General features: G+C 42.9%; 1 protein-coding gene and 2 pseudogenes across 1 annotated transcript; 2 read left to right on the top strand and 1 right to left on the bottom strand.

Moving 5' to 3' along the window:
* The first annotated feature begins 11,595 nt into the window (after positions 1-11,595).
* LOC149748608 (tripartite motif-containing protein 77-like) lies at positions 11,596-17,844 on the top strand. Its single transcript, XM_089916951.1, has 4 exons — positions 11,596-13,678; positions 14,146-14,168; positions 15,002-15,099; positions 16,795-17,844. Exons 1-4 carry the CDS (start codon positions 13,472-13,474, stop codon positions 17,286-17,288), a joined length of 822 nt encoding a protein of 273 aa, XP_089773077.1. The 5' UTR covers positions 11,596-13,471; the 3' UTR covers positions 17,289-17,844.
* Positions 17,845-36,837: 18,993 nt separating this feature from the next.
* Positions 36,838-47,032, bottom strand: LOC149748607 (PRAME family member 8-like; annotated as a pseudogene).
* Positions 47,033-52,231: 5,199 nt separating this feature from the next.
* On the top strand, positions 52,232-53,458 carry LOC149748606 (serine/threonine-protein kinase MARK2 pseudogene; annotated as a pseudogene).
* The last annotated feature ends 18,631 nt before the right edge of the window (positions 53,459-72,089 follow it).

Raw genomic sequence — 72,089 nt, 5'->3', positions numbered from 1 at the left:
GTTGTCTTTTGGTCTTGTTTATGGTTTCCTTTGCTGTGCAAAAGCTTTTAAGTTTCATTAGGTCCCATTTGTTTATTTTTATTTCCATTTCTCTAGGAGGTGGGTCAAAAAAGATCTTGCTGTGATTTATGTCAAAGAGTGTTCTTCTTATGTTTTTCTCTAAGAGTTTTATAGTGTCCGGTCTTACATTTAGGTCTTTAAACTATTTTGAGTTTATTTTTGTGTATGGTGTTAGGGAGTATTCTAATTTCATTCTTTTACATGTAGCTGTCCAGTGTTCCCAGCACCACTTATTGAAGAGACTGTCTTTTCTCCATTGTATATCTTTGCCTACTTTGTCATAGATTACTTGACCATAGGTACGTGGGCTTATCTCTGGGATTTCTAACTTGTTCCATTGATCTATGTTTCTGTTTTTGTGCCAGTACCATATTGTCTTGATTACTGTAGCTTTGTAGTATAGTCTGAAGACAGAGAGTATGATTCTTCCAGCTCCGTTTTTTTCCCTCAAGACTGCTTTGGCTATTCGGCGTCTTTTGTGTCTCCATACAAATTTTAAGATGACTTTTCTAGTTCTGTAAAAAATGCCATTGGTAATTTGATAGGGATTGCATTGAACTTGTAGATTGCTTTGGGTAGTATAGTTATCTTTGCAATATTGATTCTTCCAATCCAAGAGCATGGTATATCTATCCATCTGTTGGTATCATCTTTAATTTCTTTCACCAGTGTCTTATAGTTTTCTGCATACAGGTCTTTTGTCTCCCTAGGTAGGTTTATTCCTAGGTATTTTATTCTTCTTGTTGCAATGGTAAATGGCAGTGTTTCTGTAATTTCTTTTTCAGATTTTTCATCATTAGTGTATAGGAATGCAAGAGATTCCTGTGCATTACTTTTGTATCTTGCAACTTTACCAAATTCATTGATTAGTTCTAGTAGTTTTCTGGTGACATTTTTAGGATTCCCTATGTATAGTATCATATCATCTGCAAACAGTGACAGTTTTACTTCTTCTTTTCTGATTTGTATTAATTTTATTTCTTTTTCTTCTCTGATTGCTGTGGCTAGAATTTCCAAAACTATGCTGAATAATAGTGGTGAGAGTGGACATCCTTATCTCATTCCTGATCTTAGAGGAAATGCTTTCAGTTTTTCACCATTGAGAATGATGTTTGCTGTGGGTTTGTCATATATGGCCTTTATTATGTTGAAGTAGTTTCCCTCTATGCACACTTTCTGGAGAGTTTTTATCATAACTGGGTGTGGAATTTTGTCAAAAGCTTTTCCTGCATCTATTGAGATGATCATATGGTTTTTATTCTTCAATTTATTAATATGGTGTATCACATTGATTGATTTGCATATATTTAAGAATCCTTGCATACCTGGCATAAATCCCACTTGATCGTGGTGTATGATCTTTTTAATGTGTTGTTGGGTTCTGTTTGCTAGTATTTTGTTAAGGATTTTTGCATCTATATTCATCAGTGATGTTGGTCTGTAATTTTCTTTTCTTGTGGTATCTTTGTCTGGTTTTCATATCAGGGTGATGGTGGCCTCATAGAATGAGTTTGGGAATGTTCCTTCCTCTGCAATTTTTTGGAAGAGTTTGAGAAGGATAGGTGTTAGCTCTTCTCTAAGTGTTTGATAGAATTCACCTGTGAAGCCATCTGGTCCTGGACTTTTGTTTGTTGGATGACTTTTAATCACAGTTTCAATTTCATTATTTGTGATTGGTCTGTTCATATTTTCTATTTCTTCCTGGTTCAGTGTCAGACAGTTATACCTTTCTAAGCATTTGTGCATTTCTTCCAGGTTGTCCATTTTATTGGCAGAGAGTTCCTTGTAGTAGTCTCTTAAGACGCTTTGTATTTCTGTCGTATTTGTTGTAACTTCTCCTTTTTCATTTCTAATTTTATTGATTTGAGTCCTCTCCCTCTTTTTCTTGATGAGTCTGGCTAATGGTTTATCAATTTTGTTTACCTTCTCAAAGAACCAGCTTTTAGTTTTATTGATCTTTGCTATTATTTTCTTTCTATTTCATTTATTTCTGCTCTGATCTTGATGATTTCTTTCCTTCTGCTAACCTTGGGTTTTGTTTGTTCTTCTTTCTCTAGTTCCTTTAGGTGTAGGGTTACCTTGTTTACTTGAGATTTTTCTTGTTTCTTGCAGAAGCCTTGGATAGCTATAAACTTCCCTCTTAGAACTGCTTTTGCTGCATCCCATGTATTTTGGATCATCGTGTTTTCATTGTCATTTGTCTCTAGGTATTTTTCATTTCCTCTTTGATTACTTCAGTGATCTCTTGGTTATTTAGTAACGTATTGTTTAGCCTCCATGTGTTTGTGTTTTTTACATTTTTTCCCATGTGATTCATTTCTAATCTCATAGTGCTGTTGTCAGAAAAGATGCCTGATATGATTTTAATTTTCTTAAATTTACTGAGGCTTGATTTGAGACCCAAGATGTGATCTATCCTGGAGAATGTTCTGTGCACACTTGAGAAGAAAGTGTAATCTTCTGTTTTGGGATGGAATGTCCTATAAATATCAATTAAATCTATCTGGTCTATTGCATCATTTAAAGCTTCTGTTTCCTTATTTATTTTCATTTTTGATGATCTGTCCATAGGTGTAAGTGCGGTGTTAAAGTCCCCCACTATTATTGTGTTACTGTCAATTTCCTCTTTTATAGCTGTTAGCAGTTGCCTTATGTATTGAGGTGCTCCTATGTTGGGTGCATATATATTTATAATTGTTATATCTTCTTCTTGGATTGATCCCTTCATCATTATGTAGTGTCCTTCCTTGTCTCTTGTAACATTCTTTATTTTAAAGTCTATTTTATCTGATATGAGTATAGCTACTCCAGGTTTCTTTTGATTTCCATTCACATGGAATATCTTTTTTCATCCCTCACTTTCAGTCTGTACTTGTCCCTAGGTCTGAAATGGGTCTCTTGTAGACAACATATATACAGGTCTTGTTTTTATGTCCTTCATCCAGTCTGTGTCTTTTGGTTGGATCATTTAATCCATTTATATTTAAGGTAATTATTGATATGTATGTTCCTATTACCATTTTCTTAATTGTTTTGGGTTTGTTTGTGTAGGTCTTTTTCTTCTCTTGTGTTTCCTGCCTAGAGAAGTTCTTTTACCATTTGTTGAAAAACTGATCTGGTGGTGCTGAATTCTCTTAGCTTTTGCTTGTCTGTAAAGCTTTTGATTTCTCCATCAAATCTGAATGAGATCCTTGCTGGGTAGAGTAATCTTGGTTGTAGTTTCTTCACTTTCATTACTTTAAGTATATCATGACACTCCCTTCTGGCTTGTAGAGTTTCTGCTGAGAAATCAGCCGTTAACTTTATGGGAGTTCCTTTGTGTGTTATTTGTCATTTTTCCCTTGCTCCTTTCAATAATTTTTCTTTGTCTTTAATTTTTGCCAATTTGATTACTATGTGTCTCGGCGTGTTTCTCCTTGGGTTTATCCTGTATGGGATTCTCTGTGCTTCCTGGACTTGGGTGGCTATTTCCTTTCCCATGTTAGGGAAATTTTTGACTATAATCTCTTCAAAGATTTTCTCGGGTCTTTTCTCTCTCTCTTCTCCTTCTGGGACCCCTATTATGCGAATGTTGTTTCTTTTAATGTTGTCCCAGAGGTCTCTTAGGCTGCCTTCATTTCTTTTCAGTCTCTTTTCTTTATTCGGTTCTGCAGCAGTGAATTCCACCATTCTGTCTTCCAGATCAGTTATCCGTTCTTCTGCCTCAGTTATTCTGCTATTGATTCCTTCTAGTGTAGTTTTCCTTTCAGTTATTGTATTGTTCATCTCTGTTTTTTTGTTCTTTAATTCTTCTAGATATTTGTTAAACATTTCTTGCATCTTCTCGATCTTTGCCTCCATTCTTTTTCTGAGGTCCTGGATCATCTTCACTATCATTATTCTGAATTGTTTTCCTGGAAGGTTGCCTATCTCCATTTCACTTAGTTGTTTTTCTGGGGTTTTATCTTGTTCCTTCATCTGGTATATAGCTCTCTGCCTTTTCATTTTGTCTATCTTTCTGTGAATGTGGTTTTTATTCCACAGGCTGCTGGATTGTAGTTCTTCTTGCTTCTGCTGTCTGCCCTCTGGTGGATGAGACTATCTAAGAGGCTTGATGGGAGGGACTGGTGGTGGGTAGAGCTGACTGTGGCTCTGGTGGGCAGAGCTCAGTAAAACTTTAATCCACTTGACTGTTGATGAGTGGGGCTGGGTTCCCTCCCTGTTGGTTGTTTGGCCTGAGGCAACCCAACACTGGAGCCTACCTGGGCTCTTTGATGGGGCTAATGAAAGACTCTGGGAGGGCTCATGCCAAGGAATACTTCCCAGAAATTCTGCTGCCAGTGTCCTTGTCCCCACGGTGAAACAGACCCACCCCCCACCTCTGCAGGAGACCCTCAAACACTAGCAGGTGGTCTGGTTCAGTGTCCCCCGGGGCCACTGCTCCTTCCCCTGGGTCCCAGTGCACACACTACTTTGTGTGTGCCCCCCAAGAGCGGAGTCTTTGTTTCTCCCAGTCCTGTCAAAGTCCTGCAATCTATTCCCACTAGGCTTCAAAGTCTGATTCTCTAGGAATTCCTCCTCCCATTGCTGGACCCCCAGGTTGGGAAGCCTGACATGGGGCTCAGAACCTTCACACCAGTGGGTGGACTTCTGTGGTATAAGTGTTCTCCAGTCTGTGAGTCACCCAGCCAACAGTTATGGGATTTGATTTTAATGTGTTTGCGCCCCTCCTACCATCTCATTGTCACTTCTCCTTTGTCTTTGGATATGGGGTACCTTTTTTGGTGAGTTCCAGTGTCTTCCTGTCGATGATTGTCCAGCAGCTAGTTGTGATTCTGGTGTTCTCACAAGACGGAGTGAGAGCACATCCTTCTACTCCGCCATCTTGGTTCCTCCTATGATTCCATTTCTATGAAATATCTTCTCACAGTTCTGGAGACAGGAAGTCCAAGACCCCTGGGCCAGCAGGATTGGTCTCTGGTGAGAGCTCTTGCCTTGGGTTGCAGATGGCTATTTTCTCTGTGCATGCCACCCATATCTTCTTTTCTATACAAGTGAGGAAAGACAGTCTCTTCGATAAATGTTGTTGGGGAAAGTGGACAGCTACAAGTAAAAAAATGAAATTAGAACATTCTTTAATACCATACACAAAAATAAACTCAAAATGGATTAAAGACCTAAATGTAAGACCGGATACTATAAAACTCTTGAGTAAAACACAGACAGAACACTCTGACATAAATTGCAGAAATATCTTTTCCGAGCCTTCTCCTAAAGTAATGGAAATAGAAAAATAAGTAAATGGGAACTAATTAAACTCAAAAGCTTTTGCACAGCAAAAGGAAACCATAATCAAAATGAAAAGACAACACACAGATTGGGAGAAAATATATGCAAAAAATGTGACCAACAAGGGCTTAGTCTCCAAAATTTACAAAGAACTCATGTGGCTCAGTACCAAACGAACAAACAAACAACCCAATCAAAAAATGGGCAGAAGAACTAAATAAACATCTCTCCAAAGAAGACATACAGATGACCAAGAGGCACATGAAAAGATTCTTAACATTGCGAATTATTGGAGAAATGCAAATCAAAACTACAATGAGATATTACCTCACACCAGTCAGAATGGCCATCATCAAAAAGTCTACAAACAATAAAGGCTGGAGAGGGTGTGGAGAAAAGGGAACCCTCCTACACTGTTGGTGGGAATGTAAATTGATACAGCTACTAGCGATAACAGTATGGAGGTTCCTTAAGAATCTAAAAATGAGCTACCATATTCTTTAGCAACCTCACTCCTGGGTATATTTCCAGAGAAAAGTATGGTTTGAAAGTATACATGCACCCCGATGTTCATTGCCATGCTGTTTGCAATAGCCAAGACATGGAAGCAACCTAAATGTTCATTGACAGGTGAATGGATAAAGATGTGATACATATATACAATGAAATATTACCCCCCCATAAAAAAGAACAAAAAAATGCCATTTGCAGAAACATGGATGGACCTAGCAACTGTCATACTGAATGAAGTTAAGTCAGATAGATAAAGACAAATATCATATGATGTTGCTCATATGTGGAATCTAAAAAAATGGTACAAATGAAGTTATTTACAAAGCAGAGTCACAGATGTAGGAAGCAAACTTATGGTTACCAGGGAGTAAGGTGTGGGGGATAAATTGGGAGATTGGGATTGACATATACACACTACTATATATAAAAATATAACTAATAAGGACCCACTGTATAGCACAGGGAACTCTACTCAATACTCTGTAATGGCCTAAATGGGAAAAGAATCCTTAAAAAAGAGTGGACATATGTATATGTATAACTGATTCACTTTGCTGTACATCTGAAACACACACAACATTGTAAGTCAACTGTACACCAATACAAATTTTAAAATAAATAAATATATAAATAAAATTTTCTGTTAAGTATCCTTCCTTGAGTGAAGAACCAGGGCCCATCATTGATTAAATAGGAAAATGTTTTGAGAAGTAGAATTCAAATCCAGTCAAGATAAAGAAAACCAAGATAAAGAAAACCTTAAAGATAGTTGCCCAAATTTAACAGACAGTATCATATTTCTTTCACAAAATGCCTATGATTCATTTTAGTCAATCATGTATTATACAAATATCATATAATCATTAAATCCACAACATAGCATCAATATTTCAATTGTGCATACATATTGAATAATAGAATGAGAGGGTATGAGAAATATGTAGGGAACAAGAAAAAGGGACAGAGTCTTAGAGAAGAACCATTAACAGCTATTGTGTGTACAGTTATAGATGGAAAGAAAAATAGCAATAGTGTGTTACCAAATAATAAAAAATAAATAAAAATAAAACAAACAGTAAACACTCAGAGGGAAGAATTTCATAGAGAACTGAGTGAAAAGTATAAAATTTCAGAGAATTTTAGTTCAGATGAGGTGAAACATCAAACATTAGAAGGCTATCTCTGCCAGAGAAGTAAGTGGTATTATTGGGGAGCTTGAGTGAATTGGGTTGAAAAATGGAATGTGAAGGACTCCTCTTTCTGAAGAAATATCAAGGAAGTAATGCAGACAGATTCAGACAGGTAACCAAATAGAGTGGGTAATAATGGGTCGCTGCAGTTAGGACTAAAATATAGTTCCTTAAATGCAGATAAGAAATTGGTATTTGGGGAGTGCATTTATTTTCCAAACGACAACTTCATGGATTACAAGTGTGAATTTAAGGTGTGACTTTTTACCAGAGATTGGATTGTGGCAATTGGATTAAGTAGATTTCAAAAGGTTTGACTTCAATCATTGGCATCAGGGTGTGTTTTCAACTCTGCCAAAATCTAATCACATGCACTTATACATTTTCTAAGGTTTGATAACACTATCACTTAGAGGAAATGGGTGTGGTCTTCAGAGAATATATAAAACATCCAGCAAAGAGCCAAGCTCTTTCTTCCCCAGAACCCAGAACCCAGAACTGTTGTGTTTGGAGTTGGCTGGGCTGTGGAGACTTTTGAAAGTTACTGCCACCAGGAGGTGAGCACCTAATCTCTGAACCGAATTTTTAAGAGTTATTTACTGAACAAGAGTGGAACAGTTCATTAACTATACCCAAAGGTGAGTTCTGATCAAGGTACAATGAGTTTCCACTATGTTCACTTAAAAATGAGACTTTAATGGTAATCGTGAGCATGAAAGCTAAGTTGTTTTTTCTATCAGAAATATCTATATGTGAGTACTGTATCCAGCATTTATTCCATGTGTGATTTGTAGGCAAGTAACTTATTTTACCCTCACTATGTTAATTAACCTCATTATAAAATAGAAAATTAGTTAATATTGTTAAGAGGATTAAAATAGCTAATCCATATAAAAGGAGTTAATCCAATGCCTAGAAATAGTAAACACACACATATTAGGTTTTCCTATTATCATTTTAATATTAAAATGATCATTTATGTTATCAATCTAGAAATGATTATATTCATAATGAATTCTTATCCAGGTTCTAGCCCACTCTACACAGGGCTTATCTATATTTTCTCACTGTTCATCAAACTATCTCCTCATTTGACCCATGTTTGAGTCAATGGCTTTATGTTCCATACCAGTGGTCCCCAACTTTTGGCACCAGGGACTGGTTTCGTAGAAGACACGTTTTCCACGGACGTGGTGGGGGATGGTTCAGGCGGTAATGGGAGCGGCAGATGAAGCTTCGCTCGCTAACCCGCCGCTCACCTCTTGCTGTGCGGTCCGGTTCCTAACAGGCCCCGGATTGGGGGTTGGGGACCCCTGTTCTATACCACTGAAAATTGTGTGGTCATCGATCAGAAGTCCATAACTTCCCTGTCAAGAATTTTTACTTATAAATAGATCTGTGCACCATTGCTTCACTGCTCATCATTTTTCAAAAGGCATCTTAAAGCTGATGTTATAGTTGTTCAGCTAAGCAATTGTTTACTTTCTGTCTCTTTTTGACCAGAACAAAATTCTCAGCCTTGGAAAGAAGTAGCCTCCTTCATTCAACTTCTTATAGACAGGGAAGATAACAGCAATCATATATAGTTAAACCAAATATTTAGTCACAATGTATGATAACTGAAAGTATATCTTCTTTAATTTGAATAACCAGTTTAATACGACATGATGGTAATAAAGTGAGGAACTTATTAACAAACAATTTTGGGGCTGATACTGTTTTTCCAAATCGTTTTCACATCCATTGATGATTCTGGTCTGAATATATTAATTCTGATGGTTGTGAAATGATTTTTCTATTTCCTTGATTCCTGTTACATTTATGATTGGCAATCTCAGAGTTGGTTAATTTATTGCCTCGATGACATTGTCCAAAACCATGTCTTCCATTTCTCTGTCGCCCTCAGGTTGTATGCTTTGGTCTCTAGGCAAATGCATTTTGTGGTCACAAAAAGACAGCCCCATGCATCACCTTCAAACACTGTCCAGATGTACCTAAAACAGTTGACTCTTCCTTATGTTTCTTTGCATGAGCAAAAAGAAATATTAACCAAACCCTCCTAATAACATTTTCTTCAAATTTCATTGACCTAATAGGGTCAAATGACCATATAACCTATCACTGGAAGAGGGATAATGGTGATTGCTCTAGGTGGAATACTCTTTGGCAGGGGATTGTACTGGAATTGTATTAGAGAGCTGAAATCCTGATGGAAAAGCTGTGTTTGACACATCAATATGCTGTCTGAATAAAATGAGGACACTCTGTTACTCAGCATCCTCTTTCTGTTATATGCAATACATATATGTTACATGCAATACAACTATATACACTACCTTATTGGTATGAGTTGGAAGTAAATAATTCTTATACTCCTTGGTATTGTTAATGGCTTTGAAAAGGCACTTCTTTTAAGGCTCATGACAACATAATGTTCCCTTTCTTTACTTTTTTCTCCTCAGAAACATGGGTTCCATCATCTTCTGGAATGAATTCACCTGTTTCCTATGTGCGAAATATTTCATAGACCCGGTCACTCTAATCTGTCAGCACAGCTTTTGCATGCCATGTCTCTGTCTCTGCTGGGAGGAAGCCCAACGTCCTCCTTGCTGCCCTGTGTGCAGGGAACCATCCCATCACATGAACTTGAAAACCAATATCGTTTTGAAGACAAGGGTATTCCTTGCCAGACGGACAGGACCCTATGACTTATCAAGCTATGCAGAAGAGATATGTGAGATACACATGAAAACAAAAAACTTCTTCTGTGAGGTCACCAAAAACGTGCTTTGTTTACCTTGCTGTAAGTCTGAGGAACATGGGGCTCACAGACATTGTTCCATTGAGTGGATGGCTGAGGAATACCGGGTAAGCAATGGCTGAGAGAGAAGTTTGAACCTGGGGGGCACTTTACTTGAGAGAGAATGCAAAAGAAAGTGAAGTTAATTATTCTCCATTCATGTAAAATATAAAGCAGATACTAACTAGTATTATGTGCCTGGTCCTAGGATAAACTATTGAAGAAAATATGTTCTCAATCTTAAGTGCTTAAATTTTTTACTTTTTAAAATCTTACAACCTGAGTTCTTGGTTATAATGAGGTTGATCATGTTTGGAACTGTGATTAGTCAGTGTAAAACCAAGATGGACAAATCTGTTAATTTCAGTGGTTATTGGTCACTATAGCCATGATTTCAACAAGCCTAATCTCATAGAGTCTATTTAGAAACATTGTCCTTTAGCTAAAATAATAGAGTAGTAGGAGACAAGAACTATCAGCAGGACAACTAAAATCTGACACAGGATTTACATAATGAAAATGGGTTAGGTAAAATAAAGTTTTGGGGCAAGTTTCCTCTATGGAGAAACACCCTTTCCAACTACCGGCCTATTTTGTGGTTATAAATGTCCTACATATTAGATAATTTGGCTTAACAGTGAAAATAAATTCTCCCTTTGTCTTCTTGAGTGATCACTAATAAGATATTCCCTGCCATTCTTCATCCATTAGGATCTGAAATTTTCAATATCAGCTTCTCTGATATTCACACTGTTGGTTTTTTTGCAGCAAAAGCTTCTGAAGCAAATGAGGTCTATGTGGCAAAAGATACAAGAAAATAAAAGAAATCTAAAGAGAGAAGTCAGCAAACTCAGGACATGGGAGGTAAACAAGAAATTCTGTTTCATTCAGCACCAGTTTGGGACACTTGGTGGTTATTCAATAAGATCTTGAACTAATAATCATAATATTTATGTTTCTCTATGGGTGACTATCCAATAGCAAAAGGCTTTCATCTACTCATGTAGAAAGAAGTATGTCCCCTTATAGGATTTCTTTCTAAAATATCGAAGTAAAAGATCTTATTTCCTGGGCAACACCATAACACATCAACATATATAGAAAAATCACAATCAACAAGGTATACCATAATTAGCGAATGAGATAAACTCAGGGTTTCTTAGAAGGAAAATCTTTGAAAATTCAAGGAGACCTTCTCGGACTATTTGGATGGTAAAGAACAATTCGAAGTAGGAAATTCATGAGGATGACAGGCATGTAAATGTGTGCAAGCTGACGACTAGAAACTAGAGGATCATGTGGATATTGAGATTCTACAAAGTTCATATTGGTTGATACCTATACTATTAGAGAGGCAGTGCTGAGAGATATGGCTGGAAATGGAGAATAGGTCAGTTCAAAATGTGACCTAAATGCATGGCTGAGAAATTTGGATCTACTGTTTGTTGATTCAAAAATATGAATTGAGCACCACTAATAGGAGTGGTGAAATAACAGTACATATAGACTCTCAAGGAAGTAATGATTTCATGATGGAAACATATAAGAAAGCAATATTAAAATATACTTCTCACCATTACAAAGGAAATTTAAATGGGGCTGTGTGTATGACAAGGAGATATAGGAAAATTAACTCAATTATTTAAAGGTGATATAATCAAAGTTATCAGTTACAATATTTTCCCTTTGAAATGTTGAGTGCCATGTCATAATAACTCTTCTAAGTCACTATAGAAATAGACAAAAAGAACAGATTTCCTTGTACTCAAGGAACTAATGGAGTAGTGGAGAGAGCCAATTAACAATTCAAAATATAAGCTTTATGGCATGATCCTTTGTGCTAAGTGTTTTTGAGAAAAATTTAGCAGTAAAGGTAAATAAGAATAGTAATTTTGATAAAATTAAATTTTACATATGATCACAAAAATGTTACAATGGAAGATTACATTTGGGCTGACATCTGTGTGAGGTGTCTAGGCGGGTGGCTATTTGGGGAAAGAGCTTTTTAGGAAGAGATAACTAAACTCAACACATCTCAGACTTAACCTATCCTTTTCTCATACCACACTTGCCTTTATTTCTCCATTGTGTAAGCTAGATATGAAGGAGAATGAGAAAGAGTAGTGAAATTGGAAGTCCGACCTTAAAGTTGGAGAATCCTTAAAACAATGTACAGGAATAACTTGGCCACAGATAATGGGAAACTGTAGGACTCAAGGGATATTCTTTATGGTAGAGAAACGTGAGAAAATAGGATTGATTTGATTGTAATGTTAAGAAGATAAAATTTAAAAACTGAGAACCAGTTTCTTCTCTGAAGTTGAAACATCACTGAAGATGGAAACAAAGGAAGAAATGCTGCTTTGGGTTAAGAAAATTTTAGTTTGAGAAATGTTGCACTTTGAATTTTGGGGAGATATCCTCACAAAAATAAGTCGTAAGGAATCGAATGAATGAGGTTGGAGCTTACATGAAAGATTTTGTCTGGACAGGGACATTTCACAATTGTCTCTATTTTCTAAGCATTAGATGGATACCACAGGAGAGTTTTAAGAATGAAAAGAATAAAATTTTTACATGAAAAGATAACTGGAGGGATCTCTGTATTAATGGGTCCAGCAGGGAAAGAGGAGCTGGTCAATGTAAATTGATGGAGGGACATACAGAGAGAGGGATTTGTTTGAAGCCCAAGGTTTATAGGTTTTATGGAATGAAAGATTGGTGTTAATAGGAAGAAGTTCTTAGTAACATGCATAGGAAGAATTATGTGGATTCAACAAAGGAGGTTCTTGGTGATATGATGAATGTGGTTTCAAACAAGAGCTGTGAATTGAAGAGAGTTCATTGCTTTGATGGAAGATTGAGTTTCATTAATGTGTACAGTGAATGTACACCTGTGATCAAAAATTTTGCTTTCTTGGAGGTAAAAATGACAGCCCAAGAACCAAATGAAGATGTTGGGTCAATGGTCCATGTTTTGTTTTGCTTAAAACAATGTGAGTCAAATATTTTTAAAAGTTGAGAGGAAAGAAGGAAAAGAGAAAGTGAAAAAAAAAAAAAAAGAGAGAGAGAGAAGATGGGAATTAGGACCAAAAGGTGGTTGTCTGTGGACCAGCATCTCTAAGGGTTGGGTGGAGGTCAGCTAAGAAGTGGAGTGTATAGCCTCAGGCAGGAGGAGTCAAGCTGTATCCATGCACACAAGGTTCTGGCCTGCATGAAGTTTGTGGAACTGGATGTTAATACTTTAGAAAGGTCTTATCTAACTGTATGAAGTAATATTTGCTATTATTTCCTAAAAACAGAGGAAATATCTGAGGTTAAGAGACTAAATTGATTTAGTCATTAGAGTACTGTGTGTATTATATAACACAATTATTAAATCACAAGTACCTGTTTTTAAGAAAGCGTGGCTATTTGAGGCAAAGTGTTTAGAATCAAGATACTGACTTCAGGTTCAATGAAATTAAAAAGTGAGTTGAACAAAAAAAAAAAGTCCCAAAAAAGCTGTTCTTAATGAAAGTACCAAATTTCTAACTATCAGAAGACAAATTATTGATAACTGAGAGGAATCAACTCTGCTAAAATATATGACCTAATTAATTCATTGTCACTCTAGGGTTATGTAACACTGTGTAGGAATATGATCCGGCCTGAATACTGGAAGGTTTGCCCCTTTGTCCACCATGAAGAGAAACATTATTTAAGGAAAATAGAAGAGGAAAGCGATGAGATTTTTCAGCAACTCAAAGGAAGTCAACACAATATGTATCTAAAGGGGAAACTCTTAAGTCAGATATATGAGGAACTCAAGGAATTGTGCCATAAACCAGACATGGAGCTGCTCCAGGTAAGGACTGAGGACTGGAGATTCATGGTGTTGCTTGGATAATATCCACCTTTCCTTGGTCCATCATGTGCTTTCTTATCATGCTTTCTGATGCTGTGATAAGATGCTGTCCAGGTAATGCTAATGACCAAAGGCCATTCTTGCCATACACAAGAATAACAAAGCTTTGTGGAAAGGTAAGTGAAAGAAATCCTAGAGTCATTCTTTTTCAATTCTCCTAACAGACATTCAATTACTGAACAATTGCAACAGAGAAGCTTGTTGGAAGATATATGAATTTATACCTGGACCCGGCAATAATGAAAAATTTGAGAATCTTGACAACTCATTTCCCCTTTCTGTTTCTTTGCCCATGATAAAATTTGCTGAAATTTGGGTTCATCCACCCCAGAGAATAAGAAACTAGGTCTTCGCTCTGAATCTTGTGAAGTGTACTAAGACCATCTTTTCTGTTTCCCTCTTTACAGCATTATGACAACATTTTGAAAAGGTAAGTTTTCCCTCCTTTTCAAGTTTTAAGAACTGTAACTGTGATCAGCCATTTGATGCTGAAATAGGAGCATAAGTTATCATGACACTATAACTTCTTTCATAAAGTATTTATATTTCCCTTTCTCCAAAGGTAGAAAGGGTGTCCTTGTTTGTTTTGCCTAAGGTGGAGCTGGGTAGAGGGTTTATTTACAAGGTTCTGTGCAAAGGTTACATGAAGACAACTACCATTTTTTAGAAATATAAAAACACAGGGGGAATGTGCCCAAAGCCAGGACAGGATTATGTGCAAAAAATAAGGGTTTCAGAGAAACCCAATGTAGAAGCAAGGAGAGAATGTGCTTAAAGAGGGTATTGGCTTTCCATGTGTAGCACAAGGCAACTTCAAATGGAAAGGCTGTACAATGCACTTAGTGAAACTGAGTCCTAGGAAGCAAAATTGCTGCCCTAGCTAAGCTCCTCAACCACTAGTTTGTTTATACAGACACTGAGCATTTCAGTGGTAACTACTGTGGATTAAAATTCATAATGCCTTTCTTGAATGTCCACAATTTTGAGCCATGGTGCATAGCTCTGTGATTTGCTGAGAGGACCCCATCATGATTAATTTGAATTGGATCCTAGGATTGCAGTCTTAGCAGATGGGATAGGATTTTCTTTGATTTTCATAAAACAAATTGTCATTTGCTGCATTCCCTAATTTGGGGATTTACTTTCACGGCCCCTGAACCTAATTATTGGGATTTAAATAAAGTGTATTCAGAGGGATGTAGATATAATCGCTGTGATGAAAACTGTGAGCTCAAAAGAGCAACCACATGTTGTTCCTTGCAGAAGTGAGTCAGCACAGCTGCACATGCCCCAGCCTGTAGTCCCACAGCTCAGTTCATGGCCCATTCCTGGACTGGTAGACTGGCTCAACCAATTCCAAGGTAACAGGTAGCCCTCTGGTGGGAGAGTTGTACATTCCCCTTTGTTAGTGTCCTGTGGGTGACCTTCCCCATTTCTCAATCTGTGGATTTTTTGCTGGGAACTTTTATAACCAAATTTACCCTTATAGAAGAATAACATATATGGAAAAAAAAACAAATTTGTATCTGGAAAAACAAAAGCCATTTACGATGGGTTGTAGTAAGCTATCTGGAGGGTAAAAAAATACGAAAGGATAATTGATGGCCTGCAGTAGGCTGAGGTATGGTGTTGACTGTTCACATGAAACATGTAACTCTGCATGTACATTCAGTACATTCCAAGTCTTAGGAAAGTGGGGTTATCAGTGGTTGTGAGATGCTTAGAGAGTTTTAACTTGGTTTATAAAACTGTTTGTAATAGGGGCTTCCCTGGTGGTGCAGTGGTTGAGAATCTGCCTGCCAATGCAGGGGACATGGGCTCAAGCCCTGGTCTGGGAATATCCCACATGCCTGCGGAGCAACTAGGCCCGTGAGCCACAACTACTGAGCCTGCGCGTCTGGAGCCTGTGCTGCACAACAAGAGAGGCCGTGACAGTGAGAGGCCTGCGCACTGCGATGAAGAGTGGCCCCCACTTGCCACAATTAGAGAAAACCCTCACACAGAAATGAAGACCCAACACAGCCATAAATAAATAAATAAATATTAAAGGCAAAGAAGAAAGGGGAAATTGTAGATAGAGTAAGGATCTAGTTTTTTTAAAAAAAACTGTTTATAATAAATACAAAAGATATTTTATTCACATCACACAAAAATACGGTATGATCAATTTTACTACCAACATAATATGAAATTTTGTGCACATTGGCAAGGTAAACTGATAATTTGTTTCATTAAATTTGTCCCTTTTCTCAAGGTATGCTGGCCAACAATTCTCACAAAAAAAACACTTCAAAAGTATGAATTTTTCTTTCGTTTTATGTTAACTTTGCATGCTTTAGTGAAAACTCCTTATGTCAGGAAAAGTGCTCACCCTGTAGGAGTTATCATAACTGTTAATTTTTTTTAAGATGTTGGGGGTAGGAGTTTATTAATTAATTAATTTATTGTTGCTGTGTTGGGTCTTCACTTCTGTGCAAGGGCTATCTCTAGTTGTGGCAAGCAGGGGCCACTCTTCATCGCGGTGCGCAGGCCTCTCACTATCGCGGCCTCTCTTGTTGCAGAGCACAGGCTCCAGACGCACAGGCTCAATAGTTGTGGCTCATGGGCCTAGTTGCTCCGCGGCATGTGGGATCCTCCCAGACCAGGGCTCGAGCCCGTGTCCCCTGCATTAGCAGGCAGATTCTCAACCATTGCACCACCAGGGAAGCCCTATTAATTTTATTATTGTACATTTTCTAGGAGATGGGCAAGCTACTTTTGTTTCTGACAGTTAATTGCAAATTTCAAATGTTCCAGGTAAAATAATGGCTAAAACTTAGCAATATGTCATATATATTTATTTTTAAATTATGATTTCTTCCATTTTTGTCTGGCTAAAATCTTATTATGAAGACAGACCAGTAGACCTTGGACTGCAAAAGATTTCTAAAGCTCTCTTCTGTCTTGCCACCTATTTCTAATAATAAGCTGGGAAACCCAGACACTATATAAAGCTCTTGTCCATCAGGAATTTATAACACTGTTTGTTAATATAATTTTTTTCCTTCTTCCTGCAGTGCACATTGCCTTGGATAATGAAATAGTCACTGGTCATGTCCCTGTGTTTGAAGATCTGAGACGTCTGCTGGCTGGTCCTGATCATCCTGTTGTCGACAACACTCCACCAGGATCTAAATATCTTCTTGCCTGGGGAGCTGAGTCATTCACTTCCGGTCAACATTACTGGGAGGTGGATGTAGCGGGCTGTTGCAGCTGGGCAATTGGATTTTGTAATGATTCTTGGGCAAGAAAGAATGACATGGTACTTGAGTCGGAGGGAATTTTTCTACTTCTTTGTATCAAAGAGAACAACCAGTGCAGTCTCTTTACCTCCTCCCCACTATCACCTCAATATGTCAAAAGGCCTCTAGGCCGGGTGGGGTTGTTCCTGGATTATGATGGTGGTTTCCTGAGCTTTTTCAATGTGGCCAATAGTTCCCTCATTTGTCGTTTCCTCTCCTGCTCCTTCTCTTCTCCTCTCAAACCTTTTCTTTGCTCTGGACACCCCTGATCATGGACAGGTCAAAAATCTGACCACAGGTGTCAGGAATATCAATAACTGAGATTGTTAATTTAGTGCCCACTTGATTTTCTGTAACTTCTCCTTCCATTATGAAATGTATTAATTGATTTTCTTAAAAGGTTGGATATGTTAAGGGTATACGTTTGTTTCTGTTTTCTTTAAATAAAAATAATCTCTCTTGGAATGCTGTGCATTCATTGTTCTATGTCTTGGTCTGTTCACTTGATTTCTAAGGTAGCGGAGGTCAACAATACTTGGCCTGTTTATCCAGTTTAGTAGGTTAAAGCAAGAGCACAGTGTTCTTCTCACTGGCAGACTTGGAATTCTCTTCTCCCTGCTATGCATCTGCTAAATCATGTTCCTTCATCAAATCTCAGTTTTTAAATATTTTTTTCAGGGAGTTATTTTTTATTTTTTTTTTGCAGTAGGCGGGCCTCTCACTGTTGCGGCCTCTCCCGCTGGGGAGCAGAGGCTCCGGACGCGCAGGCTCAGTAGCCATGGCTCACGGGTGCAGCTGCTCCACGGCATGTGGGATCTTCCTGGACCGGGCCACGAACCCGTGTCCCCTGCATCGGCAGGCAGACTCTCAACCACTGCGCCACCAGGGAAGCCCTCAGTGATTTATTTTTAAAGCTTCCAGACTAAATGAGAGCATCTTGTTGGAAAGACTCTGCAAATCTTATATTTTTCTTCATAAAACTCACAGCCTAATACTGGCTTTCCCCTCTAATTTACCTGCTGGAAGAAGGTTTACATCTGCAATATGTACGGATAAGTTACAGGCAAGTAGAACACACCTACCTGCCTTAAATACATCTGTCTGAGTAAGTTAATAGAGGTACAAGGTCATAAATGAAAACGTGATCTACGACTATTTAAAATCTTGTTAAATGTAACAAAAATCAGATGGAAAAATGGAGGCTGTAATTTACCAAGTATGCAAAATATGCTACCTGTAAAAATAGGTTAGATAAATTCTCTATTACAGACACACTAAATATAAATGCACACATATCTTAACAGAATGAAATTGATAGAGAAAATAAGACTGCATACCTCAGAAGTTTCAGAAATTTTAATGAAGAAACCTGTGGTCACAAATCTTGAATTCTCACCTATCTCAAAGGACAGTAACGTTTTTGCTGTGTAAAATGAAGAATATTCAAGAAAAAAATTGCATTTAAAAGGTTTCTAAAGTTAATAAAATCTTAAAAGTCAATGTAATAGTACATTCCTACCATGATTCATATGATCCGTAACTACCACATGATCTATTAATTTCACTTCTGGATATTTATTAGAAGAAATCAAAAGGACAAACTGGAAAAGATACATGGATACAATCTCTTTACAACAGCACCTAGATTAATATTTGCTTAAATAACTGCAAGAGATGTGAGCGTGCTAGAAAGTGGCTGGTGCACTCCCTTAAATCCCTGTAGTTCAGCCTAGCCAGGTTGACACACTAGAAATCCATTACAAGGACATATGCCATTTAGCATTAAAAAGTATAAAAAATATAAAAGTTCTCTCGGGCTTCCCTGCTGGCGCAGTGGTTGAGAGTCCGCCTGTCGATTCAGGGGACGCGGGCTCGTGCCCCGGTCTGGGAGGATCCCACATGCCACAGAGCGGCTGGACCCCTGAGCCATGGCCGCTGAGCCTGCGCATCCGGAGCCTGTGCTCCGCAACGGGAGAGGCCACAGCAGTGAGAGGCCCGCGTACCGCAAAAAAAAAAAAGTTCTCTCATTTTAGGCTTACTACACAGGATTACCTACCCAGAGAATGACCTGAATATTCACTCTGTTTCTCAATAAATGCATCATTTTAGTAAACATTTCTTATTGCAGTGCTAGTAATATGGTAACACTAATAATGATAATACTGAAATTTTGTTATTACAAATCACCTTATGAGAGCTTGACAGATATCAGTGCTTTTAACCTTTAATTTTATATCCAGTGTATTAATAGTTTTGTGGTGATTCCAATCAGTCTTCCCCAGTGTGCTTGACTCCCCCCACCCACACACACACAGAGCATTCTTATGGATGTGATTCTAGATTCTTCTCCTGGTTGCAGCAGAAGCATGGAACCATGTGGTAAGTGAACCTGCAGGGTCTTGGCTTCTGAGGCCAATGGAGCCACAAAAAATTCTTGTGACCTAGTCTGTGGCCTGGACTTTCCTGCATTGTCATCTGCTACTTGTATGCTCTCTTAGGGTCCCATCAGCCTAACCTGAGAACAAACAGAGACCCTGGAGGTTACTGAAAAGCTGTTAGGGGGCTGACACTGTCTGTGGCTGGAGAGTTTTAATGGCTGTCAGCAGAATTTACAGATAATATGTAAATTGTCACTCAGTTAAAAAAGGAAGTTAATCTGTATTATTGTATTTTTATTACTTAGAATTATTATTTATATTATTCTATATCTTGTAGAATAAAGTTAATTGTTTTTTATTGCATATCTCATGAGAATGTTAATATTTCAAGTTGTTTATCTTTGGCATAAAAATTTGACCTCTTCTTCAAAAATGAATTAGTATCTACCTGTGAGAAAATTGACAATTGGCTGCTTAACAAGAGCTTATTTCTGCATCCAATGCAGTAGCTGTTGGTTAAAGAAATAAGAAATAAGAGAAATAAATATATATCTAAAATAAATTATTATATGGCCTGAGTCAAAATACCTCCAACCCTTTTCAAAATTTTGTAGTCTGATATTCATTGTCAAAATTTTATTAAATGTATTTGTATTTTATTGTCTCATTTTTATTGTATTGTTTATTTAGACACATGGATTTCACTGATTTTATGTGTTAGGTTAAAAAATGTAAATCATATTGACCTCATTGAGCTTTATGACATTTTCTTTGGAAAAATACTTAACTACATTTACAAGCCAATCTATAGAAAAATATTGAGTATATTTAGAGTTGGTCCCTGGAACTAACAGGAACCATGCAAGGGAAAATGCACCTCCATAATCTGACGCAGTGTCAGGCAGGTCCAGTGCAGGTGAAGGCCAACTTCCAAGGAAGGTTAAGTTCTGTTTCTGGTTCCATTATCCAGCTACCTGAGGGAGCCTAGTTCCAAAAATTCCAGCTCTAAGCTCAATGGTAATAAGGACCCTCTGTCTTCCTGGGGCAAACAGTGGAGATTCCCATTTTACTGAAGCAGCCTGGACAGCACAGAGTTACAGGTAGGAGGAACCATGGGACTGGGAACTCAGCTCTTTTAGCTGCAGTGCCTCAGACATGTGCTTACAGGGACTGGTTGTAAGAGAAAGCTCCAATTTCCCAAGGACTGGATCTCAACAGGGCCTGAGGAAAACCTTCTGCTCCATTAGCTCTGGAAAAGCCCCACGAGTAGCCAAGACCTGGGGACCAGAAGGGGATTTGTGGCTTAAAATGTGTGGTTCTCCATGAGCTCACAAAACGTCCCAGGCTGCAGAAGTACCTGGCTGTACAAAGGAATCCTGACAGTTTCTTAAGGGACTGGACACAGGAGGTAGGTGATCTGAGTGTCCACATAAAGACAATCTGTCTGCAGTGGGTGCACAGCCCTGGAGCCTCAGCCCTGGACTCAAGGGTTCCCGTAGGACCTTCTTTCTGAGTAGGTGGTGACCCTGCAGACCTTCCCAGTGGTGACCCTTGGATCCCTATTCCCTTCCCTGCCTCTGCAGGTGCTCAGACTTTGAGAATTCCACATGGTTTTTCTCCAGAGAGGAAGCTTTTCTATGAGGACACATGCCAGCTCCCATACTTGGAGAATTGGCAGGGAAAGCACGGAGCAATTCTCTGCTCAACCCAGAAGTCACCCTTGGCGGATGTTCAGGAGGGAGGGGCTAGTGGGTCCTAGAGCTGCTCTTCTTCCCTTTTTCTTACACACAGAGTCTACACCCCTCACCTCCAGCACCTGCAGTCTCAGAGGACTCAGATCCACTCCACTCCTGGACAGACGTGGCAGAATAACTAGAAAGGAATCCAGCATATAGGATTCTATCTTTCCTTCCCGTTTCCTCTTTGGTAACCATAAGTTTATTTTCTATGTCTGTAGGTCTAGTTCTGTTTTATAAATAAGTTCATTTGTATCTTTTTTTAAAGATTCCACATATAAGTGATATCATATGATATTTATCTTTCTTTGTCTGGCTTACATTACTTAGTATGATAATCTTCAGGCCCACCCATGTTGCTGCAAATGGCATTATTTCATTCTTCTGAAGGCTGAGTAATATTTCATTGTCTCTCTATATACAACATCTTCTTTATTCATTCATCTGTCTGTGGACATTTAAGTTGCTTCCATATCTTGGCTACTGTAAATAGTGCTGCAATGAACACTGGAGTGCATGTATTTCCTCAAATTATGGTTTTCTCTGGATATATGCCCAGGAATGGGATTGCAGGATCATATGGTAACTCTGCTTTTAGTTTCCTAAGGAACCTCCATATCATTCTTCATAGGGACTATACCAATTTACATTCCCACCAGCAGTGTAGGAGGGTCTCTCTTTCTCCACACCCTCTCCAGCACTTAAAATTTGTATACTTTTTAGCAATGGCCATTCTCACCACTTTGAGGTTATACCTAATCACAGTTTTGAATTACATTCCTCTAATAATTAGTGATGTTGAGCTTTTTTCCATGTACCTGTTGGCCATTTGTATGTCTTTTCTGGAGAAATGTCTATTTAGATCTTCTGCCCATTTAAAATTTTTTTTATTGAGCTGTATGCATATTTTGGAAATTAATCTCTTATTGGTTGTATTGTTTACAAATATTTTCTCCCAGTCTGTAGGTTGTGTTTTCATTTTGTTTATGATTTCCTTTGCTGTGCAAAAGCTTTTGAGTTTAATTAGGTAGCATTTGTTTATTTTTGTTTTTTTATTTCCATTACTCTATGAGACAGATCAAAAAAATCATTCCTGCAATTTATGCTAAAGAGTGCTTTGCCTATGTTTTCCTCTAGGAGTTTTAGAATATCTGGTCTTATGTTTAGTTCTTTAATCTAGTTTGTGTTTATTTTTGTATATTGTGTTACAGAATGTTCTAATTTTATTCTTTTACATGTAGCTCTCCACTTTTCCCCAGCACCACTTATTGAAGAGACTGTCTTTTCTCCATTGTATATTCTTGCCTGTTTGTCATAGATTAGGTGACCATAGGTGCCTGGGTTTGTCTCTGGGCTTTCTATCCTGTTCCATTGATTTCTACTTCTGTTTTTGTGCCAGTACCATACTATTTTGATCACTGTAGCTTTGTAGTATAGTCTGAAGTCAGGAAGCTTGATTCCTCCAGCTTCATTCTTCTTCTCAAAGTTGTTTTCATTATTTAAAATTTTTTAGTTCTAGTTCTGTGAAAAGTGCCATTGGTAATTTGATAGGGATTTCATTGAATCTGAAGTAGCCTTGCATTGTATAGTTGTTTAACAATATTGGTTCTTCCAATCCAAGAAAAGGTATATCTTTCCACCCGTTTGTGTCCTCTTCAATTTCTTTCATCAGTGTGTTACAGTTTTCAGAGTACAAGTCTTTTGCCTTCTTAGGTCAGTTTATACCTAGGTATTTGATTCTTTTTGACATTATGGTAAACAGGATTGTTTGCTTTATTTCTCTTTCTGATCTTTCTTTTTTAGTGTATAGAAGTGCAACAGATTTCTGTGGATTAATTTTGTATATTGCAATTTTACCAAATTCATTGGCAAGCTCTAGTAGTTTTCTGTTAGCATCTTTAGGATTTTCTATGAATAGTATCATGTCTTCTGCAGAGCTGTTATATTTTTAATGACACACTTCATAAAATTTTTTTTAATTTTGGAAACATAACTACTTTTGGTAAAAATATATTACTTATACTCATTTTCATTTTCAAGATTAATTATAATGGTAAATATTAAAATACATAACCCACATACACAAAAGTGCTTTAGGATCTTTGATTTATTTTAGAAATACAAAGGAGTTTTGAGAGCACAAATTTGAGAATGCTGATCTAGGAAGAAAGTTTACCAAAAATAAGAGGAGTGGTTTTTCCCTACTGGTGAGAAAGTTAGGTGACAGCACTTTCCTCCTTATCTTGTTTTAATCCTGTACACACCATTCAAGCAAGGCTGGTATGTTCTGAGTGGTGAGGATTAGCACAGGGCAACACAGCCACAGTCGCTCTACTCCTTCTCAGCTGGCAAAGTGCAAATATTTGTATCTGTCATTTCCATTGTAAAAATCTTGTCCTGTTTACTACTATTTTCCATTTTCTATTTGGCATGTTTTGCCAGAATACTTTTTTTTCCAGTTTTGTGGAGGTATAATTGACATGTAATATTGTATTCATTTTAGGTGTTGTCAATAGAAAATCAAATAGCAATCAAGGTAAGAAGAAAGAAAAGAGTATTGTATTCAAGACAAACTGAGGATTACTACCTGGGAAACAGATTCTCAGAAGCTCTGAGAACTCTACCGTTGGTTAGGAGATAGAGATGCAGTTTTATACATTTTTGAGACAGAGAATTTATGTATCATATTTACCAAAGTAACATTGTATATAAAGTTCATCAAAGATGTTTTGGATAATTTATGCATATACAGAGTAAGAGTCTGGTCAATGTGACCCCCTATATGGCATGAAAAAGAAATATTAATCTTAAGATTACAATACTAGCATCTGAAGAAAGTGTCCATTTTTCTTAAACATCGATTATATCCTCCTGTTTTCAGAAGGCCTGGTTTATGTATACTGCAGATGCACATTGCACACTGGGAAAGGCCTACCACAAAAGGGACATGTTATTTAATTATTTTTCTTTCTGTGTTTGTTTGATTGTCCCACCGTATGATTTTTCTTCATCACTTTCACACTTCTGATCATAAATCTCTGGATAAAAGCATTAGGTGATCACATATTTGGTCCTTCAATGCCAGAGTGGTTGTGTATCTGCTCTGGATCCATTATGTCCCTCGTTGCTGGGTCTTCATAGCCCAGTTATTCCTTTCCTTTTAGTAGGTTATGCTAGTAGAGTGATTGGCAAAGGCTTATAGTCAGTTCTAGGATGTCCAACAGCATTTAATTTAATATTAACATTTATGTGTGTTATGCATGTCCTTTACCTTCTGTAAAACTATAGATGTGATCAGTAGTTACAATTTATTTAAGGATTACTATTTTTCTCATCACAGAACTTTAGAATGAGTCAATTAATTAAATGCAGTAAGCAGGCATAGAAAAAAATATATATATTTAGTGAGAGAGAGAGAAGTTTTATAGATTATACATTAGTTCAATCATCTTGGATTGCTACAGGATCACTGGATGTGTACTTTTGGTAGCAGACTTAAAACAAGCAGGGGTACGTATCATGAATAAATTGATAGATGAGAAATGGATAATAATACATATTATAAAAATAACAATTGTCTGTAAAGCAGCACAGAAAATGCCTGGTCCTGAGGGGTACCAACTAAACAAGTCATTCAAAGGGCCAGGTTTTCTTTTTCTGTTTTATTTTTGCAGTACGTGGGCCTCTCACTGTTGTGGCCTCTCCTGTTGTGGAGCACAGGCTCCGGATGCGCAGGCTCAGTGGCCATGGCTCACGGGCCCAGCCTCTCCACAGCATGTGGGATCTTCCCAGACCAGGGCATGAACCCGTGTCCCCTGCATCGGCAGGCAGACTCTCAACCACTACACCACCAGGGAAGCCCCAGGTTTCCTTATATGTTGTAACCATTTTACCTTTAGGAAAAATTTTCCTGGGTGTGTCTCAACTTCTTCAGATGTGTTGATGTAAATGCAAAAAGTATTGTGACTGACATTACAAACGCCTTTTTTTTTTTTTTTTTTTTTTTTGCGGTACCCGGGCCTCTCACCATTGTGGCCTCTCCCATTGCAAAGCACAGGCTCTGGAAGCGCAGGCCCAGTAGCCATGGCTCACAGGCCCAGCTGCTCCACGGCATGTGGAATCCTCCCGGACCAGGGCATGAACCCGTGTCCCCTGCATCAGCAGGTGGACTCTCAACCAGTGCACCACCAGGGAAGCCCCTACAAATGCCTTTTTTTTTTTGACCAGTAGATAAATCAATTCTATTATCTAATATTACCTGAGCTAAGGAATTTAGGGATTTCTGTTGTGCTGCAATGCTTCTTGTGGTTTTTTCAGCCATTTGAAGAATGGTGGCTGATAGATTTCTAAGCATATCCTTGTTTACATATACTCATGTGCTCAGAGCATAGAAACCCAAAAGAATTTTCCACCTGGTATCTTAGTATCCTGTTAGCATGGATCCCTTGACTCTGTAATGGGGAGAAAAAGGAGGTCCATCTCTCTTTTTATACATAGATGATGAAGTAACATAATGTCACAATAAGCATAAACCTTCTACTTGCCATCTATTAAGAAATATATGTGCCTACCCTTGGGAAGGTGGGTAGGTTCCCATACTACATATGAAGAAAAAAATCTGAGGGAGCAGAGGTAATTCCGCCTATTGTGCTTTCATTGATAGATTCGCTAACTGGAAGTTTTGATAACAGAATTGTAAACCATGGGTCATTTTGCCTGAAGGATGTCCAAAAGTGATCTCCATATTTGATATGGAAACTTGGAATCTACGTGGTCCTGGTGAGCATAGCGTTGACTTCTTCCTACCTGAAGGGCACAAAATCTGGCCAATGGATACTCTAGAGAGAGAGAGAGAGTTGAGAGCATCCATTCTGGGTGCAAAGATGATGGGCAGGTAAAGAGGGAAGGAACAGGTTCCCACCTTGGCATTTAGCCCAAGAAAAGGGATGCTTTTTGCAAGTTTTGCAGTTTAGTCTCCTAATTCATCATAGCCTCCAGACTCTGATAATTGTCTTTTTAAGGAGGAAATGAGAAAGAATGAGGTCTGGCACCATGTTCCTGTCACCCAAGAGATGCCAAATTGATATTTTAAGCCAAAGAATGGTCATGGGAGGTGAAAGTCAAATCATGACACACTGACTGCCTGGCACAAGTGAAGGAGGAACCCAGGGACACACATGGCCTTGGGGGCACTGGTCTCCCCCTTGTGGTAGAAATCCTCTAATGTGCATGGCTGAGAACCATCAGGAGCCATTGGGGGTGGGGACTCTGTGGATACGTTCACTTAGATGTCTCCAGCACACATGGCACTCCCACAATACACAAAACCCAATAAGGCCCCCTCACTCCTCTTTCCTTGGGTCATTTAAGAACAGTTATTTTTTTATAACTGAAAATTTCTACCCTGTAAACTGTCTCATCCCATTTCCCCCTTCTCCAATCCCTAGCAACCACTATTATATTCTCTGATTCTATAAAACTGTTTTTTAAATTTCTATGTATAAGTGATACCGTATAGTATTTGTCTTTCTAGGCCACAGTGGTGCAGGGAGCTCAATGTGTTAAGAACTAGCCTCCCCAGAGTGTACAATTTTGGCCTGCAAACTATTTCTAGCTGAAGGCAATCAAGACCCTGCAGAATCAAAAAGAAACCTTTACCTCTTCATGAACTACCTTAAAGAATTTAGATGGGACCCTGACCCTGAAAGAGAGCTATGACCAAGAGATAACTTTATCTGAATTATGTATCTGTGTGGCAGGACAAACATCTTATTACCAAACACTTGCTCTTCTGTGAATCACCTCTTCCTCTTTGAAGCCTGCAGCCCCTATCCTTATCTCCGTGTCCTGAGATCTCATGGAAGCTTCAATTAATTGGCTTCTCCTTGAGTCTCACCGTACTTGTGGGATTCCCATATGCTTGCATTTAAACTTGTTTTTCTCCTGTTACTCTGTCTCATATCAATTTGATTATTAGGCTAGTTGAAGATCATAGAAGGGTAGAGGAAAACTTTTTCCTCCCTAAGACAGATAAAAATGAATGTGCAAGATGAAACTAAAACACAATCTTAATAATCTAAAGGAAAAAACTATAATTATCCTGTGACTTTTTAAACAGTTAAGAACTCCCTTGCCATGGTTATACATATACAGGTAAATGTAAAAACATTAAAAGGAATATTTATTTAGAAAGGTGTGCTTTAAAACATTGAGAATTTAATCATTTTATTTCTTTGCAGTAAACGTATCAAGAGTAGTACGAACAGTGACTGCCTTTTCATGGCATAACTGATGACAGGGAGTCAGCATCTTTTTATGCTTTGTAAATTGTCATCCTCCTTTCTAAGTTTGGATCAGCCTTCTGTAATGGATCCTTTGTCTTTCAGATGTCATGAAGTTCCCTCAGAGTTTCGTTAGTCAGAAATTTCCAGACTGTGTCACTTCCTCTGGGGCTTCTTTATCCTTTTCCTCACACATTTTCCTCCTTCCTGCACTTCAGGGAGAAGAGGGATGTGAGCCTGAGAGGAACAGAGGCTATGGAGAGAAGGTCACCCTTGACTAGTTCAAGATCACATGCAAGAAAATGGAGGAAGAACAGTCTGGATTGACATACTTTATTTTTTATTTTTTATTTTTTTTGCGGTACGCGGGCCTCTCACCGTTGTGGCCTCTCCCGTTGCGGAGCACAGGCTCCGGACGCACAGGCTCAGCGGCCATGACTCACGGGCCCAGCCGCTCCACGGCATGCGGGATCCTCCCGGACCGGGGCACGAACCTGCATCCCCTGCATCGGCAGGCGGACTCTCAACCACTGCACCACCAGGGAAGTCCTAACATGATTTGTAATCACATGAGGTTCCTCACCACATTGGCCCCCCTTGCAGGTTAGTTCCATTGAAGGAGAAAGTGTGCAGATAATCGAGTGGCTGGAAGAGCAGGAGGGAGACATTTCTACCAGTATTAGTATGGTGTGTCTGATGAGAACTGTTTTTTCTTTCCAGGCAGAAACTCACAGGGCTCTATTGATCAGCAATCAGGTGGACCAGGGAGTTGGAAGGAGTTTCATCTCTGAGCTGGGAAGCCACGGGGTTGGGGCAGGTTTGAGGCCACACTCACTGGACTCTGGAACTCAGGGAAGGTGAGGAGGTGAGACTAGGAAACACCACATGTGCACTAGTGCAGGTCACCCATTTCCCGTTATCAAGTGCAGAGTAAGGAACCAGATGGCTTAGGGGTCCTCACATATTCTTTGGTCCCTGCTCTGGAGAAGATTCACCTGCAGGACACCTGGCCCTGACCCTGTGCAGGAGAGGGCCCCAGAATCCACCTGGATCCAAGATTTATAAAGGGGGACACTGGAACTTGTGAATGGGGGTGATATGTCCACAAGAACTTCCCCCTTCCCCCTTCCCCATTCACTGAAGTTGTAACAGGTTTCCTTCTCTCCAGGACCTTTAGGGATTCTCACACCAGGAAATCAGGCCAGGCTCAGCCAAGGTCTTATGTGGAGGAGAAGGGTTGCAGGTCTTCCATGTGTCAATTTCAACTTTTAACAAGTCTCTAAATGAGGGCTGCTCTCACCCAATTGTGTCATATTCTCCTATCCCAATCCTTTTTTCCTGCACTCCTTCTTAGCATTGGCCAGGCAGGGATTTGAGGACTGTTTGTTTTTCTCTGTCATGTGGTGCCTTCCATCCTAGAGGGTCATGACTACTTCTAAGTGTGTCTACATACATTCTAACACACAAATGAGGTCAGCCCCATTGCACCTGGGTTATCACATGGACGATCTGGTCAAACCCTCCGTTTTTCTCACCTGGGAGCTGCAGCCTTAACACATTCAACAAGCATTTTTCCTTGAGTGGCTGCTGATGCAGTGACACAGACCTCAGTGATTGATGATCTACAGCTCATAGGCTGTAGATTTAAAACAGCAAACAGGAAGAACCAGTTTTTAAAGTGGCAAGTTGTTACTAATTTTCTTAGGAAAATGAAGGAACTCCTTTGGAAAGGCTCCAAGTTTGGTCACTCTCTTTATTTAGGATATTCAGAGGTGCCTGTCTGCTTGAGGAGAAACCAGCTATGAAAGAATTATCAAAGAAATCACGAAACGGACAGTGGTAAAGTGGTGAAGGCAAATTTTATGAAGGACAGTTGCAATAGTGGAAGAGAGACCCCAGTATGGAACAGGGCTGCATTCCAAATAAAATAGGGACAAGTGGGGATTTACAGCCAGAGAACAGGGGTATTTGTGGTTGGCATATTACTAAGAGGGGACATCAGGACTGATGGGGGTGGGTGATTCTGGCTTAATCAACTTAACAGGATTCCAACTGAAGGCAGCCAATGATGACTAGATACCAAGAGCATGAAGTGAGGAATTTTGATCAGATATTGGGGGTGGTCACATATCAAGGGTGGGATGGATGTGTAGCTCTGCCTGGAAGCTTCTCAATCATGGAACACAAGAGAATGCATTCCATCACTTTTTGTAAACCAGGCCAGCACACCCAGCCTGGTGGTTCGTCTGATGGTCACCTGTGCTGCAGTTTCATTATTGTGGTTTACACTTGCAACACACTGCCTCCAGGAAAGCCACCAAAAAAAAAAAAAGAGTCAACAAAAGTTATAGTGGTCTTGGAAAGCAAATGATGTCCCCTGAATGTATATATAGAAGCACACCCGACTCTATAACGGAATTGATATTGAGCCCAAGCTTTGTTCTGCTCACTGCACAGCATGCCAATAAACTGAGAGACGAGTTGCTGGGGAAAAGAATCGCGAGTTTATTTGGAAAGCCAGCAGACCAATAAGATGGTGGACTAGTGTCTCTAAAAACTAACTTCCCTGAGTTAGAATTCAGGCTTCTTTTATAATAAATGGGGAAGAGGTAAAGTTCTGGCTCTGGCCAGACTCCAGAGAAGATGTATTAATTTCTTCCTTCCTACAGCCATTCACCAGTGGGCCTGGTCAGGATGTTTCCTGTGAGCTAAACAGAGGTATTTTAGCTTAATGCTCATTAAAACTTCCCGACGTGGGCTATTATGAAACAGAATACAAAGGTTTTTTTCCTATTACAGAATTTCCATGTTCTCAGGAAACAGTTCTTTAGACCTTGGAAAAGCGGACACGTGGGGTGGGATGAGACACTGTGACGTGTCCTGAGGACTGAGTCAGCCTCACACACCCATTACCCAGTCCTCTTAGTGTCACTAAGCCCCTGTGTGGTATTCTGAGGTCACCCCTTTCCAGGAGCCCCTCACACCCAGCCTCTGCCCATGGACGAGACGATCCTGCAGGAAGGAGGTGACTCAGAGTCCAGCACTCAGGACATTCATTGACAACTGACCAGACCAGGCCCAGCATCCTCTCCTGTGTAGATATATATGCCAGTCCGATGAGAGGCCCTGGAGAAGAGCTTTAGACCAATCCTGATACCAACTGCTCTCCAGTCCCAGATTCATTTCCACAATCCAGGGAGCAGGTTCATCTCAGATGGGACTCAATAGACTTTCTCTCTCTCAGTTACACTTGTGTTCTTCTCCTAAGCTTTTGCCTGTGGACAAAGTACACTGCCTGCCATTTCATTAAACAAATGATATTGCAGCCAAAAAGCCATTAGCCACTGCAGACCCCCAAGACAATGTGCCCTGACTGGAATTCAGGGGTGGAGAAAACAAGATAGACGCCCTAGTTAGTTAAGATGCATATCAAATGAATAAATTCGATAAACCCAGACTCTTGCATCTTTCCATACATAGTAAAGCATAAAAATCATTAACTCAAGATGTGTCATTTTTGACATAAGCAGTAACCTTTTGATGTTTTCCTAAATTTTTTTCAGCAACTGATCTTATATCCTCTGGCTCTTCCCATATCCCTTTGGAACAGTTCCTCAGAGCTATCTCAGAGGCCATATTCCTGGGCTATAATACTCAGTAAGACCACCAAATAAAATATTTCTCAAATTTTAGATTGTGCCTTTTTTATCACTCACCTGATTTCGAGGAGTTAGATGGAAACTCTGTACATTCTATTTAGTATTACTCTTACACTAAATCTGCTCTAAAAAATAAAGTCTACTTTTAAAATTACAAACCAATACCACTGATGAATAAAAATGCAAAAATCTGCAACAAACTACAAGGAAACAGAACAAAACATCACATTAAAAGGATCATATACCATGATCAAGTGGGATTTATCCCAGGGATGCAAGGATTCTTAAATATATGCAAATCAATCAATGTGATACACCATATTAACAAACTTAAGAAGAAAAATCATATGATCATCTCAATAGATGCAGAAAAAGCTTTTGACAAAACTCAACACCGATTTATGATAAAACTCTCCAGAAATTGGGCATAGAGGGAGCCTACTTCAACATAATAAAGGCCATATATGACAAATCCACAGCAAACATCATTCTCAATGGTGAAAACCTGAAAGCATTTCCTCTAAGATCAGGAATGAGACAAGGATGTCCACTCTCGCCAGTCTTATTCAACATAGTTTTGGAAATTCTAGCCATGGCAATCAGAGAAGGAAAATAAATTAAAGGAATCCAAATTGGAAAAGAAGAAGTAAAACTGTCACTGTTTGCAGATGACATGATACTATACATAGAGAATCCTAAAGATGCTACCAGAAAACTACTAGAGCTAATCAATGAATTTGTTAAAGTTGCAGGATACAAAATTAATGTACAGAAATCTCTTGCATTCCTATACACTAATGATGAAATATCTGAAAGAGAAACTAACAAAACACTCCCATTTACCATTGCAAGAAAAATAATAAAATACCTAGGAATAAACCTACCTAGGGAGACAAAAGACCTGTATGCAGAAAACTATAAGACACTGATGAAAGAAATTAAAGATGATACCAACAGATGGAGAGATATACCATGCTCCTGGAATGGAAGAAACGATATTGTGAAAATGATTATACTACCCAAAGCAATCTACAGATTCAATGCAACCCCTATCAAACTACCAATGGCATTTTTACAGAACTAGAACAAAAATATCTTAAAAATTTGTATAGAGACACAAAAGACCCCGAATAGTTAAAGTAATATTGAGGGAAAAAAATGGAGCTGGAGGAATCAGACTCTCTGACTTCAGACTATACTACAAAGTTACAGTAATCAAGACAGTATGGTGCTGGCACAAAAACAGAAATATAGATCAATGGAACAGGATAGAAAGCCCAGAGATAAACCCAGGCACCTATGGTCACCTAATCTATGACAAACAGGCAAGAATATACAATGGAGAAAAGACAGTCTCTTCAATAAGTGGTGCTCGGAAAACTGGACAGCTACATGTAAAAGAATTAAATTAGAACACTCTCTAACACCATACACAAAAATAAACTCAAAATGGATTAGAGACCTAAATGTAAGACCAGACACCATAAAACTCTTAGAGGAAAACATAGGAAGAACAATCTGACATAAATCACAGCAAAATCTTTTTTTATCCACCTCCTAGGGTAATGGTAATAAAAACAAAAATAAACAAATGGGACCTAATGAAACTTAAAAGCTTTTGCACAGCAAAGGAAACCATAAACAAGATGAAAAGATAACCCTCAGTATGGGAGAAAATGTTTGCAAATGAATTATCGGACAAAGGATTAATGTCCAAAATATATAAACAGCTCATGCAGCTCAATATTAAAAAAACAAACAACCCAATCCAAAAATGGGCAGAAGACCTAAATAGACATTTCTCCAAAGAAGACATACAGATGGCCAAGAAGCACATGAAAAGCTGCTCAACATCACTAATTACTAGAGAAATACAAATCAAAACTACAATGAGGTATCACCTCACACCAGTTACAATGGGCATCATCAGAAAATCTACAAACAACAAATGCTGGAGAGGGTGTGGAGAAAAGGGAACCCTCTTGCACTGTTGGTGGGAATGTAAATTGATAGAGCCACTATGGAGAACAGTATGGAGGTTCCTTAAAAAACTACAAATAGAACTACCATACGACCCAGAAATCCCACTACTGGGCATATACCCTGAGCAAACCATAATTCAAAAAGAGTCATGTACCGATATGTTCATTGCAGCTCTATTTATAATAGCCAGGACATGGAAACAACCTAAGTGTCCATCAACAGATGAATGGATAAAGAAGATGTGGCACATATATACAATGGAATATTACTCGGCCATAAAAAGAAATGAAATTGAGTTATTTGTAGTGAGGTGGATGGACCTAGAGTTTGTCATACAGGCTGAAGTAAGTCAGAAAGAGAAAAACAAATACCATATGCTAACACATATATATGGAATCTAAGGGAAAAAATAGAAAAGGTCATGAAGAACCTAAGGGTAAGACGGGAATAAAGACACAGACCTACTAGAGAATGGACTTGAGGATATGGGAAGGGGGAAGGGTAAGCTGTGACAAAGTGAGAGAGTGTCATGGACGTATATACACTACCAAATGTAAAATAGATAGCTAGTGGGAAGCAGCCGCATAGCACAGGGGGATCAACTTGGTGGTTTATGACCACCTAGAGGGGTGGGATAGGGATGGTGGGAGGGAGGGAGATGCAAGAGGGAAGAGATATGGGAACATATGTATATGTATAACTGATTCACTTTGTTATAAAGCAGAAACTAACACACCATTGTAAAGCAATTATACTCCAATAAAGATGTTAAAAAATAAATAAAAACTAAAAATAAAAATAGAATTACCATATGACCCAGCAATCCCACTACCTGGCATATACCCAGAGAAAACCATAATTCAAAAAGACACATGCAACACAATGTTCATTGCAGCACTATTTACAATAGCCAGGTCATGGGAGCAACCTAAATGCCCATCGACAGACAAATGGATAAAGAAGATGTGGTACACATATACAATGGAATATTACTCAGCCATAAAAAGGAGCGAAATTGGGTCATTTGTAGGTACATGGATGCATCTAGAGACTGTCATACAGAGTGAAGTAAGTCAGAAAGAGAAAAACAAACATCGTCTATTAATGCATATATGTGGAACCTAGTAAATGGTACAGATGAACCGGTTTGCAAGAGCAGGAATTGAGACAAAGAAGTGGAGAAAAAAACATATGGACACCAAGGGGTGAAAGCGGCAGGGGTGGTGGTGGTGGTGGGATGAATTGGGAGTTTGGGATAGACATGTATACACTGATGTGTATAAAATGGATGACTAATAAGAAAAATAAATAAAAAATAAACATTAAAAAAAAAGAAACAATTTTTGTTCATTGATCTTTAAAAGAAGTTTTAAAATTTCGTTTGTTTTGAGGCGCCAAACCAAATAAGACATTTTTTAAATTACCCACTTGCATTCTTTAAAAGTACTAAATTACCTCTATAATTTGTATATTTGATATTATATAAATCACTCTGAAAATATGCTCAACTAGCATTTGCAGGACAGAAAAAGTTTTTGAAATTCTGAAGTGTTCAGTTCTGCTTACAAAATTACTTTATATCCTCTGGTCTGATGGACCAGTGAGTGGCCTAGGAGACCTGAGGCTCAGAATGTCTATCAGTAGAGATGAATCTAATCTCTCCAATGCTCTCACCTTCCCTCTCCCTGCACTGGCTGCTACAGCAGCTTTGGTGAATCATGAATCGTTGGTGGCCATATGTACTCCCTTTCAGGCCCTGGGCATTGCTGTTCTCACTGTTGTAAAGAATAGAGGCTAAGCTAGAGGGATGAGATACTTGTGATGTCCACTAGAAGGGAAAAATAACCTCTTAGTCAATAATGAGCTCTTACTCAGCAGCTCCAGGGTGAAGTCCTCAACAAGCACCATCTCACTGGATCTTACTAAAAATTCCATAAGCTGGGTATGCATCATTATCTTCATTTCAGGGGGACAATGAAGCTCTTGCCTAATGTCTGCCCAGCCCTATATCCCCTTCCTCCCCAGAGTCAACAATACTATCATCTGAATCCTTAGCAGGGAGCCTTCATTTGAGTGCACTTTTTTTAGACCCACTGTGATGATTAAATTTATGTGTCAATTTCACTGTGAGAAGAGATGCCCAGAGTGCAGGTCAAACATTAATTCTGGGAGGATCTGTAAGCGCATTCTGGAAAGAGATTAGCATTGGAATCAGTAGACTGAGTGAAGAGATCAGCCCTCACCAATGTGGGTGGGCATCATACTATCTTTTGGGGTCCTGAATGTAACAACAAGGGCAAGTTGTCTCCCTCTCTATCTTCTTGGCCATGAATATTGGAGCTACTGGCTCTTGAGCCTTGAAATTCCAGGACATACACCAGTGGTTTCCTGGTTCTCAGGCCTTGAGCCTTGACTTGGAGCTACACCATCAGTTCCATTGCTTTTCAGCCTTAAGCTTAGGTCTGAATTATACCACAGACTTTCCTAGTTCTCTAGCAAACAAACAGTAGACTGCGGGACTTCTCAGCCTCTGTAACCTTGTAAGCCTCTTCTCATAATACGTGTGTGTCTATCTATACAGGTGAATACTGAACAACATGTGGTTGAACTGCTCAGGTTCACTTACACATGGATAGTTTTCAATAGTAAATATAGTTCCACACCATCTGTACTTGGTTGAATCTGAGGAACCTGGACGGATGATGATAAGGGCCAACTGTGAGTTGCATGTAATCAATACATAACAGATATTTTGTTATATATTTTGAAATACTGATGTCAAACATGCTATCCTTGTCTTCCCTGATATGGAGAAACAGGAGTTGTAATGGGAATAATATCATCTCTTACTGAAGTGAACAACCCCACAAAAGGATACAATTTTTAATGTGGAATGGAAATAATAAAATCATGTTAAATGCATGTATTCTTTTAGTATTTTGCTAAAAGGAATTTGGATGTCTGGCCAAAACTACATTAAATCAATAAGGACCTCTACTCACCCATGACAGTCATGGAATGGTGAGGACCAGAGTCTTATTAACAGTGTTGACAACACCTTCCAGAACTGGCACCTTGCTCTTTGCAGTGAAGCCTTTCTTAGCACGTGCAAAGGCCAGGAACTGAAGTGTATAGACCCACTGGTAGAACCATGAAAAATACTCATGGCCAGGGTCATAGCCTGAGTCAGCAATGAGAGCCTTGCTGAGAGCTCTTCACTCCAGTGGTTCATTGGACACTGAATATGTTCTCCTTTGTTTGTATTAACCTTCTGAATAGCCGAAGAAATAAGCAAAGATGTAAGATGCCCCAGACAAAATAAGGAACTTGTAACAATGGTAAGGTTGCTGATCATAGACAACTCAGTGCCTTTTATTTTTTCATCAATAACTGGAGATTCCTGAGGTACACACTGAGAAAACAGAATAATATACCATGGAGGGCAGCAGTCAGTTTTCACTGTGGATCTCTTTATTTCTGACTATTCCTTTACAGCTAGCCACCCAGGGGTAACTCTAACATGTAGGTCTCAACCCCATACCCGCCTCCAAAAATTTAGGTTCATATTTGACTGTAAAAGCACATATTCCTGAAAGTCTCATCACCTCCCAGGGCCTACATTTCCAGTGCAATCCTGCACCCATCCTGGATCACCATTCCTTTACCTATTCACACTGAGCAGGTATCAGAAACCTTGAGTGTGTTTCCCTTCATAATGTACCTATGTCCTAGATTTCAGTTTCCATGTGCCCAGAAGAAAGCTTTTGATAGAGGCAGCCAACTAGACATGAGTATTACAGCAGTATATAATGGGCACCATGTGATTGCATATGTCATCATCAAAGTGAGGACAGGGGCTGAGGCTAAGGCAGATGGTCCTGGGCTGTGATAAGTCTCAGAATCTCAAACAGCTCAGCCCCAAGCTGCGCAAGTCTCCCTTTGAGCAGAACACCCTGAGGGCTATCATTCTCCTGAGGGACAGGATAAAACTCTTGACTTAAACAGGGCAGCCCAGTGGTATGTAGCAGCATCTTCTCCATGACAGCCATGGAGAGGAGGTTCCCACACAGGCTGAAGGAACTGAGCTGGGAGCAATGGCTCAGGGCAGGCAGGATGGCCTCACATTGGAAGTCCATGATCCCACACTAATCTAAGTCCAATCCTGGAGCACGGTTGCAACTTTCTCCAGCAGAACTTGGAGAAGCTCAGGACTAAAGTTTGTCAGAGTGACACCACTCAGATCCAGGCCTTTTAGCTGACTGATGTTTGGGCATAGGGACAGATGGGTCAAATCTGATTCTGTAAGCCTTCAGTTAGTTTTTGAGAGGCTGTCCAAGGTGGCCCTCAGGTACCTGGAGAGAAACCGAGCAATTAGTTCTTGGAAACTCAGGTGGCAGGTGAGCTCCAGGTGAGAGACGAATGATTTCTACAGGGCCAAGGCTAATCTGACCATCTGATGAGGGTCAATATACTGATTGCCCCGTCTCATTCTAGGCTGAGTCCTAGTGACTGAGTCACTTCACAATATCTTGAAAATTCTCTTTTCCATCATCAAGCTGAGTACAACATATTCCACTTCCTTATGAGGATGAACAAAGATAATGGAATGTACTAGAACATGCTAAGAGGAGAGCCTGAGACAGTCTCAATCAAGTGTGGACATCACTAAATTTTGGTATCGGGAGATGAGATAAAAAATGATTTCAACTCAGACTCCTTCAGTCCTTGCTTGGGCTCCAGATGCCTATATCCCTGGCCAGGTGAGACTCTAGGGAGACATGCATAAAGAACCAATGTGCACAAGGTCCTGCAACATCAATGGGGGTTGCCAGTCTGCAGGGGCTCACTTATTTCCCTGCATGATCTACAAACCTTCTATCACTGTTTATTGTCCTTTGGGCTCTGCTCCATTACCACCATCTCCAGAATCATGCTTTTCCCATATATTAATTACCTTACCTGGCGCAACAACTATTACACACAGGGAATTTAAGACAGGCTCACTGTGGTCACAAACCTTGTGAGCATAGAGGTTCTTTTCAGAAATGCTCTGGTCTGATGTGGTTTCCCCACTTCAATGTCCTCTTTACTTACCTATTTTTTTAAGTCATTCCAACATATACACCTTTTCCAAAGGAAGAAATCACAAACCCTCCATTTCTAGATCCAAACATCAGAGTGTATAATCTGTACCTCTCTAGTAGGGTGTCCCTTTCAAGAGCCACTGTACCAGTTTAGCCCCTACTTTGTTTTGTATGGCTGTGGGGTACCACCACTCAGGATAGAGCAGCAAGGGAGGCAGTCCAGGTGACATTCTAGTGTTGTGTTCACAAGTACTTGGCTACTGGTGCACTCTCACCTGAGCATTTGGCCTAGGCAGCCTTCAAGGAGGGAGGGAGATTCCAGATAAAGATCCCAGAGGTGGTGCAGCCTGAGAAACTGAGACGTAATTTGGACAAGTTAATGCTGCTCCTGCTCTTCAAAGCCAGACATGTGGATGTGGGAGAGAAGGAGTCTCTGCAAATTACTCATCTGGCCCAAGAAAGGAGCAAACGTGGCCAGGGTGGAGAGATGTCAAGTGCAGTCCACTTGCACCTCCTGGATACAGTCCAGGTGCACCATATTCAGGACCTTCATAATATTCTCACGGGCATTGAAATGAACTTCAGCTTCTTACAGCACAGGTGTATGGAAACTTTTCTCTGCTCCACCCATCACATGAGGTAGGTGAAGAAGTTAACCAGGGTCCTTTTCTTTGCAAAAGTTTATGAATGCCTTCAAGGGAGCCAAAGGCTGCTTTGTCCTCGAACTGTGCTCAGCCATTGGTGCTATTCCTGAGCTTCAGCATCCATGAGTGTTGGCTCCAGACCACATGCTCCAGAAGTTCTGGCCAGTATCCTGTAAATCCTGCACCTGAAGTTTGCACTTCCTATGGGGAAAAAGGAGATTGGTGGGGATGCATTAAAATCAACACAGAATGAAGCAACAGCCTCAAAATGTGACAACAGACTACCCATCTATACTGAATTTCAGACTCCTGATATCAACTTCTGCCTTGTCTTCTTTCGTCTCCACCTCACTTTCTTCCATCTCCCTTTCCCCACCCCTCCTTTCTGATTCTCCACTTCTGGTAACTTTAAGCATCACTGAGAGGAGGTGGGGCATGATTTTTTTTTTCAGGTTCCCCTGCATCGTAAGCACTCATAAGCTTTGGAAAGCATTTCCCATAGTGAGCCACGTCCTCTGAGCTTCTTCACTGCCATCTTCAGAATTCTCTGATCCATCCTTTTTCCATCCACTTTCCCTCACCACAGCTGTCTCCTCCAGGATGCCAAGGATTTTACCAGGCTACGTGAGTCTGACTAACCTGGGGCAAAGCTTCTGAGCAAAAAGGATATCAAGTGTTTCCAGTTCTGCTTGTAGGGGCCCCACATGAGGCATGTCTATCAGGCTCCCCAGAGGCAGGTTGACAAAGATATACCAATTATCTGTACACCCATTCCACTCCTAGGTGTATGCCTGAAAAAAGCCAAAACACTAATTCAAAAAGATACATGCACCCCAGTGTTCATAGCAGCATTATTATTGCCAAGATATGGAAGCAACCTAAGTATTCATTAACAGATGAGTGGATAAAGAAAGTGTGGTATATATATGTATGTGTGTGTGTGTGTGTGTGTATACACACAATGAAATACTACTCAGCCAAAAAAATGAAATTTGCAGTAGCTACATGGATGAACTTGGAGGCCATTATGCTAAGAGAAATAAGTCAGACAGATAAAGACAAATACTGTAAGAAATCACTTATATGTGGAATCTATAAAATACAACATACTAGTGAATATAACAAAAAAGGAGCAGACTCACAGTTACAGAGAACAAACTAGTGGTTACCATTGGGGGGAGGGGAAATATTGGGGTAGGACTGTGGGAGGTACAAACTACTGGTTGTAAGATATGTTCAAGGATGTATTGTACAATATGGGGAATATAGCCAATATTTTGTAACAACTAAAAATGTAAAGTAACCTTTAAAAAATTTTAATACAAACAAATAAAATAAGAAGTTTGGGATTAACATATACATAGTACCATATATAAAATAGATAAACAACAAGGACTTACTGTATAGCATGGATAACTATATTCAATATCTTGTAATAACCTATAATGGAAAAGAATCTGAAAAAGCATATATATATGTATATATACATATACATATATGTGTATATATACATATAGCACCTATACATATGTATATGTGATATATGTATCACTTTGCTGTAAACCTGAAACTAACACAACATTGTAAATTAACTATACTTCAATTTTTTAAATGTATATAAAAATAAATAAATAAATAAAAAATATATGTATCCAACATCAGAACTCCTAAATATATAAAGCAAACATCTACAGATATAACAGGGGAAATAGATGGCCATAAAATGATAGTAGGAGACTTGAATACTCTATGTTCGATAATGGATGGAACATCCAGACAAAAATCAGTAAGGAAACAGCAGAGTTGAACATCACTATAAACCAATGGACCAAACAGATATGTAGTGAACATCCAACAGCAGCAGAATGCACCTTCTCTTCAAGCACAGGTGGATTCTCCAGGATAAATCACCTTATAGATCACCAGATCACTAAACAAGTCTTAACAAATTTAAGGAGATTGAAATCATCCCAAATGTCTTTTCTGACCACAATGGAATGAAATTACAAATCAATAACAGAAGGAAAATGGAGACATTCATAAATACATAGAAATTAAACAATATAACGTTGGATCAAAGAAGAAGCTTAAAGGGAAATTAGAAATATTTTGAGACAAATGGAAAGTACCAAGAGATACCAATAAATATCTACATCATAAAAGAAAAATCCCAAATAACCTAAATTTACACCCCAAGGAACTAGGAAAAGAACAAGCTAAGGCACAAGTTAGCAGAAGGAAAGAAAAAAAAAATAAAGATCAGATCATAAATAAAATTAAAAAATAGAAAAACAGAAAACATAGATGCAACTAAGAGGTGGTTTTTGAAAAGATAAAACAAAATCGACAAACCCTTAGCAAGATTAAGGAAAAAAAGAAGACTCAAATAAGTAAAATCATAAATGAAAGACAAGACATTACAGCAGATGCCACAGAAATAAAAAAAATTATTAGAAACTGTTATGAACAATTATATACCAATAAACTGGACAACTGAGAAGAAGCGGATAAATTCTTAGAAACATATAACCTACCAAGACCGAACCAAAAAGATTTTGAAAGTTTGAACAGTCCAATAATAAATAAGGAGATTGAATCATTAACCAAACACCTCTAAACAAAGAAAAACTTAGGGCCAGGTCTTTACAGGCAATTCTACCATTCTACTAAACATTTAAAGAAGAATTAGTACCGATCCTTCTTAAACTCTTCCAAAAATGAAAGAAAGAACACTTCCAAACTCATTTTATGAAGCTAGCATTACCCTGACACCAAAGCCAGACAAAAAAGTCAGAAATAGAGCTACCATATGATCCAGCAATCTCACCTACATACACAAAGGAGTTGAAATCAGGACCTCAAAGAGGTATCTGCACTCCCTGTTCATTACAGCATTGTTCACAATAGTCAAAACATGGAAGCAACCTAAATGCACATTGCCTGATTAATGGCTAAAGAAAACGTGGTATATACACAAAATAGGATATTACTCAGCTTTTAGAAAAGGAAGGAAATCCTGCCATTTGCAACAACATGGATGAACCTGGAGGACATTATGCTAAGTCAAGTAAGCCAGACACAGGACAAATGCTACATAATACCACTTATATGAGGAATCTAAAATAGCCAAACCCTTAGAAGAGAGTAGAAGGGTAGCCATCAGGGCCTGGGGAGAGGGAAATGGGGAGGTGATGGTCAAAGGGTACAAAGTGTCAGGTATGCAAGATGAGTAAGTTCTAGAGATCTGCACGGCATCGTGCCTATAGTTCATAAAGCCATATTATGTACTTAGAACTTGGCTAAGAGGGTAGATCTTCTGTTAAGTGTTCTTATCACAATAATAAATAAAGAGGGTTGAGGAAACTTGGTCGTGATGGATGTATTTATGGCATAGACTGATGATGGTTTCACAGATGTATACTTATATCCAAAGTCATCGGGTTGTATACACTAAATAGGTACAGCTTTTTCTGTGTCAATTGTACATCAATACAGTGGTTTAAAAAAGTGAATAGAACCTGATTTGGTCTAGGGAGCTGAAGGCCTCATGGACAAAGCCACTGGGACACATTTATAATCCACATTAAGTGAGCAAGGCTGGCAGAGAATAATACAAACTGTGTCATTTTGACTATAGAAAAAAATAGAAAACATGCAAGACTCCAGAGATTACCTCCAGATGGTGGGATTACAGATGATTCTTACTTGTTTTTCTTAAGTTTTCTGTATTTCTTCTGCACAGGAAAAACAATGGAGGTGATTTCAGAATCTGAATTTGTACTGGTCACAGTGATTAGTTACAGGTGGCAGAATCCACTCTTTTGTGGTTTGGGCAGAGGGGTCTTATTCCTGGGTGTTAAGACTGAGATTCCAGGACCACAAGGGAACCAAGAGTAGAGGCCCCATAGCCAGGGACAACACAGCCTAGACAATCACCTGACTCCACCCAAGACTGTTGCCATGGAAACCCCGCTGTCTGTGATGCTGCTGCTGTGGAAGAACCAGACCCCTCTGTTTCCTGCCAGCCTGGAGCCCCATCTCTCCACCTCCCTGTGTTGCTCACTTCCACCTTTTAGATCTCAGGCAGGCATCTGTGCAGAGGAGCTGAAGCCACCTGCAGAAGCCTAACAGCACGGGTGTCTAGGAAATGTAGATTTCAGGTTTTCCAGAGATACAAGGCATGGAAAGAGGGGGTGGCATACATGCTGAGTGAGTCAGTCTGCAGGATCCACCACAGACGTGAGACAAGGGTGACAAAACTATAACACGTACCCTTGACCTTCTGAAGTCCACATGGCGGCTCAGTTACCCATGGTCTTCTGATAAGGACAGCAGGAGACTCCCTCAGTCCAGCGAGGGCTGGAGGCCAGAGCCCCTCACCCTGGCCTCCTCTCACTTCCAAATGCCAGCACCTTTCTGCCTGGGGCTTACCCTGCTGCCGGAGACCCTTTGGCCTCCTTGGGGCAGGCTTAGCATCCCCAGGAACAGACTCAGCCAGGACCCCAGCCGCCTCTCTGCGCTGGCTCCCAGGCTCCCTGGTGTGCCGATTCCTGTTGCTCACAATGGGGGCATCCTGTAATCAGGGCATTCTGCAGTGGGAGGATCCTGTAGTGGGGGGCATCATGTATTAGGGGGAATCCTGTAGTGGGGGCTCCGCAGTGGAAACAGCTTGATAACAGGTATAATTAGTCACCTTCCCTTCCTCTTCTCACTTCCCTACACCCTTGCCTTCACCTCCCAAATAAACTCCTTGTGCCAGAATCCTTATCTCCAGGTGTGTCTGGGCAGCTCAAACTAAAACATCTCTGGCCTGTGCACATACACATGTAAAGCCTCATCCTGGCTCTGAAAGACCTTCTGGGGACAGTCCCCTGGGGGTGGGTTAAGGCCTGTGAGGCTGCTTCTGTGACCTCGCATCCATTCACACCAGTTTGAAGTCACCCTCTTCTGGTTTTCATCCTCATGGGCAGGAAAGCAGAGGGCTCTGGGATGCTCCCACCGCCTGCTGCCCTGTCCATGCACATGCAGGCGTCATCCGATCGAGTTCTGCCCACCCCCTCTCCATGTCATGCATTGTTCCTTCTGCCCTAGGACCGGCAAGAGTGGCCTCTGAACATGCAGTTCTTGTTTTAAATGTGACTCTGCTGTTAGCATGTGAGGTTTGTCCATCTCCTTCATAGATTCAGGCAACAAACACTTCCCTGGAGCCAACTTGGCACCAGGCCCTGCATCACCCACCACAGAAGTCACCCTTCCCTCCATGCCCCTCAGGGCTGCCCATGAGCAACGCCCCTTGGCACAGAGCTCACATCCTCAGCTACACCTTCAGGCAGCTGGTGAGAGAAGCAGCTTTATCCATCAGCACCCCCAGGCCGGGTGTCTGCCTTATCTCCTTCCACATTCTTGGGGCTAATCATTCCTGACATCTCTAATCCACAGATGAGGCTCCTGGAGGTTGAGTGACATTCTGGGGGCGCTTGGCAGACAGTAAGATGTGGGGCTGGGAAGGGACCAGGAAGATCTGCTCAGGGTCCCTTCTTGTTTCCTGGTGTGTCCCTGCCTCTCAGACACAGGATATCCCAGGACCACGGGACTCCTGGCATTGCTCTGTCACTGCCCCTCAGCCATTTAGTCAGGAGCCTCTGCCAGTCTTAGCACCAGAGACCTTGCAGTGCACCTAACACACCTCTTGTCCTCATGGAAGAAGACAGGGCAGTAAACAGACATAGACAAGGTCACTTCCAAGACCCTGAGGGGTGGGGAAGCTGTCCTGAGAATGGCTGTAGAGAGTCTCCAGCTGACAGGGGGCTGGTCTGGCCTTGTTGCTGCCCCAGGCAGAGAGCACAGGATCTGCTGGTCATCTGGACTTTGTCACCTGCCAGCATCCAGGCGCTGATGCTGTGCTGGTGGTCACAGATGCCCACCTGGCAATGCTGGGCAGGGAGTCCAGAGTCTTTCTGGAAAATGGGTTTACACTTAGGCAACTGGTCACTTATTTGCTACTGGTGAGATCGAGGTGGGTGGGTGCTGCCAGGGGAGCCCAGGTTCATCCACCTGTGACATTGGACCTGGGTGTTTGAGGAGCAATTGGGAACTCTGCCCCCTTTTAAAAATAACAGTTTGCCACTTTGTCGAGCAATTGTTCGTTTTTTCCATTAAAACTTGTTGGTGTGGGACTTCCCTGGTGGCACAGTGGTTAAGAATCCACCTGCCAATGCAGGGGACATGGATTCAAGCCCTGGTCCGGGAAGATCCCACATGCCGTGGAGTAACTAAGCCCGTGCACCACAACTACTGAGCCCACGCTCTAGAGCCCATGAGCCACAACTGCTGAGCCTATGTGCCACAACTACTGAAGCCCGCGCGCCTAGAGCCTGTGCTCTGCAACAAGAGAAGCCACCGCAATGAGAAGCCCATGCACTGCAACGAAGAGTAGCCCCCGCTCGCAGCAACTAGAGAAAGCCCACATGCAACAATGAAGACCCAATGCAGCCAAAAATAAAATAAATAAATTTATTAAAAAAACACAAAAACTTGTTGGTGTACACACAGAAGACATACAAAACTTATCTACACACACGTGTACGTGTGTGTTGCATATAGTTTAAAGCTCCACTGTAGTTTAGACAAGGGTATTCACCACCCAAGTCAGTAAATGGGTGTTTCCATCGCATCCCGCCTTGAAAACAACCCTCTCCCTGGGGTGACTGGTGCCCTGACATTTGTGACTATGTTGTCCCTGCTCGGCCTCATTGTCTGACTCCCAGGCTGCACTGGTATTTTCTGTGTTATTTCATTCAGATGGACTGTGACACGTGCCCTCTTTGGGGACTGGTTGTCTGGGCAACTCTCCCCTGCTGCTCAGGATGGCCGGGCTCGAGCGTTCCCGTGGCTGCCCAGTGTCACTCATCTGGATGGGCCACATGCATCCATTCTCCTGATGGGACAGGCAAGGCCTGTTCTAGCCCAGGGCCCTGAGACACACCTCCCAGCCATGTCCCACGTTTCACTAGCATTTACATCCAGGACCAGAACGGCTGGGTCAAAGGGTTCTTTACCTTCTCGGTCAAGGCCAGTATCTCTTCTAAAAATGGGGCAGGTATGTGTGACAGACCCTGTGCAGACCTGGGAGGAGGGGGAACATCCATCAAACCATTATTCAAAGAAATTGAAGCTGCAGCTGCAGACCGACCCATGCTGGAGGGGAGGGCAGGCTGCTTTGAGAGGGGTGAACAGGGACGGAGGCCTGGCTGATGACCCCCGCCTCCCAGCCCATCCCCGAGTTAGGAGCACAGTTGCTGAGAGCGACCGTGGCCAGGAGGTGTGAGCTGCGTGAAGCATCCAGGCAGGAGGGAGGGTGTGTGCAGAGGCTTCGAGGCTGGAGGGTGTATGATTAATGTGCTGTGGCTGCCACGACACGGGCCACAGCCTGAGCAGCTTGAACAACAGAAGTGTGTCTTCCCACAGCTCTGGAGGTTGGAAGTCCCTGATCTCAGTCTGGTGGGGTCAGTGTCTGGTGTGGACTCTCCACGTGGCCAGCAGATGGCGGCCTCCTCATTGTGTCCTCGTGTGGTGGGGGGAGCCCTGCAGCCCCTTCCCCTTATGTCAGAACCTTGGCTCTACTGGCTTATGTTCCACCCTTAGAACTGTGTTCAAGGGTGCGCCTCTGCACAGGCCCCATCTACAAACACTGCCACACTGGGGGGTTGGGACCCCAACATATGAAACTGGGGGCCAGGAACAGTCCGTCTGTAACAGGGGTGAGAGGAGGTGGAGGGCCTGGAGCGGGCGTGGGGCAGGGGGAGGCAGCGTTTTGGTACCTTCCACTGTCAAACCAACTGCCCCTAAACGCAGTGGTTTAAAATAATCATCATTTATTCCCACGGGATTTCATGCTTTGGGCATGGCCTGGGGGACGGCTCCTCTCTGCCACATGTGAGCGCTGCTGAGGCCTCACTCACAGTGGCCGCTATCCGGGGCTCAGCTGGGCTGGTGGCCGGGCCTCGTCCTCCTCTGTGTGGCTGCCGGGCTTCTTCACAGCTTGGGGGCTGGTTTCCTAGAGCCAGGAAGCAACACCCACCTGTCCCTTTGCAGGTTGGGCCCACCCTGGCAGGAGTGTCATTTCTGCCATTGGTGAAGTCACAGTGTCCAGGTACAGCTGCTGGCCACTCATGTCACAGACCTCACTGTTAATAAAACTTGCATGAATTTCAGGTGTACAACATGACGTTTTGATGTCTGTGTACATAGTGGAATGATTACCACAGGCGAGCTAATTAATATGTCCATCTGCTCAGATAACTATCCCTTTTTGGTGTGGTCTGAGCACCTCAAGTCTACTCTCCCGGCGAGTTTTCCCCACATGACGCGGTGTCATTAACTGCTGTCAACGTGCTGTGCGTTGCATCTCTAGATTCACTCAGCCTACAGAACTGTGACTTTTACCCTTTGACCAGCCTCTCCCCACTTCTCCCACACCACCCCCAGTGACACATGGACCTTGTCTTCTCTCAGCCATGCGCTGCAGGAAACACAGCACATCTCCTGGCCTATTTATCTTCTTTTTTTTTTTTTCGGTACGTGGGCCTCTCACTGTTGTGGCCTCTCCTGTTGCGGAGCACAGGGTCTGGACGTGCAGGCTCAGTGGCCATGGCTCACGGGCCCAGCCGCTCCGCGGCATGTGAGATCTTCCCAGACCGGGGCACGAACTCATGTCCCCTGCATCGGCAGGCAGACTCTCAACCGCTGCCCCACCAGGGAAGCCCTATCTTCTTGACCTTGAAGTGCACGTTGGCCAGCTCTTTCCCCAAGCCAGCACAGCCCCAGATGGTTAAAAGACACCAGGCTGGAGAACACAAGAGCTGTAAAGTCAGAGCCAGCTGTCACAAATGCCCTCATCTGTGGCCGGTTCCTTTGTGGCCAGTGCACACGGGCTCCATGACTGGAGCTGCAGTTGAGTGTGTGCCTGCTGACCACGAGTGAGGTGCTTGGCTGTGATCAGATTCTCTGAGAGGTCTCTCACCCAGGAGAGGGTGCATAACCATGACGATGGATCTGATGTGAACCCCTCTCTGTGTCGTGGCTGTGGAGGGTGGACAGTGTGTCCAGCCCTGTGAGCCCACCTCAGAGAAGCCACGGTTTATCACACGCCCCACTCACCACCTAAATTAGCAGGAGTCCAGTGATGCAGGCAACACATTCACTTTACTCTTGTGTTTTGTTTCTTCGACTTTTTCTTGTGGACAACTTTGAACATACACAAAAGTAGGCAAATCAGTATAATGACCCCCATCCCCACGTACCCAACTTCAACAGTTATCAGCTCATGGCTGGTCTCATAATATCTATCCCCCTTCCACCTTCCTCACTGTCATATTTTTTTCAAATTTTTTATAGACCAGCACATGTACTGAAAAGTGCTTGTGTACTAAGTCTGTGGCAGGGTCTGTTTTACACGGTGAGTTCACCTGGTAATGACTCTAGTACCCAGTTCCAACGTGTGTGTGCATGTGTGTGTGTGTGTGTGTGTGTGTGTGTGTGTGGTGGCAGATGTTTGCTGCACCACCAAGCAACTCTTCCACACCAGCTGGGTGCCTATAATTCAGCTCAGTCCTGACACTGTCTACCTGGAGATAGTTAAGGGCTCTGTCCCACTAGACGGCCTCCACTTGAGATGCCAACTGCAAGCCTAGGTTCTTACCTGTACTTCTGACCAACAGGCTATAAATCAGAGGTTCCCACGACCCCCTTCTTGGGTTTGAGTAATTTACTAGAGCAGCTAACAGAGTTCAGGGAACCAGTTTATTATAATTCATAGAAGTAGTTAGGAAGTGTTCTTTCTCCTGAATTTTTTGGATGAGTTGGAGAAGGATTGGTGTTAGTTCTTCACTAAATGTCTGGTAGGATTCACCAGTGAAGCCATCAATTGGGCACAGAGCTTTTTCTGTAGAGGGGTTTTTGATTACTGATCCAATCACCTTACTAGTTATGAATCTATTCAGATTCTCTGTTCTTTGTGATTCAGTCTTGGGAGGGTTTGTAGTTCTAGGACTTTGTCCATGTTATCTAGCTGTCCAATTTGTTAGAGAACAATTATTTATAGTACTCTCTATAATCATTTTTTTTTTTTTGCCCCATGTTCACTTCGGATTTTAATAATTTGTCTTCCCTTTTTTTTCTTAGTCAGTCTAGCTAACAGCTTGTCAGCTTTGTTAATTTTTCCAGAAAACCAACTTTGGTTTTCGTTGATTTTCTCTGTTTTTCTATTCTCTACTTTGTCTTTGCTCTAATCTTTATTATTAACTTCCTTCTTCTAGCTTTGGGTTTAGTTTGTTCTTTCCTTTCTAGTTTCCTAAGTTGCATGAGGTTAGGTTATTGGTTTGAGATTATTGTAGTGTGTTTATGGCTATAATGTTCCCCTTAGCACTGCTTTGTTGTTTCTCGTAAGTTTGTGTTTCCTTTTCCTTCATCTCTAAATATTTTCTAATTCCTTTTGCGCTTTCTTCTTTGACACAAAGTTTCTTTAAGGTGTGTTTAATTTCCACAAATTTGTGAATTTTCCACTTTTCCTTCTCTTGCTGATTTCTAACTTTATCCCATTGTGCTTGGAGAAGATACTTTGTATGATATCTTGTAAAATCTACTGAGACTTAATTGTGGCCTAACACATGGTCTGTCCTGGAGAAGGCCTCATGTGCCCTTGAGAAGAATGTGTGTTCTGTTGGTGTGTGTGTCTGTTAGACCGAACTGGTTGATTGTGTTGTTCAAATTCCCTACCTCCTCACTCATCTTGTCTAGTTGTTCTATCCATCATTGAGAGTGAGGTATTGAAGGTTCCAACTATTATGTAGAACTATTTCTCCTCTCAGTTGTGTCCGCTTTTGCTTCATGTGCTTTGATGGTGTCATTAGGTGTGTAAATGTTTATGATTTTATCTTCTTGCTGTATTGAACCTCTTATTAACATATAATGCCCTTCTTTGTCCCTTGTAACCCTTTCTGATTTAAAGTCTATTTTGTCTGATATTAGTACAGCCACCCCTGCTCTCTTTTGGTTACTATTTGCATGGACTATCTTTTTCTATCCTTTTGAGTTCAACTTTTCTCCATTTTTTGGATCTAAAGTGAGTCTCTTATAGGTAGCAAATAGTTGCATTATATGTTTTTATCCATTCTGTCAATCTTTCACCTGAAGAGTTTAACCCATTTACATTTAAAGTAATGACTGATAAGGAAAGAGTTACCTCTGTCATTTTGCTCTTCGTTTTCTATATGCTTTATGACTTTTTTGTCCCTCGTTTCCTTCATGACCATCTTCTTTTACATTTAGTTGATTTTTTGTAGTGAAACATTTTAATTCCCTTCTCATTTCCTTTTGTGGATATTCTATAGCTATTTTCTTTGTGGTTACCATGAGATTACAAATAACATCCTAAAGTTATAACACTCTAATGCCAATTTAAACCAGCTTAATTTCTTTTAAAACAATTTTTTTATATCTTTATTGGAGTATAATTGCTTTACAATGGTGTGTTAGTTTCTGCTTTATAACAAAGTGAATCAGTTATACATATACATATGTTCCCATATCTTTTCCCTCTTGTGTCTCCCTCCCTCCCACCCTCCCTATCCCACCCCTCCATGCAGTCACAAAGCACCGAGCTGATCTCCCTGTGCTATGCGGCTGCTTCCCACTACTATCTACCTTACGTTTGGTAGTGTATATATGTCAATGCCTCTCTCTCGCTTTGTCACAGCTTACCCTTCCCTCTCCCCATATCCTCAAGTCCATTCTCTAGTAGGTCTGTGTCTTTATTCCTGTCTTACCCCTAGGTTCTTCATGACATTTTTTTTCTTAAATTCCATATATATGTGTTAGCATACAGTATTTGTCTTTCTCTTTCTGACTTACTTCACTCTGTATGACAGACTCTAGGTCTATCCACCTCATTACAAATAGCTCAATTTCTAAACCAGCTTAATTTCAATAACATATAAAACCCCTGCTCATATACAGCTCTGACTCCACCCCCTTTCAGTTACTGATGTCATAAAATTGCATCTTTATGCACTGTGTGTCCAAAACCAGACTGATAATTGTGGAGTTTTTTTTTATTATAGATTAGTCTCTTAAATCAAATAGAAAACAAAAAGTGGAGCTACAATTGTACTAGCTTTTCTAATCACCCAACTATCTACTTTTACCAGAGATCTTTATTTCTTCATAAAACTTTGAGTTACTGTCCAGGTTCCTTCACTCAAACCTGAAGGACTCCCTGCTGCAGGCAGTTCTGGCAGTTAAGAACTCTCTCCACTCTCGATTAACTGGGAATGTCTTAATTTCTCCCTCATTTTTGAAGGCCAGTTTTGCTAGATATAAGATGATTGGTTGACAGCTTCTTTCCTTCAACACTTCAAATACATCAACCCATGTCATCTGGCCTCTGAGGGTCCTGATAAGACATCTGCTCATGATCTTCCTAGCAAAGCTTCTCTCAGCTTCATAGACATTCATAATGTACCTTATCACGTCTTATGCAACAGAGCATTTTCCTATAGTATCGTGAAGTCAGTTAAGTTGTAACATTATTTTGAGACCAGAGTTTAAGGAAAAGGAATTGTCTATTTCAAGTGTAGACATTATGAGGTCTTTAAAATTATTACAGATTTACAAACTAGAAATGAAAATGTCATGGAAGCATCCTACAGATTTTAAATTCTAACAAAGTGAATACCAATCTCTAATAATGCACATGAAGAAAAACCTCTTTGGCATCCTTTTTCCTAGTGTAAAGGAGTCTTGAACCCAAAAAGTGAGAAAACCACTGTGGTTTGTCCCCAGCTGTGATTGGTGTTACTTGCTCTGAACTCACAGGGCACCACTGTGATTAAATTCACAAAAGTACCTATATATGTCCCCAGCTGGGCCCAGGTTTTTGGTCCTTAGAGCCCAGGAAGCTGTTTTTGGTGACCTGACGGACTTGGACCCACAGTTAGCTTGCTTTTTCCATATTTTTGTCATTTTGTTGATATTTTCCTTTTCTCTCTACTCTTTTTTTATTTTTCTTATTTTTCTTTTTTCTTTGCCTTTTTCTCATTTTTATTTTTGTCTTTTTTATCATTTTTTCTTTTATTTAAAATTTTTTTCTTCTCAATTTTTAAATTTTTTCAATCTGCTTTCTTTTTTTCCTTTGTTCTTTTTCTCATTTTATCTTAAATTATTTTTTTAGTTAGTATTGCTAGTATTAATAAAGTTAGCATTGTTAGTATCATTGGTATAGTTAGTGTAACTGGTAAAGTTAATAGTTTATTAGCATAGTATCATTAGTATTAGTCATCACTGTTAGTATAGTTAGCATACTTAGCACTGTTAGTATAGCTAGCATTGTTAGTTAGCATAATTAGCATTGCTAGTTAGTGCTATCTGTCAGTGTAGTCAGCAGGTCACCATGATGCAGGGCCTCACAACCCTCTCTACTGACAAGGAGGCTCATATTGACAACTACGAGATCCTCCACACCATTGATGAATGTAGGTTCGCCAAGGTGAAGTTGGCCTGGCACATTCTGACTGGGAGGTGGCTGTCAAAGTCATTAAGAAAAGGTAGCAGAGCTCCTCCAGCCTCCAGGAACTTTTCCGGGAAGTGAACAGTATGAAGTCTCTGAATCACCCCAATATTGTAAAGCTACTGGAGGTGATTGACACGAAGGAGACAATGTTCCTGGTGATGGAGTACCTCAGTGGGGGGGACATGTCCAGTCATTTGGAGGACCACGGCCACATGACAGAGGTGGAGGCCTGAGGCCCATTCCAGCAGGTGGTCTCCACCCTGCAGCCCTGCCACCAGAGGGGCGTCATTTGCCGGGACCTGAAGCCAAGGAACCTCCTCTCTGATGCCGAGATAAACATCAAAATTATGTACTTTGGCCTTCAGCAATGAACGTAAAGAGAGTGGCAAACTTGATACCTTCTGCAGCAGCCCCGCTTACGCTGCCCTGGAACTCTTCCTGGGGCAGAGCTATGACGGCCCTGCAATGGATGTATGGAGTCTGGGAATAGTTTTCTACTCCATGGTCACCGGATCCCTGCCTTTTGGGTGTTGGGACTTCTGGGAGCTGTGGCAGTGAATCCTAAAAGGGCAATACCCCATCCCACTGTATTTCTCCTCAGAGATAAAAAAAATCTCTTAAAAGATAAGGTGACCCTCAACCCTAGTGACAGAAGCACCTTCACTGACCTAATGAGGCATCCATGGGTGAACATGGGGTAGGAGGAGCCACTCAGGCCATACTGTGAGCTGTCCTGTGATAAGGACTCTGGGCTCGAGGTGGGACCAGATCCAAGACTCAGGAGCAGGCAGGAGGCACGACAGTGTGAGCTCTGAGGAACCCGAGGTGGGGGGCTGCACCATCAGCGTGAGGTCCTCCCTTTCCGCTGACCTCAACAGCCATGAAGTTGAGCCTTCCCTGAGGTGTCCACACAGAGTGAACCACTCTTCCCCACGTGGCTCTACCAGGAAGAAAGTGAGCAGCTGCAGGAGGACCAGAAGCCAGGGCAGAAGACCAGCAAGACTGCCAATCCCCGACCAGCCTGGAGGTGAGGACCATTACCTCCAGCCCAGCCCCCAGTGTGGCCCTGCGGCCTCCACCTCTACCAGCAGCACCAGCAGCAGGACTGGAGCCCCAGAGGGAACCTGCTGCCCTCCAGGTGTGTCCAACCTTGGAAATTCCTCCCATGCTGGGCAGCCTGAGAGTGTGTTCCCAGCCACTCCCTCTGGCCACAGCCAGGCACAGCAGTGGGTGGCTGGGAGAACATGGAACTTTATTTTAAAACACCTATGTTGTAGGCTGCCCAGCAAGAAGCATCACCACAAAGTGAGCCCAGTGTAACACCCCATGGATGACTGAAGCAGGAAGGTCAGGCCATGCTCCCTGGGACCTGGGACCTGGGATCAAGAACCTCCACGGCCTTCAGAAGCATTGTGTTCAAACACGTGGCCAGCTCAGAGGATGGTCTAGAGTGGCCTGGGAGACCAGAAGAGAGGCCACCCTGGCTGCAGGTCTGCCCCTTGACCCCGACTTGGGTGAAACTTCAGAGACTGGACTGCCGTTCCTGGGCACTTCTCCCCTCCCCCACTCTTCTGTCTTCCATGTTGGTGGGGGAGGGGGATAGTTCTCATCAACTCCTTGGTTCTTCCAAGTCTTGTTATTAAGCTTGATGCTCCAGAAAGATGTATCACACTCTGTTTTGCATCCTCCCTGCACAGAATTGGGGTTGTGAATTTTCCAGTTTGAGATGCACATAGTCATGTAGTACTTGGAGTTACTCAGAACAACTAAATGGAAAAATGACCTAAGAGAATTAGCACGATGACTTCCAACAGCAACAATTGCTGCACTGCAGGGCAGAAATGCAGAAAGTGTGTATTACCTTCCTGCACTAACATTACCGAACATTTTCAGACGGCCCGAGCAGAACTTTTGGTCCTGAGGCATGTGTGAATTATGACTGAGATGCCCATAATAGGATAACAAGGTCCTGTGAACCAGCCTGTGTATGGTGTGGTCAAGTCCCTGTGCGGCTGAGTTTCCTGACTCTCATGCAGGAGTCAGGCTCTCCCTTTCCCCTATGCGGTGGGGCCCTGATGCGTGGGTTTGACCACAGGGACTGGAGGGCAGGCACCCTGGCAGGAGGAAGCTGGAGTGTCAGGCACACACAGGACAGAGGTCGGGAATGAGGCTGGGGAGTGGGGGGTTGGATCGGCCCCCCAACCCCTGCTTCCAGGACCACCCCCATTGGTGTACTGTGCCCTGCATCTCCAAACTGAAACACCCCCAGCTCAGGCCTGGAAAGCAGTCAGCTCCGATGATGGAACACTGTGCTCACGAGGCTGTCTCCTCTTCTGTGAGCCTTGGGCCTGGGATAACTGGGCCACGGCTGCCTCTGGTCGCCCTCATTAGTCCAAGCTCAGTCCCACAGGGAGGGCTGTGGGTTTTGTTCTGAAGAGCAGGGGATCCATGAGCAGGGAGTGACATGGTTGCCTTCCACCGGACAAGATGCCTCTGGCTTCTGGTGCCCAGTGGGCTCTGGGTGGGAGAGAGCTTCAGGGTCGTTGTCGGAGCCCCACCGGCAATTTGCCAGCAAAACTCATGAAAACACCCACCAGCCCATGATATTCAACTGGTTCCTGAATTATGAATTGCTTAATGCAATTTGTCTAACGGACAATCTCTCATAAAACATGACCTTAGGGTCAAGAGTGGTCAGGTGGTGGGAGGGAACATTAGAAGGGGTGGGGCTGAGGCGTCCAGGTGGCTCCCAATAGCCTTGTCCATTTCCCAGAGCACCGACCTTTAGCTGGTCATGCGGCCGCCCATGACTATAGAGTTCCCACCTGCAGCGAGGCTGCTCGTATGACCAAACTCTCCCTCCACGACAGGAAGGGAAGCGATTTGCACAACTTCTAGAATATGTCCTAGGAGAGAGAAGCAGGCCCTTTCTTCTTCTCCCTCTGTCCTGCCACTGGGAATGTGAGCTCTGAGATTGGAGCTCAGTCCTGCCCATATGGTCGAGGCAACTCCTCTGGGATGACACGGCGACAGGGACAGGAGCTTCCTGGACCACCCCTGGACTGTCTGCCTCCAGACCCAGCATGAGGGATGCCAGCTTCCGTTTGCCACTCTGCCGTGGGCCCTTTGTTATAGCTGCGGAGCCTTTTCCTAAGTAGGACAGCAGTCCTGGAGGGCACATTTCTTGTGGTTCCCTTCGGTCTGGCTGCTCCCAGGACTGCAGTTAACTGACGTTTCCAGCCCTCCCTTCCATGGGTGGCAGCAAAGCTCAGTTCCAGCCCGCTGTCCTCTCCGGGCGTTTCTCTGGAAATCTAATGCGGGAAGACAGATGCTCCCGACTGAGGAGCTGCTACCTTCCAGGGGCACCAGCCCCACTCTCTCCCAGAGATGCAGCTCATTTTGAAATGTGCTTCCCTGACTCTATCCCTGTTGATATCTGCAGATTCTAGTCAAATAACCCAGGGAACAGGCTGTCTCATGTGTGGTATAACTTGATTATTGCTGGAAAGATGAGTTTTGAACCAACAATCTCCCTGCTACGCTGACAAGTGTAAAAGTTTAATTTGAAAAACAAACCAAATTTCACTCACAGTGTGAAAGCAGAGACTGGGACTCGGTCAAGCTTAGCCTTGGGCCCTCAGTCTGAGGAGATGGAAAGTAAGGACCTCACAGGTGTCTGGTCCTGTTCATGTGATTTTTATACACCCTCCACCCTGATGTAGTCTGGGATTTTATGGGAAAAGGAATTCTAATACATATTAAATTATTAAACTTGTTGACGATATTGTAAAAAGGCATACAGTTTATTTGTTCTTCAATTGTTTACTCTGTGTCTGCAAAGTGTCTCCTAGGCTGGTTTAAAATAGAATGTTTAGTAGAAAATTTGAGATTCACTAAGGGCAGCAGATCAGGAGAAAACTGCCACTGAAAAGAGCATTTGTACTCACACTCCCGGGAGAGGGGACGGAACAGCAGGCAGGGCCTCCCCACACGGGGGCACACGGGGAGGGCAGGAGGCAGCGAAGCCCGCAGCTGGGGATGGATGGGAGCCTTCATCGTGTTTCTGTGGAGGCAGCGGCAGGCAGGGTGAGCAGGCTTAAGGCCGGCCGGGCTGAGTGACTTCATGGGCCCTGGGCTGTGTGGTCCCAAGCAGCCTGGGACCTGACCCTGGGGGAGCAGGGCAGGTGGACAGTGCCTCAGAATGCGAGTCCCCAACAGAGGAGGTGGTTGGTTTGTATTTGAAAAGTGGGCCCTGGGCGAGTTCCCTGGTGGTCCAGTGGTTAGGACACAGTGGACTCACTGCCAGGGGCCCGGGTTCGATCCCTGGTCCAGGAACTAAGATCCCACAAGCCGAGTGACTTGAAAAAAAAAACAAAAAAACAAAATTGGGCACTAGAAGGACTCCTCTTGGGAGCAGGAGGCCAAGTCAAGGTGACTCAGAACAGGGAGTGCCTTGCATATGTAAAGCACCAAGTTTACAGAAGGTAGAAACAGCATCCATAAAAGGCTCAGCTCAAATGTCACCTTCTCAGAGGAGCCTTCCCTGCCTGCATGATCTACAGGGACAGGCTCCCCAGCCCTCGCCCGCTTCACTCCTGCACAGCATTCAGGGCCGGCCCCGTGCTGCGCACCCAGCCATAGCTCCCACCACCAGAGGAAAAGTCCTCACAGGGGCCACAGGCCCTGCACGACCTTGGCCCCCAACTCTCCTGTCTCCTCTCCCACCACTGTCCCCCCTCAGCCCTCTCCCCCACACCCTGCACTCCTGACTTCCCCGAGCCCTGCGTGTCCTCACAGCACGTGTCCTCCTAACAGGCCATGTGCTCACTGTGCATCTCGTTCTGTGCCAGGCCTGCCGTCCAAGTCAGTGCTAGGCACACAGGAGGCTCAGTAAGTAGTGAGTCAACGACTCTTACCATCGCTGCCTGGAACGTCCTTATCCGTGACCTCAGAATCCACACAGCCAGTGCACTTTCATTGAGGCCCTACTGTGTACTGGGCAGGCTCCAGACACTGGGCACAGTGGGGAGTGAAGCAAGGGGGTCTCCATTCTCACGCAGCAAACAGCCTGGGGTGGGGGGAGACAGAAAAATAAGTAAAATACATGGAAAGTCAGGAGGTGATATGTTCCATGGAGAAAAATACCCAAGGTCACACAGCAGGGTCTTAGTGAGTTTTCCTGGGGGGCCTGTTACCAGTTCTCCATTACAGATGAAGATACTGAGGCACAGAGAAGGAGCAGGCGTGCCCTGCTATCACCCAGGACCCACAGCCAGTGTCCTTGCTGCCAGCTCTATGCTGACAGCAGGGCTGCAAGCCCGGAATGGATGTGGAAAGCAGTTCATGGCAGCATTATTTACAATAACCAAGATATGGATGTAACTGAGAAGGACCCTATGGGACAGACCCCTCCCCCATATCCCCTGCTGTAACTCCTCTCTGAAGTAGACAGATAATAGTATCTCATGCATGTTTCCTGAGTTTTTCAGATGCTAAAATCCCCCACCAAGTGGAAAAAGTTAACTACTTGATCATGAGCTTCCAGACCTACTGGCGCCCACCTAAGGACTGATAAAGTTAACCCCTGTGACATCACCATCAACCAATCAGATAATCGTGCACAAGCTGATCACACACCTGAGACCATCTCTTCCCTCACCTGACCTTTAAAAATGCTTTGCTGAAACATTCCGGGGAGTTTGGAGTTTTGGAGGCATGAGCCACCCATCTCCTTGCTGCCCCTGCAATAACTTTCTCTGCTCCAAACTCTGCTGGTTCAGTTTGTTTGGCCTCACTGCATTGGGCACATGAACTTGTGTTCAGTAACATGGAAACAACCTATGTGTCCATCGACAGAAGAATGGATAAAGGAAATGCGACGTATATGTTATATGCATATATACATATAAAATGGAATCTTAGCCATAAAAAAGAAGGAAATCTTGTCATTTGCAACAACATGGATGGACATTGAGGGTGTTATGCTCAGTGAAATAAGTCAGAGGGAGACAGACACTTACTACCTCACATGTGGAATCGAAGACATAAACTGAACTCATAGAAACAGAAAACAGGGTGGTGATTACCAGAGGCAGGGTTTTGAGGGGAGCGGGTGAAGTGGGTGAAGATGGTCAAAAGGTACAAACTTCCAGCTGTGAGATACACAAGCCCTGGGCTTGTATGTACAGCATGGTGACTGCGGTTAACACTGTGCTGTGTATATGAAAGTTGCTCAGAGAGTAGATCTTCAAAGTTCTCATCACAAGAAAATCTGTAGCTGTGTGTGGTGATGGATGGTAACTAAACTTACTGTGGGTGATCACTTCACAATATGTACATGTATCAAACCATGATGCTGGACACCTAAAACCAACAGTGTTATGTGACCATCATATCCAATAATCTGCATCTCAGTAAGCAGGGGTGGGAGCATGGACGACCTATTGCCGAAGCTGCGTTTGCTCTACAACAGCCGAGAGCGGTAGTTGTGACAGAGGCCACAGGTCTCTTAAAGCCTAAAACAGCCCTTTATGGGAAAAGTGTGCAGGCTCTGCCCCGGAATACAGTGGTCGTAACAGCGTGCCTGGGTGCATGCTTGGCCCAGCCAGCCCTTGTGCTCTACCTGTCGCCCCATTTAAACCCCTCCCCACCCTGAGAGGGAGAGACTTCAATACTCCCATTTTACAGATGAGAAAACGGAGGCTCGTTTTGCTTTTATAACTAAGTGGTGGAGCCAGCTTTGAACCCTAGTGTTCTGATTTCAAAGCCACATCTCAACCCCAATTTCTAGAAGGTGGGGATCCAGGCACTGGGGACCCTCCCTCTTCCACACTTAGAGTCGTGCTCCAGGGCCCACCACCCCAGAGGCTGCTGGATGAACACACTTAATCCACTTATTCTGCACGCGCTCAGCCCCTGGCTGCTGTTCTGCTGCTGCTGACACTTCAGTCGGCTGAGATTTTACAGGTGACTTATCACCACCTGCCCACTCGCCCTGCCACGTGGGGCAGCCATTCCTCGCCTTATTATTCTAAATCCTTCGCTCACAAATCTGCAGAACGGCATTAAAAGAGCCATGCTCACCTGTGTGGAGGCCTTGACAAGGGGAAGGGAGGGGGAGTTTGGGGTGGCCTCTTATACTGAAGGGACAGGAAAGGGACAGTATTTATGTCCATAATGGGACTCAATTTGAGGTTAACAATGTGGTCCCAGAGAGAAATAAAAGCTGCCAGGCTGAGGGCTACAAGGCTGCTGAGAAAGGGGGTTGACTACTGTATGGGATTGCAAATGTGTAATTTAATTTAAAAAACCCATCAGCCCCCTGAATGACAACAGCTTGCCCTTTAAGGACGGAATTGGTTCCCTGACCCCGGGTCTCCCCTCAATTCCAGGATGTGATTGTCTGTGCACTGGGGGTCCTTAATTGGGGGGTACTGGCCTCTCAGTCATGGGCACACCTGCCCATGTGTGCTCCTGTGGGCTGTGGTCCCCACGGGTCAGGGCACTCCTGATGCAGACGTGGGAGGCTCAGGCCATAAGGAAGGAATGATATGTCTGTGGGGTCTCTTGTGTGCTCTCTGCAGGAGGGAGCATCACACAGAGAAGAGCCCTCCCTCCCCAACCCCCAGGTCCAGGGCTGGGGTGAGCACAGCTCTGAACCCCTCGGTTTAGCCAGCATCCTGGCTGGGGGTAGGGAGGCTGCCCCACTCTGAAGTCATAAAGGGGATGATTGATTGGGATCCCACCCACACACACACCCAACTCACAGCGAGCCCCTCACCCATGCCCAGCCTCTGTTTTCCCCTCTGTAAACTGGAACCCAGTCACCTTCACCCTCAGACGTGGGGGCACCCTGTGTTAATTACAACCCAAAGCGCTGGGTTGTTTCAGGCACCCTGGGGTGTGTGGGCCCGAGGCCAGGCAGCGGGCAGGTGGGAGAGGAGAGGTGTGGGTGTAGCAGGTGTGACAGCAGAGCTGTCTAAGAACCGGCTGAGAGTGGGCGGTCTAACATCCAGAAACAGGCGGTTGCCACTAGCAAACCCATTCATTAAGACCACGTTTACTCCCTCTTGTCAGTTACAATTGTCTGTTTGAACAGAGGCCTCTGGAGTTTATTAGCAACATTGCTGCCCACCACAGAATGGCTCTGCTCGGCTCCTAAGCACAGGGGCCTCTGTGCACTGCAATCTCCAATCTGCTCCTGCCCTCCCTCTCTTGCTCAGCACCTCCCAGCAGCTCCCCGTTGCCCAAGGACTGCCCCGCTCCAGGGCTCCAGGTGTAAAAGGTCATACAAGGCCCTGTCCACCTTCCCCACCTGAGCTGTGTTCCTGCAGCAAGGAACCACCAGTGATCCAAGCCCCCAGGTCGTCCTCTGCACCTCTGCCTGTGCTTCTCTTTCTGCTCTCCTGTTGCCTTTCCTTCGAGCCCTCAGCTCCCGCGTCATTTCCCCTTTATGGCAGGACGGTGTTCGTTGCTTACCCAGAGGCTTTGCCCAGCCCACCCTGCCTTCTTCCTGTGGATGCTCACTGAGGAGGAATCATGGTCATTCCAACTCTGTTATGGCAACTGATTCTCCTACTAGTGATTGGTCAGGACAAGGACTTGTGACCAAGTTCTGGCCAGTGAGATCCTAGAAGAAGTCTACAGGGGCTTTTGTGAGAGATTTTCCTTCCTGAAAAGAAAGAGGTAGGCAGGGGAAAGGTGCCCCCTTGCTTCTGGATGGAGGGTTAACTATGCAGACATGATGGCTGGAACAGAGGCAGCCATAATGCATCCATGAGGGATTGATGCCAACATTCTGGTAATGGTGGAGAAGAGAGGTGGGTGGCATCTGAGTCACTGATGATATTGTTGGGCCACCAGACCACCTCTGGAGCTCCCATCTCTCACATTGTCTTTAAACATTAAATGTTAGATGCAGTTTAAGTAGTTTAGTAGTTTAAGTATGCAGTTAAGTAGTTTAACTATGTAGTTTAAGTCACGCTTAGTAGCGATTTCTGTCACTTCAGCCAAACACACAACTAACTGATGCAGCCCTCAAATCTCAGTTGAAAATGATCTGTCCTTCACCAGTTTCCCAGCAGACTTGGGTCTCTGCCTTTGTGCCCACACCCTTCACCCATGAAAGAAGCTCAGGTGCTATGGGGCCCTGTCTGCCTGTCTGGCTCACCCATATCTAGTCTGTGAACACCTCCAGGGTGGGCCTCTGCATTCTCTTCTCTGTGCCCCCTGAGCCTGCACACAGTGGGCCTTTAGAGCCTCAGGGACCTCGCCCCACCGCCACCATAGATAGAAGCTTCCAGCCATCAAAACACCTGTGCAGTCACTTTGGCCCAAGCACTGCTTCTAGACCCCTGGGGGCTTCTACAGCCTCTACATCATGAAGAGCAAGCGCCCTTGTAAACAGAGCTTCCCAGCTGTCAGATCTCACCTTACATGTGCCTTTCCGTGCTGAGCTAATTCACTGTCAGCTCGGTCTCTCCCGTGGCACCACAGGAGGCCACAATGTGGAGGAAGGAGTACAGGAGCAGAGTTTCAAGGGAGATGTGGAAAGGACAATGACGGATGCATTCTCTTCCAAACTGATTGAGGTTCCCTACACGTTCTGGAAAATAAGTCTGGTGAGCAAGTGAGGAATAGATCCCCACCAAGGCCCAAAGGAAGGAGATGTCCCAGGTAGGGTGGGGATTTCCCAAAGGCTCTTGGCCTCCCCTGTAGCAGCTCCAGATGGCAGCCCATGAATGGAGGACTACCCACGTGGTCACATGAGCATAACTCTGTAATTGTCATGCAAAGCAAGAGAAAGGGATGCAGGGTGTGAGGGAGCCAGAGGGTGTGGGGGGCTGATGAAGAAAGTTCCCCCTCCTCCCTTCAGTGTGAATTGCTTCTGTGAGTCTCAAAGCACACATGGCAATTACCAAGCCTCAGGCTCCCACAGTAGCCAGCATGGGGCTGGGTGCCTTAGGCCCTGTCACACTGACAAGCCACACCATGTGGCTTCCCAGAGCTCAAGAAGCAGGGTCTGGGTTGTGTCTGGCTCCACACTTCCTCACTGTAGCCCGGTAACCTCCTTTCTCTGAGCCTCAGTCTTGTCCTCTAAATGGGGGCATCGGTTGCTACCTTAACAGGACTTATCCTGTGAGGAATAATTTGGGTAATCCTAGAATTAATAGCTGGCCCCAACAGATACCGCTTGAATCCATTTGTACCTCCAGATTAAACTGGAGTCTCACAGTGTTATCTGGCAGTTCTTCCCTGAAGTCAGACAAAACCCACACTGTTGCAGTTCCAGGGTCTCCACTTAGCCAGCTGGACAGAAAACCCAAGGTGGCTCAAACAGGCTAACAAAAAAGGCGGGAGAGAATGACTTATGTAACTAAGTCCACAGGCAGCTGGCTTCCGGCAGGGCTGCAGCTGGAGCTCAGGGACGTCAGTAGGAACCGTCTCTTCTTACCTCTCAGCCCTGCTTACTGGTGTCAACCTCACACAGGTGGCTCTGACTTTATGGGAGCAAGATGGCCACCGACTGCCACAGGGTGACGTCATGTCTGCTCAAATAGCCACAGGCTGACGTCATGTCCCTAGCAACTTTCACAGGCTGATGTCACATCCCTTCCAGTCCCAACAGAAATAGAGCTGCTCTTCTCCACGATTCCAGCGCGAGGCCCTGCACTGGGCCCTGATTGGCCACTCACCCAGCCCTGAGCAAATCACAGTGTCTAGGGAGGATGGAACATGCTGATTGGCCAGGTTGAGGTCATGTGACCATCCTCTCCAAGAAACCTGTGAGCTGTTCACCCTGTGTCTGGGGTGGGAGGCAGTGTGATGCACAGAGAGCAGGGGTGAGGGTCCAGCGCTGCGTCCTCTGCTCACATCCACTTCCCATACCCCACTGTCCTCTATTTACAAAAGAATTTTTTTTTATTTTTATTTTTTGCGGTACGCGGGCCTCTCACTGTTGTGGCCTCTCCCGTTGCGGAGCACAGGCTCCGGACGCGCAGGCTCAGTGGCCATGGCTCACGGGCCCAGCCGCTCCGCGGCATGTGGGATCTTCCGGGACAGGGGCACGAACCCGTGTCCCCTGCATCGGCAGGCGGACTCTCAATCACTGCACCGCCAGGGAAGCCGTACAAAAGAATTCTTGACACACCTCTTGCCTTCCCAAGCCCTGTTTCATCCACCCACACCAAAAAGAAGCAAGACCTCCTGTTTGAAGACAGGATTGGGTATCCCTTCCTAGCCTCTAAACTTGCTTTTTGTGTCCCATTACAGTCATTTATTGAGTCAACAAACATCCACTGAGCACCTACTACATGCTTCTGTGGGTTCTCAGGATGGTTAGTTGTTCTGAGTAGTGGGCATCACCCAGCAGCCTCCCAAATGGAGTGAATTTTGTATGAGGAAGCACCTCAGGCACTGAATCACTGAATAACTGAATCACTTTACTGTACACTTGAAACAAACACAACATTGTAAATCAACTATACCTCAATAAAAAAAAATTCCCTCATCGAAAATTGTTCTAAAAGTTGTAAAGTGTTTCTTTCAAATGTAGGTTCTTAATGTGTCTGTTATTGGTTTGGTGGTGTTTTGTGGAGTAGGGATCAAACTTATTTTCCCATATGGATACCAAATTGTCCCAGCACCATTTACTAAATGGGTCTCCTTTTTCCATTTACATATTAAGAAAACTTTTTAAAAATCCTGAGTATCAAGGACTTAAGGTCTTCAGTAATTTGTAGAGCACCTCACGGTCATGCCTCCTGACTGTGTCTTCACCCCTCTTTTACCGTTAAAATTTCTAATATGCACAAGTGCCCCAGAAAGCCCATGGATGTTTTTGTGAGGACAGGGGATGTGAGCATGGAGAGAGGGGGCTGAGTCCATAACAACCATGTGACCATGCTGAGTGACCCCCAACATGGGGTCTGGCTGGGTCTTCCTAAGGCAGGGTCTGTGTTTCTTCCTCTTGGTGTCTGGCTGTGCACAGTAGGGCTGGTGGCTGGGGACTTGAGACTCTGGGGCTGGCACTGGAGAGATTAGACCACACAACCTGCTTTTCCATTCATTTTCCTCCTGTGGGCTCCGCTGAGCTGGTGTGGAGACGTTTCTGACACATTTCTCCTAAAGGCCTGAGAGGTGCCCTGTACTTCTGCTTCTCATCCCCTGCCTCATCTCTCCTTGTGTCTTTTTTTTTTTTGGAATATAGTAGATTTTCAATGTCCTGTTAGTCCTTGTGTCATTTTGATAGTCAGTAATGTGTGGTTTACTGGACTGCCCCCTCTCACTTCCGCCAGCTCTGTGCCTTGTAGGAGATGGAGAACTCTGGGAGAAGCACTCCATCACGCATGAGGCTGGACCAGAGAGACACGTTCTCGCCAGGAAGGCTCCAACCCTGCTTGGGGGTTTGGAGTTATGGCTTCTGATCATGCACCACCCCTCCTGGGCCCTCGGCCCAGGCCATACTCTGAGGTCTGGAAAGGAGGTGGCCTCCCCTCCCTGAACCACAACCAGTAGTGAACACTTGGTCCAGCCCCCTAGCTTTTCTGCCCTGCTTCTCATCCAGCCCCATCTGGCTCCCAGGCTCCACTCTTGACCCCTGCCCACAGGGTCAGGAGGGCCCAGTTCCAGGACAGTTTCACACAAGGCGAAGCTGTTGGAGCCCCTCCAATCTCCTTGTCTAGATAAGCATTTCCTTGGAGCCTCTCACAACCCTGTGAGGAGATACGTTTTTGTTTCCATTTTACGTTTGAGAAATAGGAGGCTCAGAGCCATTCTGTGATTTGCCCAGGGTCACTCAGCAGGCCAGTGAATGAGCTGGGATTTGAACCCAGGCTGTGTGGCCCCAGACTCCACGTCTCAGACTCCATGACTCAGTGTACAGGTCTTTCACCTCCTCGGTTAAATTTATTTCAAGGTATTTTATTCTTTTGGATACAGTTGTAAATGGGATTGTTTTCTTTATTTCTCTTTCTGATGGCTTATTATTAGTGTAGAGAAATGTGACAGATTTTTGTATACTGAGTTCATATACTGCAACCTTGCTGAATTTGTTTATTAGTTCTAATAGTTATTTTTTGGTGGAGTTTTTAGGGTTTCACATCATATCATACCATAGTCAAATAGTGACAGTTTTACTTCTTCTGTTCCAATTTGGATGCGTTTTATTTCCTTTTCTTGCCTAATTACTCTGGGTAGTATTCCGATACTATGTTGAATAAAATTGGTGAGAGTGGGCATCCTTGTGTTATTCCTGATTTTCAGGAAAACCTTTCAGCTTTTCACCACTGAATATGATGTTAGCTATGGACTTGTTTTATATGGCCTTTAGTGTATTCCATGTATAACCACTTTGTTGAGGGTTGATATCATAAATAGATGTTGCATTTTGTCAAAAAATTTTTTTCTGCAATTATTGAGATGATCATATGACTTTTATCCTTCATTTTGTTCATGTGGTGTATCACACTGATTAATCTGCAGATATTAAATCATCCTTGCATCCCTAGAATAAATTCCACTTAATCATGATTTTAATGTATGCTTGAATTTGGTTTGCTAATATTCTGTTGAGGAGTTTTGCATCCATGTACATCAGGGTCCTTCTTGAAATTCTTAAAAACCAAATTTAAAATGTTATCTCAGTGAAAAGTTAAATGCAAAAATATCAAGAAAGTGAAAGAGTCTTTAGAAGTAAATGATAATAAGGCATAACAGATGAAAGGAAAAAGGATTCCAAATAACTTACTTTTCATAAGAATTTTAGCTCTTCAGAGGAATTCTCATTAAAATAAATTTAAAAGACAAGTTTTAGGTTAAAATTTGAAAGTTTTTGGCACAATATTTCTATTGTGAAGCTGACACTTATGTAATTTATATATAAGCTATTAAGGAATACTATGTATCTATTAAAATCATATTTTCGAAAAGTTTTAATGACATGGATAAGTACTAATATAAAGTGAAAAAGTAACTAGGAATATAGGATGATCCCATCTAGTTTAGATAAAAGTATAGATATGTTGAGTGATAGTTTTCAAATTAAAAAAAAATGGTTTAGTGTTAATATAATCGGAAAGATTCCATAAATATGCTTTGGTTTGGTATTCTATTTACTTGCAACCAGACACACAGAGCTGTGATGCAGGCCAGGTGTTTCCCACCCCATCCCCTGTGGGTCCTGGGGGGCACTGACTTTCTGTCCTGGAGCCCAGTGCCTGACTCAGGGGCTCCATAAATGCTCCCTGACATACTGCACTTGGGAAGAAGCCTATTTTTCCATAGTGTGAAAGAACAGGAAAATTACTTGCACTGGAAAGATCCCCCCCTAAACCTTGAATCTTACAAATTTGGTTTTGATCTACCTGCAATTCTGTGAAGATATCTGAGTTTGAAGGCGGCTTCTTTTGCCACAGAACCAGGGAACCCTCAGCACGCCTGCCATTCCTCACATGACCACCAGAGGGCAGTGAGTGGCTCTTGTGACAATCACACTGTCCCACTTCAAACGTTTTACCAGTTAATCTTCCTCAGAACATGTTTTATATCCTTAAAGAATTTCTTTGAGGATTATTTAATTTCCTTTTATTCTTCAATCCTTTGGAATCCAATGAAAACTTACAAATAACAACTACAGGTAGTGCACTGGATGGAAGAAGCCCTTCCGTACACATGCAGACACATAAAATTATGAGTGTCTGAATGAAGGTGGCCCGTTGCCTAACATAAAATTTAAAAACTCATCCAAAATGGATCAAAGACCTAAATTTAGGAGGTAAAATTATAAACTTATAGAAGATGACATAGGAACAAATCTTCATGACTTTGGATTTGGCGTCAGTTTCTTAAAGGTGACACCAAGTCAACAAAAATTAAAACAGACACATTGAATAAAGGGTCACCAATGTGACTGCTTTCCATTTTGCTCTTAATGCGCTCCAGGCGCCAGGCAAGAATTACACACGGCATTTCTCCAGTAATTCTCCCAAAACCCATTAAGCAGTGCCAGTTATTTTCTCCATTTTAGAGATGGAGCCACTGAGGCTCACTGCCTTGCTGGGAGCATCCAGCTAAGAGAGGCTGAGCAGGGACTAGACTGTAGTCTGTCTGCCTTTGGACCCTGTGATCCTTCCACACTGCTTCTCCCTGGATTCCTCCAGAGCTTGGATCCCCAGACCTTGAGAAATCACTGACCTCTGGGGCAGGGTCACCATCTATGGCTAGGACTAGGCCTGTTGACCAGGAATGGCCTGCCCTGGTCACTAGGGACACTCCCAGTCCCAGGTTCAGCTTATATCCGGGCAGGAAGAGGTTTCTCTACAGGCAGGAGGAGTAAAGGTTCCTGTATCCTCAGAGCTGAATTGTCCCCCTGCAGCAGCATCTTGTCGCCGCCTGCTCGTCAAGTGGGCCCTGCAGACATCTACTGAACACTGGGTTCAAATCCTGCCTCTGCCTTTCTGTGGGGCAGAAAAGGGGGCAGCTTCTTTAAGCTCCATTTCTTCATCAGTCAAACAGGGACAGTGTTTTTACCTTCTTCTTGGAGTTGTTAAGAGATTCAATGAGATGATTCATGTCCCAAAAAGAGACCCAGGTAAGGACTCGATCATCCTTAGCTGTACCTGCTGATATGAACCTGCAAGCCCGCTGCTGCCCTGGGCTCCCTGCCTCTGCCCACTCTGTTCCCTCTGCTGAGGGCTCAACTCCGTCAGACTCAGATGATTCTCCAGAAGGCCTTTTTCCACCCTCCCTTTGGGTGGGGTGTCCCTTGGCTGGAGGTGGGAAACAGCACTGGGCCTCACGCCATCAGACCCAGGGCATCCCTGGAGCTGCACATGAGCCTGTGCCTGAGGATGATGAAGTTCTGAGTGTTGAGAGCTGACCCTGGAGCTCCGTGCACAGTGCCATCTCCTCCTCGGACCACAGGTCAGGTCGCCCGGGAAAGGGCCTCCCTCCTTCCAAGGAGCCAAAGTGAGCTGCTCTGAGCTCCCTGGGGCACCTCCCACCTTCCCTGTACGCTCGCCCTGAGACAGCATCTCAGGGTCTCACAGCCACCAGGGGGGCGAGCATAAATTTTTTTTTGAATTTTATTTTACCTATTTTTTATACAGCACGTTCTTATTAGTTATCTATTTTATATGCATTAGTATATACATGTCAATCCCAATCTCCCAATTCATCCCACCACCACCACCACCGCCGCTCTCCTCCGTTGGTGTCCATACGCTTGCTCTCTACATCTGTGTCTCTATTTCTGCCCTGAAAACCGGTTCACCTGTACCATTTTTCTAGATTCCACACATATGCGTTAATATACGATATTTGTTTTTGTCTTTCTGACTTACTTCACTCTGTATGACAGTCTCTAGATCCATTGACATCTCTACAAATGACCTGATTTCGTTTCTTTTTATGGCTGAGTAATATTCCATTGTATATATGTGCCACATCTCCTTTATTCATTCGTCTGTTGATGAGCATTTAGGTTGCTTCCATGACCTGGCTATTGTAAATAGTGCTGCAGTGAACATTGGGGTGCATGTGTCTTTTTGAATTATGGTTTTCTCTGGGTATATGCCCAGGAGTGGGATGCCAGCATCAATATTGAAAGTCAGTTTCTGGAGAAGAATTTAATTTTTAATGGAAACAACACTGGGAAGAATCAGGACCACTTCTTACAAACCAACACCGAGCCTGAATCCCTAACCTTGACAGCAGTGCGCCACCGTGGCAACCCTGCCCCGTGGTCCTCACTGCTCTCCACCCCAGCTGCTCCCTGTTCCAGCAGGGGCGTCTCTCTCCCTGGGGAGCCCTGAGTGTACTCCCTGTGACAATTTACATTCTGTGCATGGGGAACCATCTCCTGGCAGAAAAGAGAGAGGTGGCTGGCCTACAGCCACAGATAGAGTGCCCCCTCTTGATTTCAGATGCACATAGTAGTAAGCGGCAGCCTGCAGTAAGCAGCAGTGAGCAGTACCTGGAAGCAAGATCTTAGTTCCCAGACTAGGAGTCCTAACCACTAGAACACAGGGGCCAGTGGCTAGGGCCTGGATCCCTAGTTGTTGCCTGCCTTGTAGGAAAGAATTCAAGAGAGGAGGCAGAAGGTAAAGAGAAAAATAAATAGTTTATTGGAAAAGCAAAGTTCATGCAGAAAGACGCACGGGTGAACTCAGAGAGTTGCACCTTTGGGAAGTTTAAATCCTTTATAAGGGGGCAGTTTTCCAGGGCTTTGTCTCCCTTCTGGCCAATCATCTTGCTTTGTCCCCCGTGGCTAATTTGTCTCAGGACCCTCCCCTTAGGTGCGCACGCATCTCTCAGCCAAGATGGATCTTGACGTGAAGGTGTCCGGGAGAAACAAGACTCACTATGGCATGGCATTGTTCCCTGACTCTTGACCCCCAAGGAGCCTTTCTGCGCATGTGCAGTATCTCCCTTGCCCCAAAGACGGGAAATATGTGACCTCTTGATCTTCACTCCAACAGGGTTTAGCCCCTCTCTGTCCCTGCCATGACTGTTATCTTAAGGTGTCCACAGGAGACAAAACCTGGCTATTTACCCTGTTCCTATTGTTACTTCCGTTTCAGAGAGCAAACAGGATGCTGGCTGTAAATGCCTAACCTGGAGCCCACCTACTTCCTGTCTCAGGAAATGCAAACAGGAGGCTAGTTTTAAGTGCCCAGCCTGGAGCCCATCTATCTCCTGCCTCACTCTGGCCTTACTTTGAGGGAGATGAGGGCTCCCCACCTTCTCCTCACTTGGGGTCTTGGGTGGGAAGCAGAGCTCCTCCCATGTAGAAGCTGAATGTGAGGGGTGCCAAGGCTGGGGGTTGTGCAGATGCCAAGCTGGGGTCACAGCTGGGGGAGCCCGAAGGGTGGTTAGGGGCTGTATTGCCTCCAGAGCCCCACCCTGAGGCTCTGACCTTCCCACAGCTCCCAGAGCCCCCTATGTGCTTTGTTAAGGTCTCTCCTGCTCACACAAGCTACAGTGGTTCTTGCAGTCTCAGCTCAAAACTCCATCTGGACTGAGCACAGTCAAGGCCATGTCTGTAACTCACCGACCGCCCTGAGAGGTGCTCTCTTGAGAGAAAGGAGGCTGGGCTTGGAGGGGGAGGGAGTGGCCCAGCCTGAACCCTCTGCTGACTGGGAGGCAGGGCCTGGTTTCTTTGCTCAGAAGCTGAGTTCAGAGCTGGAGGAGCTGGGTGTGTCACAGGAAGGGGCCAGAATGAGATGTGCTCCTGGGAATGGAGCAGGGGCTGTGGCAGGAAACCTGGGGCCAGGGGACTGGGGTGGGCCCTCCTGGCTCTGCGGGTCACTCTTAGGCACCCTAAAGGCCTCCACTCCCTACTGAGCTGCCTCCCTGCCTCAAATGGCACCTCCAGGCTCTCCAGAGCCCCTGCTTTCCCAAACAAGGCTCAAACTTGATGAAGAGACCCCAGATATTGGAAACTGCAACAAACACCTAAAAATGCATACGAATTGTGTTCCCAAAATTCCACTTATAGGGACCAGTCCTAAAAAAGTAGAGATTGATGGATATAGATATACCTTCAGTACAATTAGGAGAGTGAAAAACTGGGAATGACCCAGTTGCGCACAGCTGGGGCTGCTGAGTAACCTGTGATGTGCAGCTACCTATAAAGGAAGAGGGACAGAGGACTGACCTTTGTGTCCACCTGTGGGGACATCAGGTTACAGAAGAGCACAGCCCTGGAGGCTTCCCACCCCATCCTCTACTGTGTGCACACGTGCACACACACACACACACACACACACCACTGCACTGTCCAATGGAAAAGACTGGAAAAATGGAAACCACTTGTTAAGGACAATTGTTTCTTTTTTTCAGGATTTTATTTTATCTTCTTCCAGTTTTATTGAGATGTAGACACACAGCACTGTATAAATGTAAGGCATACAGCATAACAATTTGACTTACAATCATCATGAAGTGATTATCACAATAAGTTTAGTGAAATCCATCCTCTCATATAGACATAAAATAAAAGAAAAAAATATGTGTTTTCCCTTATGATGAGAACTCTTAGGATTAACTCTTAAGCACTTTCACAGGTAACATACAGCAGTGTTAACTATATTTATCATGTTATACATTAATCTCTAGTACTTATTTATCTCATAACTGAAAGCCTGCACTTTTTGACCACCTTCATCCAATTCCCCTTCCCCTCATCCCCTGCCTCTTGTAACCACAAATTCACTTTTTCTCTGTTTGTTTGTCTTTCAAAGTATATTTGACTTTCAATGCTATGTTAGTTTCTAGTACACAACATAGTGATATTTCTATGCATTTCAAAATGATCATCATGTTAAGTCTAGTTGCCATCTGTCACCAGACAGATATATTAAAGTATTACTGACCACATTCTCCACTCTGTACAGTTCATTCCCATGACTCAGTTATCTGTAACTGGAAGTCAATCTCCCTCACCTATTTCTGGCATCGCCATACAAACCTTCCGCCTGACAACTACATGTTTGTTTTCTGTATTTATGAGTCTGTTGCTGTTTTAGTATTTGTTCTTTCATTTGTTTTGATTTTTAGATTCCACACAGAAATAAAATAATATGATATTTGTCTTTCTCTGTCTGACTGATTTCACTAAGCATAAGGTCCATCCATGTTGTCGCAAATGGCAAGATTTCATTCTTTTTTGATAGCAGAGTAGTAGTCCATTGTGTGTGTGTGTGTGTGTGTGTGTGTATGTATACTACATCTTTTTAAT

The sequence above is a fragment of the Delphinapterus leucas genome, chromosome 8, assembly GCF_059928025.1.
Source record: "Delphinapterus leucas isolate spDelLeu-1000000601 "Yukka" chromosome 8, BTC_Dleu_Yukka2, whole genome shotgun sequence".
Lineage (NCBI taxonomy): Eukaryota > Metazoa > Chordata > Mammalia > Artiodactyla > Monodontidae > Delphinapterus > Delphinapterus leucas.
This window is presented reverse-complemented; position numbering and strand designations above follow the sequence as displayed.

Bases quoted from the DNA above. Each gene is read 5' to 3' on its own strand.
- LOC149748608 (XM_089916951.1), top strand. From the start codon at position 13,472: ATGATCCGGCCTGAATACTGGAAGGTTTGCCCCTTTGTCCACCATGAA. The intron at 13,679-14,145 runs GTAAGGACTGAG...CCCTCTTTACAG, and splicing joins CAGACATGGAGCTGCTCCAG to CATTATGACAACATTTTGAA. The intron at 15,100-16,794 runs GTAACAGGTAGC...TTCTTCCTGCAG, and splicing joins CTGGCTCAACCAATTCCAAG to TGCACATTGCCTTGGATAAT.